This window comes from Pipistrellus kuhlii, unplaced genomic scaffold (assembly GCF_014108245.1).
Source record: "Pipistrellus kuhlii isolate mPipKuh1 unplaced genomic scaffold, mPipKuh1.p scaffold_m20_p_4, whole genome shotgun sequence".
NCBI lineage: Eukaryota > Metazoa > Chordata > Mammalia > Chiroptera > Vespertilionidae > Pipistrellus > Pipistrellus kuhlii.
The window spans coordinates 16,745,892-16,817,980 of NW_023425540.1; positions in this window are offsets into that span (position 1 = coordinate 16,745,892).

Genomic DNA, 72,089 nt, shown 5'->3' on the forward strand with positions numbered 1-72,089 from the left:
GGTTTTAAAGGGAAGGAAGACCATTCACAGTAAGATGGGAAGAGCAGAGGTTTGGTAAATAGATCTGGCCATGCCATATAGCTGTCTTTCTGATCCAAACCTTACCTCTGGTAATAGTTCTCTTCTTGGTGCAGGCCACATCTCAAGGCTTTAGGAAGGTATGGAGATTAAAAGCTCTTCATAAGTCTGAAGCCCATTTTGTCTTCAGTTCCAAATAACTCATGTCTGGGGTGTTATACCCTCTCTCCTCCTCCTCACGGTTCAATCAGAAGAGATCAGAGGATCATGCAGAGAAAGACAGTGAAATATCTTAATCTCCTAGAATTCTCGAATGAATTGTGGAATCTTTTTTTTTTTTTAAATCAGTGCATATATACAGATGCCAATTCAAGAGTGAACTTTACAAATTTATAAAATCTCCTCTTTCTTTCCAAAAAATTCTCCTAAGAAAAATCTTTAGAGACTCTACACAACTCACTCATTCACTGCATGGAGGGATGTATTCACAAGATTGGTGAGTGTTCTGGAAGCAAATCCTGGGCCTGTTTCTCCGTCATTTCCTTTATGATTTTGTAGAGAGCTGCCTCAGTGGTCTGTAGTCTACACAATGCAGTAAAATAAAGAACCACCTCTTATCCTTTGGTTGTTCTTGAAATTCCCTAAGAAAGGTTGTATCAAGTGATGAATAGGAACAGCCCCTTATGACTGTTATCAGAGTAAAATGTGGATCATCCTCTCCCGTTGCCAGTGGGAGTGCAATTCTCATGGTACCGCTGAAGGAAGAGTTTCTGGAGGCCCCCATGGCAGGATGAGATGTGGTAGAAAGAAAGAGAATTCCCTTGTTTAGTGCTTTATGTATCCCAAGTCTTCAAGCCCTTGCAGTGGCCACACCCATTCCCGCCAACCACCTCTTTCCCCAGGAGGAGTTGATAGGTAAGTATCTTCCCTGTGTGCTTTCCTCCCCCAATGTTTTGTAGGGAAGGTATCTATAATGTCTAGACTTCCCTTTGCTCCTTTTCTGTTATTAATAACTAGCTAATAACACTGGTATTATGACCAGCCTTAGACAATTTTTCAAACAATAAGTAATCCAGCTGACATTTTGATATTTATTTATTTAATCACTGCTTCTGTAATTCTATTGATTCTCACATTGAATGAAGCAGGAAATGTCTATATTATTATCAAGCTATAAACACAATAAATATATTAGATATCAAATTCATTATCATATCCCTGAGTATTTATAGTAATACTGTTTTCCTCTTGTCTATTACTTTTTTTAACTTTTATGAAGTAATTGGTTTGCTTTATGTTCATATCATCGTCTACTCTCTGGACATGGCTTTAATTTCAGAAATGAATATGTAGGCTGCATTTATAATTAAAGAAACTGAAATATTAAAATGCAATCTCTTGTAATCTTTTGTTTAAAATATATTTAATTTGCCTTTGCAGGAGCAAGTGATGAAATAAGATTACTATGTTATCCATTTGGCTATATACAAGTTTCTGATGCTTAAAATAATTAACTTATACTGTGGCTCTGGCAATAAAAATCAATTAATACTTCCCTGCACTCTTCATCATAATTCAAAATATATTTTGTATATTTGGACATAATATTAGGAATTGGGCTCTTTCTTAGTGAAGATTATGTTTAATTCATGTATTATAGCTGCATATATGTTTATATTTTTCATCAATTATTAATTGTTTATAAACATTTGTGAACTTTATAATATAATTTTAAAGCTTAAGATTGTGATAGATAATAGATACTAGTATGTAAAGCTTCAGGCTTGCATGTTTGATCGATGATTAGGATAATCTATAATAAGAAAAGGGTAATATACAAAAGGTCTGGACACCCTCATGTGTATTGACCAATCAGCAGGAGGCTGCATGAGCAGCAGGTGTGGATGGGTGGGGACTTGCATCACACTATCACAATTCATATCAGGAGACCTGGGGCCCAGTAGAGGGCTCTGCATGGCTCCACTGGGAGTCTGAAGGCCTCCGAGAGGCCCAGCCAAGAGTCAGGGCCTGGTGGAGGCCTCCACACAAGGCGTGGGGGTCCCTCAGCTCCACACAATGGGAGGCAGGACCTCCAGTTTTGGTCTACTTCTTTGAGGCAATCCATCAAGGAGCCTCGGATAGGTGGGCAGGGGCTACCTCTTTGGGGCTCCTGCACTGTGACAGGGCTCAGGCCAGGCTACAGGATCCCCACTCCAGTACACAAATTTCATGCACCGAGCCACGTGTCCTATATAATAAAAGCACAGCAACCAAAGGGCAGAATGACCAGAATGACCAGTAGACCATTTGCTGTGATGCGCACTGGCCACCAGGGTGTAGCCGCTCAGTGCAGGAGCTGCCCCCTGGTGGTCAGTGCGCTCTCACAGTGGGAGCACTGCTCAGCTGACCAGGATGAGCAGCATTCCCACAATGGGAGCAGTTGCTCAGAGGGAGGGTCCACAGCTTCTGGGCTGACCCAGATGAGTGGTGCTCCCACAGTGGGCCAATCCCCACAGGCCATGCCTCCCACCAGTGCATGCATCTCATGTACAGGCCTCTAGTATCTCAGTAAGAGCCAGTATATACTTGCAGGGTTTATTTGAACACTATGATTCTCATAGAATTAGAATTAAAATTCATTTTATTTAAAGGCTGTTGACAATTCAGTGAGGTCCCGCATAACATTTTCTTTCAAAGTTAAATGAGTAATCTTGGATTAAAACTCAAATGATTCTGAAAAATACCCCCATGGATTAACGTGTATATTTTTTCTCCATTTGCTGATAAAAGAAAAGAACCCTTCAGGGATGAAACTTTGATAATGGGGAAAACACTAAAATATTGGCAACAATCCTATACATTGTAACTTTTATAAATACTAACCCAAACTCATTAAATTTATGATGGCTAATTCTCTGGCTAGGCCTATACATCTGACAATTTTAAAAACACATTTTATCTTATATGTAGCCCTAGATATACTGTAGGGTGTTAATTCTCAAATGTGGTTTTAAAAGCAAATTAAAATTATACTGAAGTCTCTGGAAGTTTAAAAAATGATACTCAATTATATAATGAAATATTATATAATTATATAATAATTTTTTTTTTCTTTTCCTCTCTAGTTACTAAAACGCCTAATTATCTTCTTACTGGATCACTTAAAAGTTATCTAGAAATAATAAAGTTATGATTAACATCAGAACCTGGAAATCCACTGTCTAAAATGTTTCAAAATGTCACTGTCATGATTTATTCATAAACTTATTTTTCTTTATAAAAGAGAGAATTTGTTTTAAGAATTAGATAAAATCAATTCATTTTTCTGTCTATTTATATTGTCATGTATAGTTTAAACTTTTCATCTAATATGAGATTGCATGCAGGAGTCTATATCTAATTATTTGACAGATGTGCTTCAGAAAATGCAAAAATAAAATGTGGAAATTCATATTGACAGATTTACTACTGGGATTGAGTACTTTATTAAGTAAAATGTTTTGTTCAAAATTCTTGGCCTATACAATTTGATAGAGACTCCCAAATATCAGAACATTTACAATAGATTCTTACTTTAAACCTGGCATATTATTGTAATATAGAATATAATTGCATTGAACACGTCTCTGTGTAAAACTATAAATATGATAAGAAGAGACTCAAACTAAATTAAGTTTTAGCAGCGATCAACTTATTCTGAAATGACACTGACATGAAATATTATGTATTGGGGTTCATAAATCTTGTTCTGTTAGCTATTGCTAGAGATAGTCTAAAAGCTTCACTCTCAGAATATCTAGCTCAAGACAAAGTTATTTTATTAGCAATACTATTCAGAAAAGAATTTCCTTTGGAATGCATAAATGTAAAATTCTTAATGTAGTTTCAACATTATCTTCCATTTCTAAGTTTATTTAAATACAAGTGTAATTGCTTTAAACATCTAAATTGTTTAGCTGAATTTAATCCAATTTTTTTAGTTCCCAGATAGACAAGCATTAAGTAATGGCATTAGCAGCATTAAATTATGCTCTCTGTTGGTATTGCCAACTATGTGATCAGCACAGTGTGAGATGCCCACAATAGATGTACTTTTTCTAATTTACCTTCTCATACAGGGAACCATTTTTATATTATGCAATGATATTTTAATATACTATAAAATGCATTGATAAGAATACATTCCTGATAATTTTGAGAACATGAATGGACACAACAGGGAACATGTAATAAAACTGTAAGTTCATATGCACTCCTCAAATTTTAATAATGTAAAAATTCAAATATCAGATACATGGATGAAAAACAAAGGCCACATGCTAACCTGACTGGCTCAGGGAAGGCCTGCATGGCAGTTTTGCAAACTCAAAGACCTGAAGTAATCACAAAGAATGGTCTGAAACGAAAAATTTAACTAAACGCAATTTATAGTGGGTAGTTATGTCCTAGGCAGTGTTTTCCCTGACAAAGATCAATTTAGACCTTTAGTGAGCCTATTGTCTTTTTGCATCTAAGATAATATACTAGTGAAATGTCAAGGTCACTGGTAACTTCCTTTTTCCCAGACTCCTCAGGACACAACAAATGGCCCCAGGGCTGAAACCACAAACCCCCTCATTGTTATTGTTATCATGTTAATTGTTGACTATTAACTAGCCTGTACCCATCTAGTAAAAGAAGCATGTGTCCATCATTTAGCTTTTTATATAATCCCAGAAGTTTCTCAGCTTTGCTTTCTCCCGCTCCCTAATCTATTACTAATGGGTTTCCTGCAATCCATTTACTGTATATCTCCTCCTTTGACTGTAATGTATACAACAAGGTGAAAAACCAACATTCTCCAGAGCATTATCCCAATATGGTGAGATTCTGCTTCCCAGCAATTGTCCACAGTTTGGTTCAAATAAACTCACAAAAGTTATTTACAGATTTGAATGTTTTTACTTTAACAGTTAGAAGTAACTCATGACTTCCATTTAATTATGTTGCTCCATTAGATTATTTGATGAAGACACTAAACAGTTTTCAAATAAATCTAAAATACTATTTTTGGAACAAAAAAAAAATTAGCAATGGTATACAGGCTAAAGTTATACCTTAAAGAAAATAGTATTGGCATCTGTTATTCTTTTGTTACTTACTAAATATTAAAATCCTCATTTTCACCTTTGGATAAACCAAATAGATAACTTTATTTTAAAAACTAGAGGCCCCTTGGCCTGGCCTATGGGACTGGGTTGAAACAGGCTCTCCAACATCCCCTGAGGGATCCCAGATTGCGAGAGGGTGCAGGCCAGGCCAAGGGATCCCACGGGTACACGATCAAGTCTAGGGAGGTTGGCCAGCTAGAGGGTTGCAGCCCATCTTGTTCAGTCCCAATCTGCAAGACTCCAGCATCAAGGTAATCTGCCAGTCAGAATGTCTGCCCCCTGGTGGTCAGTGCACATTATAGTGATAAGTTGAGCAACTTTAGCATATCATTTGCATATTATGCTTTGATTGGTTGAATGGCTGACCAGTCTACTAAACACTTAGCATATTAGGCCTTTTTTATATATGATTATGTAGGATTAAGGGTACAGCAATATGGAGATATTCAACTCAGGTTAGGTTTGGTTAATTACTATTATAATGAAAATCATCCTTAAGGAATAATAAAACAGAAGTAACATTATAGAAAAAGCATATGACTTTGCCAAAAAAAAAAAGGGTAATGAGGGGAGGAGGAAAATTTAGGAAATAGAGAACAAATATGTTTAAAGATGATGATCTCTCCTCAATGTACAATTTCTGTCACTTTTTATTATTTTTTAAAAATTTAGATTTAAAGTAGTCATTATCCCTTTTCTAATTTTATTATTTGTTACATAGGCAAATGTACTCTGTATTCGAGCCACAGAGAATAACTTAGGTTATGACCATGAAAACATGACTATAATTAATCACTGAGACTCTTATTCCAGTGGCCTGAAAGTGTAAATTCCCTTCCCTATCCACCCTGCCTTTCATCAGTGAAAGGAAAGAGTTTGTTAAGCGAATCTTAAGTGGTAACTTAAAGAGGAGTGATTTTTATTTTCCACTTTTATATGCACATACCTACTTTATATGAGTTAGTTTGATGAATGAATCAAAATGAAATGGGAATTCTGGACTGGAACATGTGGTGTTCCCCGGGCAGGATGGCTTTTCCCGGGCTCTTTTCCCTTGGGGGAAAGAATGAAACCATGGACAGAAGATGGTAGAGTAAAGGCGGAAACTTATTGAAGAACAAGTACAGACTCCTACCCGGGGAGGGGAAAGAATCTCATAGCACAGACTCCCACCTGGGGAGGGGGAAAGAGTCCCACTGAGTCCCTTTTCCCTATGGTTTACAAAGGCTGCAGTTCTTTGTGCCTCAACATCTCCTCTGATTGGTCACCATCCCCTTCTGATTTGGTCACTGTAGCAACTTCTGAGGTCAAAGGTGAAACCTCACATGGGGCACACGAGGCTCTCCTCCCTCACTGCTCTACTCTTCTCCCTGGGCTTTCTTCTCCATCCCTTATTCTATAAAGCTGTACCTTTTGCTATTCCCAGCTCCCTTGTTTTATGGACATGTACCCTTCTGCAACTCTGTAGCCCTGTGTTTTTCATGGACCCCTTAATTTTTAAAATTTTCTACGCCTGCCTATTTCACCCCCCAAATTTCTGTTCTACCCAAAAAACTCCTTTTAAAAACAAATAAACAAACAACAACAAAAAAAACCTCCACAAATAATAAGATAAAGAGGAAAATCTTGTGACATATAGAAAAATGCAAACCTCAACATTTTAAAAATATCTGTGCTATTATAATCTCTTAATTAGTATAATACTGTTTTTTCATTCAGTAGTTACTTAGGTTGAACCATTATCTAAATAAAGTGTTATAAAGTAACATATGACTAAGTTTAAAACCATTATTAATTCATTTAAAACTGAGCCACTTCAATCTTGTCAGAAAGCAGTGGAGAGAAGTGATTTCTTCTGGAGCTGCACCTGATTACTGCCTGCGATCAGCTCCCTGGTCACCAATCGATATCACACTCTTTCATTCATCAGTAATCATAAAGCTTTTCAATAACTCTAATTTTGAAGAATGATTGCAGCGAGTGTATAGCCATTGATTGCAGCTAAAATGAACACAAAGGTAATTTTATTTTTAATGAATGGGTCTTTTAGAAAGTCAAGCATTTTTCCTGGGACAAAACGTTATGCATTGTGATTGTTTATCTGAAGGTGTGTGTATGTGTGTGTTTGAGCAAAAAAGTTTCTGTATTGTTCCGCAGCTCAAAAATTATTCTGCTTAATTGAAATTGGGTTTAACTGAAAAAAAATATTATTTTAAAGTTTACAAATGGATTTAAAACAGTTAGATAATCTGTGTTGATATTACATATATGCTCACAGATTCTTTGATATTCTAACATCAAGCAATGGAACTCAGTACTCCTCCACTTGGGTCTGGGTTGAGCTGAGTGACTCACATTATTAAAATAAATACCATGAAAGGACTGGAATGAAACTTCATAGGAAGGATAAAGAAACTAGGGATTTAGTGGCTTCTCCCCCTTCCCTCCTTTGCCCTTTACACTCCTCTTCCTCCTTTTTATTTTTTTCTTCCCTAATTTTCTTTCCTCCTCCTTTTCTTCCTCTTTTCCCCTTCTTCCTCTTCCTCTTCCTCCCCTCCCACCCTTTTTCTCCAACCACTGTCTCCTGAGTCCAGCCACCCGGGAGGAATCTCTGGTACGTTAAGAGATGCACTGTGGAGGGAACAATGGTGCCTAAACATTGACAAGTACATGCAAAGAACAGAAACCCTCTGGGTAACATCTATCACAAACTCCCGGGTTCTTACAAATCAACTTTTCAGCAGCACTCTAGGATTCAGAGGAGGCAACCTGAACTGACTGCAACTCTGACCCCTGAGTCACAACCACCTACTTAATCCATTTCACATTTTCTGACTTGTAAAACCTGCATAATACATATTTGTTTGTTTTAAACAACTAAATGTCTGAGTAATTTCTTTTATGGCAAGAAGTGATACACGATTATCTATACATTTTTAATTCAGAGAAAATTTCATTGCAATATAATTTACCATTGATTGACTGTAAAAGCTTCACTGAAGTGGTTTTCCCCTTCTTTGCCTCTAATGATGCATCAAGAGGAAAGAGTCTCTTATTGTAAGTCCACTACTGGAGGCTTCAATGATCAGTGTTTATTACTCCAAAACATGCCTCCTAGTAAACTTCACTATTTAAGTTCTGAATATAGCAAGTACTTACTCTATGTATATTCTCTCTCTCTCTCTCTCTCTCTCACTATATATATATATATATATATATATATATATATATATATATATATATATAATCTTACCATCTTTTTAAATTCATCCTTATTGTTAAAAGTGTTACAGATGTCCCCCTTTGTGAGATTTTTGTTGTTTTCCCATTGACTCCCTCTAACTCACATCTGTCCTTCCCAAGCCTTCACCTCACCATTGTCTGTGTCCATGGGCTATGCATAAGTGCATATAAGTTCCCTGGGTAGTCTCTCTCCCTCAACCCACCCCCACCCCAGCCTTCCTTCTGAAACTCGTCAGTCTGTTCTATGTCTCTGTATCTATTTTGTTCATCAGTTTACTTTGTTCAATAGATTCCATATATGAGTGAGATCATGTGATACTTGTCTTTCTCTGACTGGCTTATTTTGCTTAGCATAATGCTCTCCAGGTCCATCCACGCTGCTGGAGAGTTCTTTCTTTTTTTACATCTGAGTAATATTCCATTGTGTAGATGTACACAGCATTTTTATCCACTCATTTGCTAATGGGCACTTGGGCTATTTTCAAATCCTAACTATTTTTAAAAGCTCTGGTATTGAGAAGACGTAATTTGCATAATATATTGAAATATATTAAAATTTTAACATTTCTATTCTTGAAAATTAGGTTCACTTTATGCTTTTCATCATGTTTCCAGGAGCTTGCTGTTAAATGCTAATTAAAAATAGGAGTGTACATGCTATAGTGTAAGTTTTTTGTGCAAATTTAAAGGAAGCAAATAGTTTTTGGAGAAAGACAGTGGATAGAAGAATTGCTTTTTTTTTTTTTTACCTTCACTATAGATGAAATATTAAAGTGGTAGAAAAGAAATCAACAAATCGGTAATACAGACACAGGTTTTGTGTTTTCTTTCTTGTACCGGAGGAACCAATCTTAAATGTTATCCCAAAACTTACATGAAGCCATCACATCAAAAGATAGATAGCTTAGCGCTAATTTAAAAGAGACCTGGGAAGTGGGTGTTAGCTAATTGGCCTTATCCAAAGGGGAAAATAAACCTCTCACATCTTTAGGGTAAGAGATAGTGATACAGCCTAGAGCTCAGTGCTCTGCATGAGGCAGGCCCTCCCTCCCACAGAAGAGCTAGGGGTGCTATATTCCATGATATTTACATTGCAAGGAACGGGCTCACAAATACCTGAGAAAAGATATTTCTAGGTGATTACACTGGCAGGAGGTTTATTTAGCCTTTGAAAATTTTTTTGCTTACATCTTAAAGAGACAAAAAGAGAACTTATATAATTACACATTTTCTCAAGCGAATGCTCTAAGGCAAGGGATGTAAGTTTAGCTTCTATTTTTATTATGTATTTGCCCTTAAGACACATACAGTATATTCTGCATCCACCCAAGTAACACAAGCTGCCAACAATGATATGTTTGACTTCTGCCCCAAGTCTGTCCTCCCAGGAAGATGTAAACAGCCGAGTCCACTAGGTTATGGTCTCCTTCCAGCAGGCACCGCTGGGCCCAGTGCTGCCCCTGACTTTGTGTGTTTCTGCTGGCAGATCAGTGGACAGGGCTCTGCCGCCAGAGGCTGTTCACAACGTCCCCTTTCCACCTCGATGGCAACTGTTTTGCTTTTGGCTTCAGAACCCATTCAGCGTCATTCAAGCAAATCATAAAAGCAGGGAGGTTATCAGCCCCAGAGGAATCCCTACATGGGGAGCAAGAGCCGAGGGATAAATGTTTCAACCTTCATCTCCCTCTCTCTCTCTCTCTCTCTCTCTCTCTCTCTCTCTCTCTCTCTCTCTCTCTCTCTCTCACACACACACACACACACACACACACACACAATTTAGTGGGTCTTTTAGTCAGCCTCTCAGGAGTCTTTGGCAGAACTGAGTTCCTATTGCCCACAGCAACAGTCACAGTAATACATCCTGTACATACTGGCTTTGCATATCTTTCACTCTCGTTTCTGCTGCTACCTTTCTCTAGCCCCAGCCCTAAAAGATCCTTTGTTTTGAAGACTCCCAGTGCTTACATTGGTGCAGACTAGATAATCAAGGATAATCTTCACATCTCAAAGTGTACAATGTTGATAACACCTGCACAACCCCTTTTGTCATGAAGGCAACATTCACAGGTTTCAGAAATTAGATATTATTGAGAGACCATTATTCCACCTACTATAATACAGGTAATCACTACATTTATCTGGATGTTTCCTTTGAGGAGCAAAAAACATTGCATATTCTGGCAGCACACGGCAGCAAGATGTTATCAGCAATTAGACCTCAATTCCACAATCTTGGTACTTGAGTTGTGGCTAAGAAAGAATTCAGAGCCAAGACTCAAACTATATAAGAAAGTTTATTTAGAAAGTCACAGAGGTATAAGTGAGATGAGAGGAAATGGGGTCAGAAAACAAGTTGCAGAGGTAAAAGAAGGGGCCCTTGGAGCTTAAAAGAGAGAGAGGATAAGGTAACATGCCTGGAAGGGGAGCAGAAAAGGCCAGGCATGCTCCTGAGAGGGAGAGTTCTGGGCCCTCCATTAAGGGATTTTAAGGGAGGGAGGGGGCTTAGGAAAGATCTCAGTAGAATATGCATCAGCTTTCCATCTGTGCCCTTTCAGGACTGTGGTAACCACTGATTGATTGGTCAGTGCCTGGGCAGGGAGTCATCAATCAATGTAGTTTGTCCTGATGCCAATCGTGGCATCACTTGTCTGGCTTTGCTGCTTTTCTGAGACTGGAGCTGAAAAACAAATGAGGCCTAGAAGTATTTAATGTGAGTCAGAATCTCATTGTTCTGGGGGCTTAATGCTTAAGGGCCATCTCCACCACCCTTGTTTGCTTCCACTTTAGAGGGGGATCAAACCTGCATGACTAGCAACATGCCAGAGAAGGAAAGGTCAGGGGAGGGTGTGGACTGAATGACCAGCCATAGGAAAGATCAGGGGTTCTAACATGAATGACCCTGGATGTGTTAGGGTAGGAAAGGTCATCCTAGGTATCAGGTCCACCCTACAATTGTCCATTGCTAGGCATCCAGGGCTCTCCACTCTGGTGACCTTCTGGATCTGGCCCATGGTCCTTTCTCTGCTCATGTCTGTCTAATTACTCACCACACTAAGGTTCCAAAATATTTGTTCTGTTAGAGATGAATAAAGAAGGCTGAAATAGTTAATTTGATGAGACATAAAAGCAATAAAATAAGACACTCATAGAAAATTTCAGATTTTTGAAGGGATTAGAAAATAACTCTTTTATTAGTCAAGAAGTCATCACATCTGAAACTATGCAAAAGAAATATTAAAAGGTCCTAGGTCTAATTAAGTCATGCGTCAAAATATTTTATTTACCACCCTGATATTAAAGATTGACTAATAGCTACAGGCTGGTCACAATAATTTCTCATTACCATCACAGGAGCTGAAATATCACCCAGGGCTTCGGATAAGAAGATATGGAAACCTGGCCACATTGTACAATCCAAAGTTCCTCACATCCAATAAAGTTTTATATAACAAAATGTGTTCAAAATAAAGAAAATTAGACTTAGAGAGACAAAAAGGGAGAGGTAATGGAAGTGGGATCATAAGAAAATTAGGAAAATTATTGTTTGAAAATAACCATTCCCTTTTTAAGGGGATTATGATTCAGTTATTCTGAAACATTTTCAGTGCCATGAAATATATAAAATGTAGGTATCTGTGAAATGATGGGTGGTGGTATCTTCTCATTCCCTTGTTCAAGTTTCCTCTAGAGCTTTCTGATATTTGGACACCTGGTCCCCAAATCATTTAGCTTTACCCTCAAAGGTGCCCAGGTTATATATACAATGAATGAAGGGAATGCTGTTTTTGTATTTGCTATGCTTTTTTAGGTCTAGAAATGGAGAAATGTGAGAATAAGTTTGCTATCAGCTAATAGATTTCTAAAGTGACTGTTGAGAAATCACAGGACCACTGTCACCCCCTCTCTGGACCCCTTGAGTAAGCTCAGGACCTGGCACAGGAATGACCACCCTTAATGATGGCTCGGCCACCACCATGTTTTATGCTTTCTAGTAACCCTGAAAGACATTCTCAATCTTGTATTATACATCTCTCTTAGCTTGTGTTTTTCTACTAGATTGAAAGGCCAGGGTCAGATTTGTTTTGAGAAATTACTTTCATTTGTGAGCAAATGCTGGTTTTGGCATCTGCAGCTACCATGAGTCACAGAATACCAGAGCACTTTCACTGTCCTGACGGTGACAGCCCTGCATCCATTAGCCAGAGAGCTGCGTTTCAGTGAAAGGTCCCCAGATTAACTCCTCCCCCTTCGGAGCTGTGACCTTTGGATGATGAATGTGTCATGAACACAAATATTTTACCAGCTTTTAAAACATTTATTATTATTATTTTTTGTCAAAGCTTGGGACTAGGATTTTTTTTATGCAATATGTGAAATAGATTTACAATATTAAAATATGATAAATGAGAATGGGGAAAATAATAAACTTTAACCAGACCAAGTTTTCAAATCTGGAAACTGGTGCCCATCAGGGAACTGCAACTGAAAAGTTTAAATCTTATAAATCAGAGCTTTAATGTTTTGCAGTTAGCAGAATCACAGGTTAAATTTATAAAACTATAGATTATCAAATACTGCACCCAAATATTCAAGGACGATAATCAGGAATTTGCATATTTAACATGGCTCCATTGCTAGATGAGAGGAGTGATTAAGAGTTTGGTGTCTGCAGTCAGAAGGTCAGCATTTAAATCCCAACTTCACCTTTTACTAAGCATGTAATCCTGGCAATTTCTTTAAATTATAAGCATTAGTTTCCATAGCTATAGAATATGGGAAATAATTGTGTGTATTGTATAGGATTAAATATGGTAGTCATACAAAATGGAATAGGGTTAGTCCTCACAAATATTATCTGTGGTCATTATTGTCTGCTGCCTGCAGAATTAAAATAAAATAAACCTGTCTTTTCAAAACAACTGCCCATATGCCACAGGCAAGCTAGTTCCACATAGATGTTTTCTAAATATTAAATGTGTCCCATAATATTGTCAGAAATTTTAATGTAGGGTCTTGTGTATATTCAACAGAACTCAGGTATCTTGTGATAATAGTTTAAGCACGGCAATGATTTCTGTGACTCATAAACCCACAAAGGAAAACAAACATTCTACAAAATATATGACAAAGCCATCTCTCATTTTTTTTTTTAATGAGTGGTTAAAAAACAAAGGCTTTACTTTGATCTAGCTCCTGACATCATGCACTATTAACAACTTATTATGTGAGACATAGAGAAAAGGAAAAGACTCCCTCCCTAGAAGAGGTCATATCAGTGATAAAATCATTTTAAAACAGTGACACTCTGGATCTGAGGAATCACTGTGTGATTCCTATTATTTGATCAGCCTGAGAACAAGTCAAACACGATTAGAAGCCCATCAGGGACCCTCTGCATGATCTTTTGTAGCAGAGAAAGGAGGGAGTTAGCAGTTACAGTGCCCTTGTTCTGGGCACTTTAGATCTCCTATGCTCCTGAATGACAAAGCAAAATAGCCAGAGGCTTTCTACTACCAAATTGTACTGCAATTTGTAGAGCACAGGCCACAGTATGGCAGTAAAACAAAGCCCAAGGGCTTCAAACCAAGGAATAAAGTCAAATCCTATGAGCGGAAGAAGAGTAGAGATAGTGCTGTCTTCTTGATCAAAACCCTTTTCTATTTCTTACTCTCAGATGGGAAGAATATTTAACAAACTATCCAGATTTGTTGAAATCAAGTCTTCAATGAGAACGAGGAACCAGACTATTTGATAATCTTGAGGAGAAAATGTAAGTCCACATCTTAATCTCAAATAAATACAAATTAGGGCAGATACCTGAATCACAGGCAGTAAGTCACCAAAAGGAATAATGACTTCTGAGTGTGGACTAGAAGAGTAAGGGATGATAATTAGTTTAAGGCAGTATGTGTCTCTGGATGTGTTTGAAATTGACCTACATCATCACCTCGATCTGTGGCCACCATCCCTGAGAAGTGGCTAATGAGGGTTCAGTGTGATCAGCTGAAGAGAAATGTTTAGAGTGTCTTGGTTGAAAAGTTGGGCAAGGTGGGCTAGCTGTCCTAGCTGAGCTTGAGTGTCTTGAATGAGGCTTAGTAACTGCTCTGGTTTGAATTAGGCTTCACATAGGTTGAAGCTCCAATCCCCACTGTGACAATGTTTGGAGATGCGGCCGTTGGCAATTAATTCCGTTAGACAAGCTCATGAAGATGAGACCCTCAGAACAGAAGTAGCACACCAAAGAGATTGCTCGCTTTCTAACCATCTGAAGGCCAGGAAGACAGTGGTCACCAGAATCTCACGATATTTGCACCTGATCTTGGACTTTTCAGCATCCAAAACACTAAGAAATTAATTTCTATTGTTTAGTAAACACAGTCTGTGGTGCTAGTTACTGAATTCTGAGCAAGCCAGAACAGTGACAAGATGATTCTTTTTTTTTTCTTCTTCTTTTTTTAATTAATTAATTTATTTTTTTACATATTTTAATGATTTTTTTTTGCCCCCCTCCCTCCCTCCCCCATATCCCCTCCCTCCCCATAGTTTTATGTCCATTGGTTGTACTTATATGCATGTATACAAGTCCTTCGGTTGATCTATTATCTCCCCCAGATCCTGAAATACCAGGAAGGGAACAGTTCCAGCACCTATCTGGCTTTCCAAGTAGAGATCACTACAATGGAAGTCACACCCACATGCTTTTCCATTTGGCCTTCAGCACGTGTACGTTTTACGACATTGGCATTAAAACCAGGTGATAGCTACCAGGAAATCATTAGAATTTGCTTGTATTTTCATAGTTAAAAGCCATTTGAGATTTCTCTTCTGAGAAATGAATACGGTAGCTTGCGCATACCGGTTCCATTTTTTTCTATTAATTTGTTGAGTTTCAAATCAAAGTTGTATGTGTTCTTTATATAGTTTGGAATCTAATAATAATTAATTAAATTATGCTAAACTTGCCTCCAGCATGATTAAATTACATTGTTCTGGAGGGGATGGGATAGAAATAGACCAACATGTTTATATCTCATTTATTATTTATATTCTTATTTGTATTTTTTCTTTCTTCTTCTGCTACTTCTCTTGGGTTTGCCTTTGTTTTCCTCCTTACCATTCTCTCTCTCCTTTTCCTTCCTTCCCTCTTCTTTCCATGTGTGTTTACCCATCACACCTGACTGTCAGGCATTGTGTCTACTCATCACATACAAAGATAAAAATCTAGGCATCTTCAGTCTATCTGGACACTGACCTTCCAATAAATAATTGCATCATAATGTGAATATTGTTCTATTTAGTTTTCATACTTCATTTATTGCTTTTTAAAAATCTATTTGCTTTCTTTTGACTAGGAAGTTATGTGATGTCAGCTTTATTAATTTTAATTATATAGTACTTATTCCTAGAAATGGATGGAACATTTATGATAAGCTATGTGCCTTGCTTCATTATTAAACCTGAACTAAAGCCTGCTTTCTCCTTCCTTGAATTTCTTCTATTCTTCATAGGCAAAATAGATTAGGCTGAATCTATATCATTATTACATGCAACCATAAAGCACAAATAAAAGCCTACTGCAGTAGGCAGTAATTATGTCAAAGTACACTTGGTTTCATTTTATGATGAAATGCCAACTTTCCATTAAAAGCCAAATCCTCTATTTTAAAAGGTTAAGTAGAAGGATATTGAAATAAAACTCTAGTGGATTATATTTAGAATGCAGAATATGGTCAATAGAAGACCAATCTCTGGCCTTGTTGAATTGTACTTAAAGAGAAAATGGACATGTTTGAATTCACTTTCAGTTTCTAAATTGCTATGCCATTGCAATTTGCGATTTTGTTCAAAACTGTTTCATAAAAACTTTTTCTTTAAAAAGGCATAGTAATATTAAAAATGAAACTATGTGGTAGAATATATTGACATGGAAAATGGTCAATAAAAAGTAGGTTTTGAAAAATAGTAAGCATAGTAGAAAAATATATGTGTGTGCATACCCCTCAGGTTGCAGACAAATATGAAAGTATGTAAAAAGAAATATTCAAATTTCATGGGCAAAAAAATAACAACATACAACCTGTGCCATACTCTTCTCAGCTTTCTTTCTCAATATGTTGTAAAACATCTCAAGGAAATAAATACTTCCACCCCTGAAATACCAACTCATATTCTATGATAATAAATGTTTACAATTTTAAGCTCAAAAGGAAATCTATTTACATATAAGTCTATGAATAATTATTTCTCAGAACTAATATTATGGTGTATTTCTTTTTATTTTGTTTTTCTTTTTTTACTTTGTACAGCAAGCATATTGACTTTTAAACAAAAGCATCATTATAAAATCAATTTAGGAAATAAAAGTACACAAAAATCAGCAATGCCTAATAATAAAATAAAACACTTACTTTTTTAGTTTACTGAACTTTAGCTAAAGACCTACTGCATCTGCCGAAACCAGTTTGGCTCAGTGGAAGAGCGTCGGTCTGGAGACTGAGAGGTCCCAGGTTCAATTCTGGTCAAGGACATGTACCTTGGTTGTGGGCACATCCCTGGTAGGGGGTGTGCAAGAGGCAGCTGATCGATGTTTCGAGCTTTCTATCTCTCTCACTTCCTCTCTGTAAAAAATCAATAAAATATATTTAAAAAAAAAAAAAGACCTACTGCATCTGGCCAGATCCTAATATTGATGGAAAGTTAACAAAATAAAACAAAACACCTAGATAAAAGTCTATCTCTTATTTTTTAAGTAAAGTATTTAAATACTGGATAAGTCACTAATTATGATGCATGATATTATATAAGTCTACTATTCTAAGGCATGGCTTGCTATAAAATTTAAATTGTTCAGGTCTTTGATATTAATAAGAAAAATAGTAATTGTTAAATTTTGTGTTTCACTTAGTTCAAGGGTGTAGAAACACATTACTAAACACATAAAACCATCCTACTCAGTCAGGCTCAGTGGATAGAGCATCAGCCTGCAGAATGAAAGGTCCCTGGTTTGATTCCAGTCACGGGCACATATCCAGGTTGTGAGCTTGATCCCCAGTAGAGGGTGTACAGATGGCAGCTGATCAATGATTCTCTCTCATCATTGATATTTCTCCCTCTCTTCCTATATGAAATTATATATATATATTTAAACATACAAAACCACCATAAACTTTAATGAGTGTTATAATTGATTGACATTGGGGGAACATAGAAGCAGGACCTAATTAGTTTAGGGATCTAGGGGGGCCTCTTAAGAAAATAATCTTTACTGAGATGTAAAATATAAAAAGAAGTCAGTTTGGATTAAAAAAAAAAGGAACAATTTGAAAAGATAAATGATACTATGATATTAGTCCTGAAGAAAAAAATATCAGAAGTGGAGAATATAGTTTTGATAAATAAATGTATACATAAAGCTGGGTATCCAGAAAAATTAATTAATATTTTTTAAAGTATATATAAAGCCCACTGATCTAAAACAGAGGGTTAAAAGAATTTCCTGAAAAGAAAATATTATTCTTTCACTAATTTTAAAAAACTAATATTTAGTCATTTCTATACGTCTATACGTCTTTACAAGGTGATATAATAGCCCTATTGTTTATAATAAACTAGAGGTCTAGAGCATGAAATTGTGAGTGGCTGGGTGTGAGGGCCAGATGCGCTGGGGGCCAAACATGGCAGGGATCTCCCCTTTCCGTGTCTAACATGGAAAGAGGAATGAAAGAACCGGTTCTAAGTGGAGGTGGTCTGGGATTGAGAAATAATAGAAAGAAATAAAGCAAGACACAGAAATAGAATTAAAAGCTGGGAGCCAGATGGAGTGCCATTCTCTCTGATGGAGTGGTAGCATGAAGAACCTGAGCCATGTAGCACATTTATTTTATACCCCCAAATACCAGGAAATATCACCAAAAACTTAGGATCAAAGGAGCTTATTTGCATTCTTTGAGTAGGCCAGAGCATTCCTAGTGCTTGACTGGATTTACATATCTAGACCCGCCCCTGCTGATATCTGGTCTGATATCAAGGCCAATCTGACAACACGTCCAGCTTCATTGAGGAAGCATATTCTCAGGATTCAGTTAACAATAACTATTCTATCCCCCTGAGTTCAGTTGATAACAATTTAAAGAAACACCCATGTGCCTTCCTCCTCTGCCCTCTACATACAGGTGGGGTCCGGCTAGCCCAACCCAATTGGTGATCGGGCAAAGGGAAGAGGCCACAGGCAGCTGGTGGGCCAGCCCTGCCCCAGATTGGGATGAGGGGGACCTCCTGCAATTAGTGATTGGCCCACTGGCCCCGCCCCCTGATTGAACTCCCAGTTGGAGGGGGGGGGGGATTTGAATATTAGCTTTTAATTATATAGGATAATTTCATACTGTTTTCCTGCTTTTTTATGAATTGCTATAAAATCTGTACCTTATAACTTTATTTAAAGGGGTGCTTGTATGCAGATGTTATTTATTTCTCCACTTCTTTTTTTTTTAATAAGTTTTTATTGTTCATATTATTACAAATGTTACTTTCCCCCCCCCCCCCCCACCATTGCTCTCCTCCACCAGGTTCCCACCCCACCCTCTGCCCTTATTTCTTAAGGTATTTCGTGTGTAAATAAACGTTTCTTACCAGAAAAAGTTATACTAGCTGTACCTAATGTGTCATTTATTTCTTTGTATATGCAACAGTGTTAAATAGTGTACTAGTTAAGGCAAAGTGATAATAATTACTATTGTTTATGTTTTCTAATAGGACACATTTATGTGCATGTAAATTTACTACTACCTATCAGTTCCTGCAAAATGACAAAATGTTTACAAATAGAAGCTGTGTGTTTATGGGGGCTGGGAGTGGGATTGGGGAGGCTAGCCACTCACCATTAGTCCTGCATGCTCAGGAAATAAGTGTAAGTTATTCTTAATTTTGTGTTTACCTGATTCTACAACTGCTGGAGGCAAAGTTATTACCTAAGATGGAAATACGGAAGGGGATAATATTTGTAAAAAGGTTTCTCTATGGATGCTAGATAGAACAAACACGAATCATCCATTTCACTTGCCTGAAGAGACCTTCATTTTCATTCTTAAAGAACCCCATAAACCTGAAGAAATGAGATAATATGCAGGTAGAGAAAGTACTACTTGAGTGAGAAAAAAAAAGGCATATTGTTAATATATATATATTTTTAAGTTCACATGGTATTTCCCCAATGCAGGATATATTAACTCTTTAAAACACTAGGGAAGCATTTAATATACTGAAGAACATAATTTAATAGGACCCTAGGAACCTGAAAGCAGAGTACTCAGTGGGAGAATCTGCCTCATTAAGTTCAGTGATGCAGCACCCAAAGGTATTGAATTTTAAATGAATTCACAAGCCTAATAAATCATCCCGGCTGACACGTAATATATAATTTGTGAAAATTTTATTACCCATGATTAGCATGTATTAAACATAAGGTTTTAAAATCTAAACAAATGTTATACTCCTCGTTGGATAAATACTCTAGATCCCAAGGAGCCTTTAATGTATTCTGACATCAAGCTGCTCATGGCAGAGTTTATATTTCTAATGAACATCATCTCAGTCTTTGATAGTTCATCCTTTACTTGTCATTCAGACTAGTAAACCCATCTCTAATCATGTCACATATATCCTTGGGCATTGACTTCTAAATTCAGTCATTGCTCTCTTCTTGAATGCCCATATATTTCCCATGCTTAATCCAATGTCCTCAGTGTCATTTTGGAGGTGATGACAAATAACATAGAGTCTGTGGGAATAGGTTGTGGCCACAAATAAGCTCTAAAATCAACTTTGTGGTTTATATCTGCCCTTGATTGCAGCAACACAATTCAAGGAAACATTTATGTTTTTAACTTCTGCCCTGACAAAGATGGGCTGTCCCCATCTCTGAAAACAGACATTACCATTCCCTATATTTTCATTCATTGCTATTCATGCTAAAAAATGTCAAAATTCACAACACTATAACCCTAATTTCCTGACCTTATTATCAACTTAATCTCATGGTGGGATTCATCAAGCTATCTTTCTTCCTCCTGAAATTTGTACTTATTGATACAAAATTTGGTAAGAATTTTTTCTGCTTTATTCTATAAGACTATACTAAATATAATTCACATCCCACCTGTAGTAAACCATACAGCAGGGAAGCATATTCACATAGAAACATCAGTAGTTTAAAATTCTAGGAAACTTTTACCATTTGTCCAAGTTGTAATTTAAAAAAAAAACACCCATATTTTTATTGAATTCAGAGATGAACTAAAAAGAGAGAGAGGGGGGGGGGGGAGAGAAACATAAATGATGAGACAGAATCATGGATCAGCTGCCTCCTGCATACCTCACACTGAGGATCAGGCCCACAACCTGGGCATGTGTCTTGAATGGGGATCAAACAATAACTTAGGAGTTTGATGTCAACCACTGAGCAACACCAGCCGGGCAATATTATAATTTTTAAGTCTCCATAAAATTGTTTATAACTATTTAAATGATTCAAATCTAATTTCTGAAAATATTAAGTTTGTATGTAAATTTTATTATAGGGGAATATCAAGCTGTTTTTTTTTGAAATATGAAACTCAGCATTTACATTATAATTAATAATGATGCATAAATATATAGTAGAGATACAACTATGCAAAAAATGTGTACTTTAATTTCTAAAGAGTTTTTTTAGTTTTATAATTTATTTAAATGTTAAATTAATATTGCATTCATTCATTAATTCATTAGCATATTTAATAGGTACTTTATACTTCTACTTTGTGCAATATATATCAATGGAAAAGTTGAGTCTTTTCTAGGATCCTTACAATCAATTTTAAGTACTTACATTTTATGTGTCAATAGATTCCATGAAAACAAACAAAGCATTATTAGGAATTAAGAATTGTGATAATATGTGAAAAGAACCTTTTGAACAGGGAAAGAGCACATGGACAGGCCAAGTGGTGAAGATGTCCTTGACACATTTAAGAATGAGGGGACTGCTGTTTCAGAACAGGGTAAGTGACACAGTCTGAGGAGACATGGTCTAAATATGGTGTGGCTGGATGGAGTCAGGAATTAGAGGACCTTTTGTGGGACTTGTTAGGGACTTGAGCTTTTATTAGGAGTGAAATGTGAAACCGCAGCAAGAGAGCATATGACAAGTGCCAAGATCTAGTTTACTATTTTTCTCAGGCTGAAATGTAGGAAGTAAACCAACAGAAGAGGATGCCAATGTGATCCGTTTGGTGGTTGTTTCAATAACCTCTGATTAAAAGACCCTAGAGAGCAGGGTTTTTTGTTTGTTTTCTACTGTTGTATCCATAGTAGAACAATTTCAGAAATGTAGCCATTCAATCAACACTGTCTACTGAGTGCATAGTGAAATGGCTGATGGGTACAATGCATGGTGAGATGATGGAGTTCCGAATGTAGTTTGAAGATGAAGGTAATAGATTAGCTGATAGAATCTTCATTGAAAGTGATAGAAAATAATGGTGTCATTATTATTATTATCATTATTATTATTGTGTTGTTGTTAACTGGAAAAAATAATTGCCATTTACTGAAAGAGAAAAAAAAGTATGGAAAGTGAGTTTAGGAGCAGAATGAAGAAATGAGTATTGAGACTACTAAATTTTATATGTTTAACAAATTTCCAATAGAAATATCAACTAGGAAGTTGGATATACAAACATTATTATATGTGAGAATCCTGCTTATTTTTTTTATTGATTACAATAATTTTACTTTGACCTCTGTTCTTATGATGGTTTCTGGTTTTTATTTTTCATGGTAATCTAGCAAAAAGTAATGCCTAAAACCTGTTTAAATGTCATATATGGTTTTAGTATAATGTTTTATCATCAATATTTACTGGAAGCCTCAGTAATTTATAAATGGTTTATGAGAGAAAGTTACATTTTGTGACCCCTGAGGGAAAGAAGTCTAGAAAATATATGGACAAACCAGGTGCTTATGACAGTGTATGATCAATAAGCCTATATGCAGGGAAGAATAAGCTGATTTTGCCACATATATTTTTCACTTTATTTTTCTACTACAGTTTATATTCAACACTATTTTCTATTAGTTCCAAGTTTAAAACATAGTGGTTAGGCAATCGTATAATTTACAAAGTGGACCCCTGATATTTTAAGTACCCACCTGGCACCATACATAGTTATTACAATATTATTAACTACATTTCCTTCCTTGTGCTTTACATCCCCATGACTGTTTTGAAACTGCCAATTAGTCCTTCTTAATCCTTTCACTTTTTCACCTGGTCCCCAATGCCCTCCCCTGTGGCATATTTTAGTGTGATCAAAGCCTCTCAAACTTTAAGCATATAATACAGCAATTGGGTGATTGAAAAATAATAAATTTAGTCAAATTACTACTCTAGTTTATTTTTAGTGACTCATTTAAAAAGTCCCATGACTTAAAGTCAAGCAGTAAGAATTCAGTTAAACTTCAGTTACTTTTTCAATATGTATAACACTATCCCACAAAATGACGTTTAGCTCTGCATACTTTAATTATTATATGTGTTTAGGGAGATCTTTTTAAAAAAAATGTATTGATTTGAGAGAGGAAGGGAGAGGTAGAGAGAGATAGATACATTGATAATGAGAGAGAATCGTTAATCTGCTGCCACTTTACTGGGGATTGAGCCCCAAACTCAGGAATGTGCCCTTGACCTGAATCGAGCCAAGAACCCTTCAGTCCCCTGACTGATGACCTATCCACTGAGCCAAACTGGCTAGGAAATGAAGGTCTTTTTTATATGGAATAAAGAAATCTTGGTGAGACCGGGCAGGGGACATCCTAACAGAATGAAAATCATTGTTTTGAACTGGATCTTAATGGAAGCATGCTATCTGGCAGACTTTAAAATAAAAAATAAAAATAAAAACTATATCAATGACTTAGAATAATTATAAGTAAACCTGTATTTAGTAAAATCTTAACTTTCCATCTCAAGATAAAATCCTCAGGTTCCAGTGCACACTTAGCGTAAAAGCACAATGCACATTACAACTAAATCCCCCAATCTAGCAAAGTAGGCTGGGGAAGAGCCTCGCTTAGAGTGTTGTTGCTGCTCCTCTACATGTTTGTCTTCAAATTAAATGTAAATTAGTAGGAGACATAAACTGTAAAGGAAAAGAATGGGAAAGACCTCCAGATCTGCTCAGTCATGACCTCCATTAACAATGTGACATAGTACTTCAGTATAACTACTACACTCATTTAGCCATCTTCAAGATAATTTAAGCTCATTATAATTGGCACTACTCATGACATTTGACATGAAGGATTATTTGGAAAGTCACATGCATAAGAGCTGCTCCTTAATTTTTTGTTTTCTTTTCCTGTTTTTAATCAACACAGGTATTTTTAATACCTTTCTATTTGCAGAATTTATAAAATAAAATGAACCAAAGCATTCTGCCTAAAATAGCATGTTGTTATAGAATAACTAGAGTCCCGATGCATGAAATTCGTGCAAGGGGCTTGGCCCTCACAGCCCTGGCTTTGTCCAGAAAGGTCATCCAGATGGTTGTTCTGCTCTTCATCTAATTAGCATATTAGCTTTTTATTATATAGGATAATGTATTTTATAAAATCAACACAAAATTACCTTTCCAGTTTATCCACAGATTATTTTATTTTAAAGTTCAGTATAGATTTTAATAGTAAATATTAAAAAAAACTTGAGTTACTAATATAATACTCTTTTGTAATGATAATTTCACAAAATGTTAGAGACATATGGTATGCTTTCCACTGAATTTTTCTAATGCATATTTAAAACTAACATTTGCCTATTTAAGAACAATGGATTAGATGTCATGAGCAACTATCCAAAATTCAGGAAAACTTTAATAATAAGGAACATTTTGTTTGATAATAATAATTCACCTGGTTCATCTGCTTAGCATATAAATTAAATAGCATAGATCAAAACGATTAGTATAAATTGAGTAGCTCCCTATGCAGTATTAATGCTACTTTGCTAGGCTGTGTATTAGCATTTGTTATACAAAAATACTTAATAAAAACCAAATATTTATTTAGAATCACTTTGAGCTAAGTTCTTGAACTTTATAGTTGATATATTTTTCATTATTTCCAATAATACTAAAAGCAGATGTGAAATGCCATTGAAGATATTCATTTAAGCAAGTATACTTTTAATTATTTTCTATAATTTAATTTAAAATATATCTGAAATGTACACACATTCTATTTTTGCAAGGTGGGTATGTGCTCTGATTGGGAATTAAACCTGAAACCCTTCAGCCTGGGACAACACTCTAACCAACTGAGCCACACCAACCAGGGCTGTATGTGCATTATTTAGTTTTATTTTATAAAATATGCAAATAGAAAGACATTAGTTACAAAAATTCTTACAAATTTCTTTCCTTATGATCAATTTGGGATATTTGACTTGTAGGTAAGATTTTCTTTGTATTTTTAATTGAGTGCATATTAATGGGGAAATTCTGCACTCATCATGTCCTGCAACTTGGAAGGTGGAGAAAAGTCTTGATGTTTTTTTTTTAAATAAAATTATGTATATTTATATAGTGTTGTGTTACTTTATTGGAAAAAACATCATATTTGTTCTTTCTTTTTTTGGTTTTGGTGTTAGTAAAAGTTAATGCTCATTGCCTATATTCACTTGTTCATGGATATTGTTCATGGAGGACTGAAAAACATTGCCACTTAAAATATAATTTCTTTGTAATAATTAATTGAATTTTTGTTGGTTTTACAATATGAAATTTTGTTGGTTTCTAAAAAAGCATCCTTATCTAATCAAGAATACTGGTATTGTTATAACTTAGGTCAATAATTAATTGCTAATAATTACAAGAGTAAATTCTAACTGAAGATTTATTTACAACTTACTGACTATGTGTTTAGTTTAATAACTGTAAGCCCCTTAAAGACAGCTTTTTTTTTTTTAATCTTTACAGTGGCTATCATGTTGGTTTGCATAGCGGCTGATAATCATGTTATAAATGAATAAATGGTTTATAGCACATTTTTCGGTATCAGTAAAAATTGCTGACGGATATAGCAAAAGGCCAATTAAAATTAAAGCTCTGTTCATACTGATTAAATGGGGCAACGAGAAAACGAAACAACAAAAATCAAGCCATTTTTTTTTCCAAATGAAAGCTCAAAAGTCCATGGGATAGCATTGTCTCATTAATGGAATAAAGTATCTCTTAGGCAGAAATAATTTCAATTTGGCATGCTAAATAATGTTTTATTTAACTGCCTCCAGTAGAGTTCTTTGATCAACACTTGAAGTGTGAGACCTTCAACAGCTCTATCTGCTGTGCTGTCCCCAGCAGGTCACCACAATGACACTGCAGGCCCCTGACAAACACTCCTGTCTGTTGCCACCAACATGTCACTTGCAGTTGAAGGTAATTAAAAGGTTTCTATGAGGAGGATGTTCAAGATGAGGTCTGAGGCTGCCCTGCTGAAGGATTTATGAATTAAACTTGCCCGCTGAGCTGCAGCCAAGGTGACAGCATCTCCAGTTTACAACCGTATTTTTAATTAGACATGTTATGCATGGCCAGAAACAACAAGTCACTTCCTCTTTACAAGCCTTATTACTTATAAATCATGACAGCAGCTTAGCTGCCTTAATTTGAAGGGATGAATAGATAACAGTATCAGAACTGCTCAATTTAAAAACAAACACACACACTTTATTTCCCAAAGAAGCAAAAGTAATAAAATAACATTTCCTGTGTTTTTGCATAAAGGTATATGGTAATGGTGAGATATTTAGAACAAAGTATATTGATGCTGCAGTTTGCTTTGAATGATGTCCAAAATTATGAAGTGATGGGTTGACAGGTGGAGGGCTGGCAAGATGAATTGACAAACAAGAACAGTACAATGTTAATGCTAATATCAACGTGGTAAGTTTAGATGTTTGCTGTGAAATTACACGCAATTTTCTGTGTGTTTGAAAAGTCTTTCAATAAAATGTTGAGTGATATAGGTTTAAATAAATACATATAATTTAAGAGATATATAAAAAGAACATGAAGATGTATTTGTTGTTGCCAATTATCCTTTAAAAACTAAAAGCAAGTTGGCCTAAATTCCCAATATGCTGTCTTTGTTGAGTATTGGGACAGTGGATCTCCTATGCCTCTGAGTAGTGCTCTGAAAACTGCTCTTTGTAGTTCTAACCTATTCTACATAGTTGACAAATAGTTTAACTTCACTGGTAGCATAGATGATCCACTTATTAAAAGGTCTAATATCTAATAATGACTACATACCCTCCTGGTTTATTGTGTATTGATCAATATCAATGACAATTCATATTAAAGCTGCTTTCTCTTGAGTATTAATTGGTTGTCAGAAGCTACTGATGGCCAGAACCTGCTTTACATTTTCTCTTTTGTGATAGTACATAGTAGTAGCTGCTAAAGAATATTGTTACAGGCTTTTAAACAAATTCTATTTAGTGGAACATATCAAAAGAGATGAGTCAAATGTCTGGAGATGGTATGAGGTTCCTTTAACAGACAATACATGGAAACTAGTGACACTGAAAAACACTGAATAGTAATGCTCTGTGAGCCCAGAGCTCTGCACCAGCACCTGCTTCAGGAAACCTTGGCACTTTCATTAAGACAAAATGGTGGTTTTCAGAAAATAAGGATTTGAGGCAGTATAGAGCAATATATAAGCATGAGCACCTTGGTCAGGAAGCCCAGATATAGAGGCCTCTGCACAGTTCAGGAGCTCCATGACCATAGGCAAGACCTATAAGTCCTCTAAGGCCCAGTTTTCTCATGGACATCACTGAAGTAATATTATTTTTATATTTCTCGGGCTTCTTATAAATTATCAGCTAAATTATACACACTTGCCTATCCTATATAATAAAGAGGTATATGCAAATTGACCATCACTTCAACACACAAGATGGCCACCCCCATGTGGACACAAGGTGGCTTCTACAAGATGGCCAGCAGGGGAGGGCAGTTGTGGATGATCAGACAAGCAGGGGAGGGCATTTGGGGGTGACAAAGCCAGCAGGGGAGGGCAATTAGGAGTGACCAAGTCTGCAGGGAGGGCAGTTAAAAGCAGTCAGACTAGCAGGGGAGCAGTTAGGCATTGATCAGGCTGGCAGGGGAGAGATTAGGGAGTGATCAGGTTGGCAGGCAGACAAGTGGTTGGAGGACAGCAGTCTTGGGTTGTGAAAGGGATGTCTGACTGCTCATTTAGGTCCCAAGTTGGAGACAGTGCATGCTGGGCTGAGGGACACACACTATCAACGTTCCCACCTCTGTGCACTGAACCTCTAGTATTCTATAATGCTTGGAGAATAGTAAGTAATCAATAAATAGTAACCATTGTTATTAACACTTCTTTTAATAATTAACAAAGGTGAGTGTTCAAAATTAGGTGTTGCTTCTTTAAAAGTAAGCAAAGTAAGTATAATTTTGAATTTAGAGTCTAATAATTATACAAATTTAGATTATTTAATGAAACCATATCTTGTAGATAAAAGACTGGAAAATCTAGTGGATTTGTGGAGAGAGGTGTTTTAAAAAACACGTTGATTAAATAAACGCAAGTTGCTGAATTTATATATAAAACCATTTTTTCTAGGAACAATATTATTTATGTTAAAAAGAAGATTGTATATACCACCTCCAAGGGCAATAACTGTCTTAGTCACTAGTAAATATCTTTCCCTTGTAAGACATTAAAGCCAGGCTACCCTAATATGTTTACCTTGTGGAGTATATTTTACTCCTGTAACACTGGGTGGGATTGTTCTGCTTAAATTTATAACAACCACAGATTATGCCTTTGAGATGTATTTTTCCAAATTTTTAGAGTGCTTTAAAAATATGATGTGAACATTTCACAATATGCTATGCTGATTTAACTTTGATAGAAATTATGTTTGTTTTTAGTTTCAAGTATATCCACTTACATATTTTATTACACATGCAATAGAGATTAGTCACCATAAATATGGCAATAAATTCATCAATTGAAAGTTGCATTCAGTTTCATCAGCTTTACCAGTGTTTTACAACAAAAGTCATTGACAGAATCTTTAATATTTATTTAGGTACTAGAATATTAAAGTGGATTTTTAGTATCTTTAAGATATGTACTTATGTAAACTACCATCCAAATTAGGGTTGCAAGACTTAACAAATAAAAATACAGGCTGCTCAGTATTAAGCCACAAATCATTTAAAAAATTTGCTGTTTATCTAAGATTTAAATTTAACTGGCCATCATGTATTTTATCTGGCAAACTTAATCTGAGAAATGATGTTGAAAGATTTGAAACTTTCAATTTTTTATATTAGCTTATTTTTTACTAATCTTATAGGAAACATATTATATTTAAAAACTGCATAGTGTATGAAATGTTTGATGATGTATATCCACCATTTCAATATCATACAGAAAGTGTAGTTCCACTGCCTTAAAAATTACCTGTGCTTCATTTATTCATCCCTCACTCTAGATTTCCGAGCAACCAATGATCATTTTATTGTCTCTTCCAAAAAGTCATATAGTTGCAATCATATAGTTGCCTTCTCAAATTGATTTTTCACTTAGCAATATGCATTTAATATTTTCTACATTTTTCATGGCTTGAAGAATCATGTGTGTTTTTGTTTATTTTGTTGTTTGTTTTTTGCTGAGTAATATTCCATTGTATGGATAGCATAATTTGTTTATCTACTCAACTATTTTTTTAAAAACATATTTTTATTGATTTCAGAGAGGAAGGAAGAGAGAGAGAGAGATAGAAACATCAGTGATAAGAGAGAATCATAGATTATTTGCTTCCTGCATGCCCCACCCTGGGAATCAAGCCCACAAAGCAGGTATGTATATACTTTGACCAGGAACAGAACCATGACCTCCTGGTTCATAGGTCAATGTCCAACTACTGAGTCATGCAGGCCAGGCTCATTAAACTACTAAAGAAAATTTTTATTGCTTCTAGGTTTTAATAATATAAATTTTATCAGAGGCTTCATGTGAATCTACATAGAACACAGAGTTTTCATCTTAGTTATAATCTTGCCATGTGAGCTTACAAGGGTTGTTCACAGACATTTGGCTCTATCATTCCAATTATTGGGAGGCCAATGGCCTAAATAATAGGCCAATTCATTAGTCACAGTCTAGGGATATGTAGCAATAAACATTCTTAAGGAGTGCTTTAGAATCTATATACATGCTACAAAAACTATTTTTGTAATCCTACCGGCCCTGACAAGACAGATTCATCATATCTCATCATCTGGAAAGCAATACTAATAAAGCAGTCTATGAGCTTGACAACATTTTGAAGAATTGACTGCAAAGTTTTTAGATTACCAAAAGGTAGTAACTCATGACTCCTGCTGGTGATGGACTGGGAGACCAACTAATGACAGAAGGAGTGATGCCATGCTATGAATGCAGACTTCCTTCTCTCTGGTATATGCCATATCCAGTAATATTGGAGTTCTCATTTTCTGATCAGCCTGTTCTGTTAGATCTAGCCTCTTCGGCTATTGTAATATCTCTGCTTATGTATTACCTTGGTAAGGTAGCTTTTCCTGATCACCCTATATTGAAAAGTCATGTCTCTTACAACTTACTAATTAGTTAACCTTCATTATTCTTCATATTATGTGACATTTAATCTATGACAAATATATTCTTTTGGAAAATGTATTATCTGTCTTTAATTAGAATATAATAGCAATTATTTTGTTTTAATTGTTCATGATTTTGGTCCTAGTTTCTGGGATAGTGCTTGGAGTATAGTAAGTGCTTATGTCCTTAGAATGAGGAAATAAATGCTGCTGGAAGGTGGAAGGCATGCGTGGGCTTTAAGGCACCACCTTGTTCATGACTTACATTCCCTTTGACCCATTTGATTGATAAAATGAAGAGATGTGAGATTTCCAGAAATGGAATAAAGTGGTTCTTTTCTAAATATTATCTTTGGTGTTTAGGATACTGAAGAACAAATAAATGATTTTATCTGGTCTGGAGCATGTTCAGCCCAGGCTAGTGAGAATATACTGTCTGGGAATGCCTCTACCTTATTTTCCACTTAACACCCCATGCTTTTCTGCAACAAAAATCAATAAAGAAAGACAGAGCTTCAAACAGGATTATCTCACAATTACTCTCAGCAAATATGGCACCAATATAATGAGTAACTCTAGTATTTGAATTAGGTTCAGGCCACCTGTTTAAAGTCCACCTTACTGAATTATGATATCATGCAGATCATTTAAATACCCAGGTGGTTGGACAGATAGTAAATCAAACTGCTGGCCCTGCGACAAAAAGGCAAATTGCTCTTGATAACTAGCATTCACGGTGACTCATAAGATCACAGGAGCCAGATCAATAACTGCATACCAATCAGCAGTAATGAACAATCATCTTTCAATGTGGAAATATGGTCAGTCACAATTCTCAGCTAATTGCAGCAACCTTTTTTTAAATCTATAAATAATTCTAATCACAGTCTATAAATAATGGCAACACTGATTTTCGTATCAGCCAAACAGAGATTCTAATTAGAATAATGTGGCCCTTGGACACAACCTGCTCTCTGATTTTCATATTGAAAGTACACATTTCCTTATCCTCCCTAAAACATGGCAATTATGATTCCGTGTTTTTTTATTTTATTGTGGCAGGAGGACTTTGGAAGCTGCCATTTTCATGGGCAGAAAAGCATCTGCACTGTGTTCCTCCATCCTTTCAAGCAAGATCATTTTCCCGCTAAATCATAATGAAACCAATGCCAGCATCCTTCTAAAGAGAGGGAGAGCCTCTGCAGAAAACAATCTTGGGTCTTGGTGTACAACGTGGACCCCTGGTAAAATTCTGCTGCCTTAAATTCTTTCTCCTCAGTATCTCTGATTGTTAATATGATCAATGTTTTCTAAAGCTGCCCAATTTTTTGAATGTCAGAGTTGGTTGAAAATATTTGAGTTTGAGCATAGAAGGTGCAGTCTCCACAGGGAGATTTTTGTGAGTGAGCTATCTGGAGGAAAGACATGGGATGCATCCAGTGGGGAACGAGGATGAGGGTGTTGTGTGTGCATGCGCCTGTGTGAGAGTGTGTGTGTGTGTGTGTGTGTGTGTGTGTGTGTGTGTGTGTGTGTTTGCTGTTGTAGACAGGCAGGGACTGACCTTTGTATTTGTTTCCTAAGGCTGTAATAACGGAGTATGACAAACTAGGTGATTTAAAACAACAGAAATGTATTGTTTCACAGCTCCGGAGATGGGAAGTTTGAAATCACAGTGTCAGCAGGGCCAAGTTCCTTCTGAAACCTATTTAGGAATCCTTCCCCGCCTCTTCCTGGCTTCTGATGGTTTGCCAGCAATCCCTGGTGCTCCTTAGTTTGCAGTCACCCCACCCAAATCTTCAGCCTTCACAAGGCCCTCTCCCTGTGTTTCTATCTTCATATGCCCATCTCCTTTTAAGGACACCAGTGATACAGGATTGGGGGCCCACCATATGATCTCATTAATTTAACTAATGTCTGCAATGAGTGACCTTATTTCTAAATTATGTCTCGTTCTAGTCTTAAAGAGACTAGGACATCACCTTATCTTTTTTTTTTTTAAACATAATTCAACCTATAATAACCTACTATCATTATTTTCCTCGATTTTGTCTCTTGCTTTAGTGAGGGACACTGGTCAGTGTGTCTGTGGTTGTCATTGTGGGCAACTCCTCACATCAGCTGCTGCAAGAAGAATTGATCACATGCGCTCATTAAGACCTTGGACTTGGAAGTTCCAAAATTAATGAGTCCTGAGTACACACTTGTCACCATCTAGACTGCATAATTGTCACATGGGCTGGGCAAATCCTTCATCACTCAAATCAAAAAACTTTTTAGTACTAGCCTGTCCTCAGTTATAAGCTACCAGCAAAGTAGAGCAAATTAAAAACAAACAAAAAACAAACTCAAAACGTATTTGAATTTCAATAAAAGGAAAATTGTCTTATTGATATTTAATCATCTGATCAATGTGATGACTATAAAGATCTCCCGCCCCATTCATTTCCTGGTCTTTTATCTTAAAAGTTTTCCACAGGTAGGATGCCATTCACAAATTATTGCAATCTAATGGTTTTACTACCTGTTATTACCATTCTTTAGCATCTAAGCGTTAGAGAGTTAAATTGCTGTGATGAGGGCCTCCCCATTGAGATCCTCCAAGTCCCCTGATTTACCACTGTCCATCATCTCTGTGTGTCTTGTTAATTTTACAACCATTAGGTTAGCATGGCATGTTTACAAGAAACTGGACATGTCTTTTAACTAATGACTGTTGTTACAAGGGTAGGAATATGAATGATTGCAGGATAATAATTATATACCTAAAACTTCAACAATGTTTGCTTTAGAAAAAAAAATCTGGAAGAAGAGAGAAGAAAATATGTGTCTGAGCTGTGAGAAGTCTGCCTGATTTCTCCTGGCTCCCTCAGGCCTCTGGGAAATGAGAAAATCCAAGTTTAACCATGATGTCTAAGCTACTGTTTTAGTCATTTGTTTCCAGTTAACATAAAACAATAACATTTCTTAAGATTCTGTGAGTTTTCTTGGGCACCTCTGGTCCCACATGGAATGCCTTACAAAACTGCATTCAGCTGAAAGATTGTGTGAGAAATAGTCTTTTATTCTCCAAAACTCCGTCCACATGGTCTTGAGTCATTCAGTAGCCTAGCTTACTTGACTCCTGGGTTCCACAAGGCACATCTCTCTTGTCACATTTTCATCCATCAAAGCAAGACACAGGCTGATCTAAGATCAAGGGGAATATAAACAGACTAAGCTCTCATGTGAGGAGAGGTATATGCACACATATTGGAAGTAATTGTTAGCAGCCATAGGAGACAACTTATCTCAGTATCAAATACCTGAGATCCAAAATTTTTACTAATTCTACTTCTTACTTCTAACACATGGTGATATTCTCAGGACAGTAGAACCATAGAGGGTAATTTGCATAGAGGGATTTGCATAGAGGGATTTTTTTTTTAATTTATTGATTTCAGAGAGGATGGGAAGGGGAGGGAGAGATAGAAATTCAAGGATGAGAGAGAATCATTGATCAGCTGCCTCCTGCATACCCCCACTGGGGATCAAGCCCAAAACCTTAGTATGTGCCTTTACCAGAATGGAACTTGGGTCCCTTCAATCTGCAGGCAGAAGCTCTGTCCACTGAGCCAAGCCAGCTAAGTCTGCACACAGAGAGCTTTAACTAAAAAGCTGAACTATAACAAGGCCCTGAAAAAAATGAGAAATGGACTAAGAATAAGATAACTCTAAAAAATATATTGAATTAGCAGATACAAGCAACACTGTATACCCTTAGATCTGAATTAAGATACCCAAGTAAAAGTTATCTTCTACCCAGGAAAGCCTGGAAATGATAGCTTCAAAAGAAAGAGATATTTTATTTTTAATCACATCCACTGGGGCAGAAATTATGGACAGCAATGGTGTATAATTACATCATATGTTTCTTGTTCAAGTCACTGAAAATTTTTTTATTAAAAACCAAAAATGTGAAAATAGCAAATGAGATGGATAAGTTCTGTGAATCTAATGTACATCATGGTGATTATAGTTAATCATGCTGTATTACATACTTGAAAGTTGCTGAGAGTGTAGATCTTAAATGTTTTCACCACAAAAAGTAAATGACAATTAGGTGACATGCTGGAGACGTTAGCTAACACTATGGTGTAGTCATTTTTCAATCTGTGCGTATGTCAAATCAGCATGTTGTATATCTTAAATCTACACAACGTTAAATGTCAGTTTTATGCTGGGGAAAAGCAAATTTAAAAAATATCAAGTGTGATTATTTCTGATTGGAAAAAGATATTAGAAGAAAGTTATCAAGCAATACACATTTTTATATTCTACCTTATTGAAAAATACAAACTACTTCCACACTTTAAATGTCTAGACAACTTTGCAGTACATTTTGTCAGGAAAAACAGTGACAAGCTGCATGCCATTTTTCCAGGTCAAGGAAGAATTATCACATAGCCAGTTCTCTGAGGTCCTTAGGCTTAAAATGTGTTTTCTAAGCATGTCCTGAAAACACGTTTAAACTATCTAAATTGATAGCTGTCTTTGAAAATTTTTCTCAGTGAGTAGCTTTTTCACATAGATTAAAAGAGTTAAAAATAGCATGTCTGGCAAATCTAAAAAATATAAAATGTTTTTGGAGACATAGCTTTTTCTTCAAATATCCTTATTAAAACACACAAATTAACAACCTTGATTGTTAGTAGCCCTAAGTTTTATGGCTTTAGACTGAAGATATTTATTTTAGCCTCCATATTTTGACCCAGAGTACATTTAAACATCATTGTTTGGCACCAACAACTTTATATTTCTTCTGCTAATTATTTGGAGCATTAAACTAAAATATTCAAAGTAATCATAACTATATTGAACACCAATATGGCCACCGAAAAGAGTAAATTAAAAAAAATAAACCAATATAGATGATCTTATGAGGAACAGTTAAGATATATATCTATCTCTATAAAAGACTTATATGCAAAGTGTCCCCTAGGGAGTTCTACCAGAAGACCAGGAGTTTGATCACTTGCTATGATGTGCACAGACCACCAGGGGACAGAGCAGAATGAAGGAAGGCCCTGATAGCCAGTAGGCCTGGGGACCCTACCAGTGCACGAATTTCGTGCACCAGGCCTCTAGTTACTTATATAATAGTTAAGAAATAATAACTTACTCTTCATTTATCTTCTTCAGAGCAAAAAATATTGCTGTCTCTTATCACCACAGATAGAATTATTAAAGACTAAAATGCATGCTCATTAATAATTAACCATAGTAATAACAAACTAATTGTGGAGACACAGTTTGAAAATGTGAAGAAGAAATGATATTAATGCTATAGAGCAGTATGCTTATTAAATACCCAAGTAATTGTTTTTAGATTATGGCGATGTAGTGAAATTGAGGAGGGATAGTTATTTGGGAAAACCTACATGGTATACCAAAATAAAAACAAATGAAAATATTAATTTAAAAATATTCACAGCTGATGAAAGAATAAAATATTTGGCAAAAATATAAATCTGCTAATGTTTTTTACCTATGACAACGAACATTGATAGAAGTAACATCCAGAACAGCAAACCCATAATAACAAAATTTTATATGAAATAAAACAAATAAAAGAATCAAAAACAAATTGTAAAATTAGCAATGTCTTGATGAAAATAATTACATAAAATATCAATAAAATATGAAAAAGAAATAAAACTGTTTTAAATGCAATGTACCAAAAATTGATAAAGGCATTAAACTGAGCTATGGAATTTACTACAGGAATTACATTTTCTATGACGATTCTTAATTCTGCAGAAAATTATAGAAGCACTTAATTTCACAAGCAGGGAGTCAAAGTCATCATGAAAAAATCAAGATGAAAATGTCCATTCACGGCAGTTCTCAGACACCAGAGCAGTGTGCCTTGGGCCGGCCTGTAGTGTGTGAGTTTTTGACTTCATGCAGGACAGATTGCACCACGGGAGTCCAGGTGATCTGGAGAGTATATTCATTCAAGGTGGGTCAGTGAAACAAGGAAGGACCTAGTACAGAAGCAGCAGTAGGAGAGAGCTCAGGCAGGGCTCTCTAGAAACCTCCTAGGAAAGAAGTGAGCACAGGCTGGGCTGTGGTTAGCATCCTGGAACGTCAGAGAAAAGGCCTTGGAGACAGGTTCAGGGGTTTAGGCAGAGAGGAGCGGCCGCTGCCTGATGCTCCCCTGATTGCAAGTCTCCTGGGGACCCTTAGAGTTTAGGAAAGTTCACACCTAAGAAAGGAAAGGTCTGAGCTTGCTCCTGAGAGAGTTCCCATATAGGACCTTCAGGCTTGAGGCTTTTTATCTGTTCCAGCAGCTGAAATCTTAGGGGAGGTCTCAGAGGAGGATTTTAGTAGACTATTCATCAGTTTTCCAGGTGTTTACTTTTTCATTTTTATTTTTTGTAAATAATATATTGATGTGCCAAAATGAATGCACAGAGGGACCAGGGTCACTTTCTGGTAGCTTTGCCTCTATCTTGGATTTGTTTGGTTGTAATTGTGTTTTTGTTTGTTCTTTGTTCTCCTGACTTCACTTGTCGTAGGCTGAGCCTGGCACTAATGGCACTAATTGGGTCTCTGTTCTCTAGCTCCCAGGCTGATTTAAGCTAGTTACTCTCTGGTTAGGGAGGAGAGGTGTAAGCCATTTGCTCCCAGGAGTCCTTGGTTAGGGAAGCTAAAATCCTGCCGTTTACCAGCTGGCAGTAAATTGCTTGAATTGTTTGGCCCTACTTGTCTAACCATCTGTCTCAGTTTCCTTTTTCATACTTGTCAGAAATTCTCCTAACATCGAACTCTCCTGCCTCAAAAGGATGGGGTTCAAGGGGCAGAATCAACATTTCCTATGTCTGACAGGGAAACTACGATTCGGGGGACACTTAGACTGAACAATTAGAGAGAAATCGAGGGTTAAATTTGCTATGCTTGCAAAAGAAACCTTCAGGAAAATAAAGAAGCAATTATCAGTGAGCAGAATTTCAGACTTCTTTTGCTCACTGTTTTTGTCCTCTCATAATGAACGAGCGGCATTGTTAAGAGCACATTTAAAGCGCCTTGGATAGGCCTGGCATCCAGCCAGGAAATTCTGCAAATGCAGTTCTAAGGGGAATAAAAAAGAAATACAGAGGCAGGATGGAAGTTGCATCTTGTATTCCTTTTGTCTCTTTTGTACTGTCCCAGAATAAATCAGTTACTTCAGCAATGGGACTCAAAATCTGGACTTCCTCTGCAAAAGAACATAAGCTACTGAGGTTACAGTAAGAGAACGACCTCCCGTGGCCGGTGTAAAAGGCACAGAACAGCCCATCAGTTACATTGGTCCCAGTTCTGACAACCCCCACAGAATTACACTGTAACAGAACTAACAAACAACATGCGCATTTCAAAGATGTTTCTCATTCCCCAGAGAAGGAAACTTAATAATTGTGATAATATTGTAATATCATAGAGCTCTTCTTGGGATTATTGGGTGGGTCTCACCATAGTAAGTGTGCTCTTTGAGAACAGGTATATGCAATCTTAAAAAATTGAACACGGAGCAAAACGGCCTGTGCTGGCAATGAAGCAAAAGATAGAGGAAATCCAAGACATCAGAGGGCAGACCCCTGCAGACAGACAAAGGACCGGGTGAAGAAAAAGAGCCAAGTGCCTGCATCCTTCGGGTCAAAGCTGAACGATCTAGTGATGCAAGGGACAGAGGAGAAGCTACTTCCTACACATAACACATTTCTATGAGTTTGAAGAGCTCAAGTAAGAGAGACAGGATCCTTATAGAGCCCAGAATGCTGTTTCTTGTATGGCAAAGTTGGGGGATGGGGATGTTCTAGACTCTCCTAGGAGCTATAGAAACAATCCCTAATTGCTCACATTTCATTTTGCCTAATAATTCTATACCTACTGAGATTTTCTGCCAGGAAGCCAGGCCTCTCCGGAGCGTGTTATCACACCGCATCATAGAGATGGAGGGGATCAGCAGGGGAATCTGGAGGTGCTCAACACTGGCTAATCAAAACACGTGAATTCCTGCCCAGGGCGGGAAGGGGGTTACAGAGCGAAGCGGTGGGGAGGAAGGCCTTGCACCGTGGCAGACAAGTGTAATGGAGCGCTGCACACAGGGGAGAAGTTGCAGGGTGTGTTGATGCACACATCTGTTTCAAATTGGAAACGAAAACCCTGAAAATTCTTCTGGGAAAAGAGAAAATCAAGCAGGAATAATTCTTCATCACAGCCTGAGACTAACACTAGACATAGAAAGCGAGGATGGGCCACCACCACCACCACCTCCACAGAGTCACAGCAACAATCCAAAGCAATGAGTATGTGGAGAAGGGAAAAAAAAAATCCCTTCTCTGTCAAGTAAAGTAACAGCAAAAGTGCTGGAAGGGAAGTAACAAACAAATGCACCCGAAAATAAATGAACTCGCTTTCGGTTGCAAATGACAAACCTAGTGATCAGGGAAGATTATAACAAACTTCCGTGATTCTGAAGGGCATCCAGCATGTGACAGAGGGAGAGACGCTGGTGTGATTGCTACACGTTGGCTGCCCGGAACAATTCCCCACTCACTGAATGTCCCCAATTGTCCTCTTGCCCTAAGTGCAAAAGAGCTCCCAGGGGAGTGCTCTTCTCTCAAGTGGAAGGCTTAATGTCAACTGCAAGCTGAACTGGCCTTTCTTTAAAAAAACAAACAAACAAACAAAACAAACAAACAAACAAACAAAAAAAAAAAATATATATATATATATATATATATATATATATATATATAAAATTGAATTTTTACAGAAAGAAAAGGATAGAGAGCCAGAAACATCCATGAGAGAAAAACATCAACCAGCTGCCTCCTTCACACCCTCTACTGGGGATGTGCCTGCAACCAGGGTACATGCCTTGACCTAAATCAAACCTGGGATCCTTCAGTCCGCAGCCCTATGCTCTATCCACTGAGCCAAACCGGTTAGGGCCAAACTGGCCTTTCTATCTTTCTATGGCTCCATTTGCCAGTCTCGCCTCTCCCAACAGTCTACTCGTCCCTATTTCTGCAATCTCACTCATTTAGGCTGAAAACACCAACTGCTACTAGGAGGAGAGGGACAGCGAGAGCAGGAGAGAGAGAGAGACTGAATCCTCCACCAAGGTCATTTGATGGATTAACTTTGCTATTGTCCACATGACATGCCTGGGGAGGAGAGAGGCCAGTGTCCAACAGGTGGAGGAACATTTCCTCCTGATAAAAATGAAGAGGAAAAAAGCTTCTCTGATAAGTGCATAAAGTTGACTGCTATTTAAAAAAAGAAAAAAAAAAGTTGAGAAGGAATAATTTATATGATTCTGTCCAAAACATTTTTAAGAGTCTAACCTGGGTAGCAGATGCTATAAAATTGTGTATGCACATCTCACTTCTGCCTTCTATGATAATAAAGTAGTGTATATTTTATTTATAAGTGAGACTTTGGAGTTCAGCTGCCTGATGCTAAGTCCACCATTAACAAGCTGTGGTTCCTTGGGAAAAGACGGGTATGTATACTACATACTAACTACATAATTTGTTTATTGTGGGACTGAAATTGTGAATAAATATAAAGTGTTATTGAAAGATAGACGCCTACTTTTGCCCACCCCTGTATACTTGCCATGTAGCAATAATGTTTGCTTTTATTGATTGTTGTTTTATTTGGCTATTATTATTATACTAGAGGCCCAGCGCACAATTGAAATCACACCAGATGACCCGCAGGGGGCGAGACCCATGCCTGACCCACATAGCGCTGGCCGCTGCGTTGTGTTGTTGTGTTCACTAGGGTCCGGTGTGCTCCAAGCCTTGAGGCAGCCACTCAGAGCACGACCCCGGCTGCCGTGCTGTGTCCTCTGGGTTGGGGGCAGGCTCTCCTGTGTGATATGTCCCTACTCTGGCCAGCCCCCAGCCCCAGCCTCCCCATGGCCCTCTGCTCGACTTTATGCTTTACGACGGAACAACCATTTGCATATTATATCTTTATTATACAGGAGTAGAGGCTTGGTGCATAAGTTTGTGCACCAGTGGGATCCCTCAGACTGGCCTGTGGGATCAGGCTGAAACCAGCTCTCCAACGTCCCCCAATGGGGTTCCAGTTTGCGAGAGGGCACAGGCCAAGCTGTGGACCCTGTAGGTGCATGGTTATGGCCAGGGAGGGACATGGGAGGTTGGCCAGCAAGGGAGGGAATGAGTGAGGGCTCGAATGCATGTCCAGCCTCTTTCACTCAGTTCCCATAGGCCAGACCCCAGCAGCAAGCTCACCTAACAGTAAGAACATGCTGCCCATTGGTGGTCAGTAAATGTCATAGCAACTGGTCAACTGTCTGCCTCCTGGTGGTCAGTCAGTGTACATCATAGCAAGCTTTTGTGTAGTCTTAGCATATTATGCTTTGATTGGTTGAATGGCTGACTGGTAAACTAGACACTTAGCATATTAGGCTTTTACTAGAGGCCTGGTGCATGAAATTCGTGCATGGGCGGGGGTGTCCCTCAGCACAGTCTGCACCCTCTCCAATCTGGGACATCTCTCTCACAGTCTAGGACTGCTGGCTCCCAAATGTTCTCCTGCCTGCCTTCCTGATTGCCTGCCAGCCTGATCACCCCCTAACCACTCCCCTGCCAGCCTGATTGATGTCTAACTGCTCCCCTGCCAGCCTGTTTGCCCCTAGCTGCTCTCCCTTGCAGGTCTGGTCACCTCGAACTGCCCTCCACTGCTGGCCATCTTGTGGTGACCATCATGTATCCACATGGGGGCAGCCATCTTGGTTGGAATGGTGGTCAATTTGCATATTACTCTTTTATTAGATAGGATAGAGGCCTGGTGCATGGGTGGGGGCTGGTTGGTTTGCACTGAAGGATGTCCTGGATCAGGGTAAGGGTTCCCTTGGGGCATGGAGAGGCCTGGGCAAGAGACCTGTGGTGGTTTGCAGGCTGGCCATGCCCCTCAGCAAAGCAAGCAGAGTCCCTGGTATCTGGGATTTATTTATCTTCTATAATTGAAACTTTGTAGCCTGGAGCGGAGGTTAGGGCAGGCCAGGGTAGGTTGGAAGCTTGGCTTCCTCCATCGGCAGGCCAACCCAAGCTTCCAGTTGGCTCCAACTCTGTAGCTGCCACCATCTTTGTTGGGATTTATTTATTTTCTATTATTGAAAATTGTAGCCTTGAGTGGAAGTAGGACCGTCCAGGACAGGCTGGAAGCTTGGCTTCCTCCATCACTGGGAGAAACCCAAGCCACCTGTTTGCTCCAGCTTCATGGCCACCACCATATTTGTTGGGTTAATTTGCATACTCGCTCATGATTGGCTGATGGGTGTGGCTTGTGGATGTAGTGGAGGTATGGTCAAATTGCATGTTTCTCATTTATTAGATAGGATTACATAGGATAGTGATAGAAAGCACCTTGAAATACATTTGTAAAATAAGGAAAGATACAAAGAAAATGCACCCAAATGAAATATGAAATTCAGCTTTCGTGATAGCTACTATCCTAAAATCCTAAGATTAATTCACATATGTAGTTGTCATTAACATTTTATCACATTACTCTGTGTGTTTTTTTTTCTTTTCTATGAATATATGATTTAAATTTAGGCACATACCAAAATCATTAGTTGTTAGTGAATGTAAAAGTGATTCATTTTTAAGATGTAAAATATTTATTCTCATAGTTGTTCTCAATCATGTGGCTTTTTCTTAATAGCATGTTAATGCAAAATATAATTCTAATTAAGTCTGAGCAAACATTTTAAAAATTCTGTATTTGTTTGAGTTCTTGGCATTCAGATGAAGGTGCTTTTAGTGGGAAAACACACACACACACACACACACCCACACAAGTTTCTTTACTTTAAACAAATCACTAAAAACACTATTAAGATTTATATTATTTGTATAAAGTAATCACAAAATTTCAATGTGAATTAAATTTAAAAAATAAGACAGGAATGCTTCCAACCTGTTGATATTTTATTTCAATCTAGCAAAGTAAATTTTGAAATAGCACTATTTCCACACTATGTTTCACAGACAGATTTATGCTTTGTTGATACTATGACATCTATGTTAGTATCTCACTTCACTATTTAAAGATACTTTGTAAACATCAGAATTGAAAAAATTGGTTTCATGGATACCAATGTAAATCTTAAAGGTAAATTTGTGGATTTAGTTGAACAGAAGATGCATAAACCATGAGTTCTCAATTGCAATATACTTATTTCAATATTTGCAAATGTCGTTTTGAACATGTTATTCTAGCTAAGCTGAGAAATTGACTCTGATTTTCCACCGAAGTAGAAATCAGCCTATACATATTCCTCTGCTGAGGAACATGAAACTGACTTTGTAAATGGTGCGTTGCCCACAAGTTGGCTACAGATTGTCATTAATGGAAATAAGTGGATGTGGAGAGACTGGAACCCTGCAGAAAATATCTGTAGCACATGTTCCAGTGACTATACACCTGCAAAAACACTCACTATGCACACTGATGCTAACATAAAATGAATTCAGTGAAATGTCAGTGTGCTGGGACTTTTCACATGGCTATAAAAAGGACATTAGGTTGGTAGACATATTTTTGTCTCCAGGACTGTCATACGTAGAAGTAAAAATATTAACTTTGCCTTTGCTTAGATTAACTTTTGATTCCCATACCCCTAATCACTCCTATGAATAGTTGTTTCAACTATTCCCAGTCATCACTAATTTATTCATCATGGCCTGGCACATTCATATTTAAAGTAACATAAAAAACAAAACAAACAAACAAACAAACAACAACAGAAATTCATTGGTGGTATTCAACTTGATTATAGGGAAATTTTTCCCTCCAAAGTATCACCAAATAATTTTGTTTAATTCAGAGAAATAATGTTGAGCATGTAAATAAATAATACAAAGGACCAACAACCATATCCTGAGAAGCCAGGTTATTACCATGTTTTAGTGTGCTCCAAAGAAAATCTGAAGTGGTTTCATCCCTTACTTATGCTACAGTCTATTCTATTAAGGAAGTTCCTTACAGGTAAACCTTAACAAACCTGTCAACCAAAATTTGTAATTTTCTCTCTAAGAGAATCAGGAATAAACCTATAGGTTATGGATAGTAGGATAATTCAAGTTATAATCACAAAGTTGAACTAAAAAAGATTCATCATTGTCACTGGCTAGGCAGCTTAGTTGGTTAGAGTGTCATTTCAATTTGGCCAAGGTTGAGGGTTTGATTCTGGGTCAGGGCTTATATGTTATATACGAGAGGCCCAGTGCACAGATTCATGCACAGCAATCTGGTACCTCTCGGGGGATGTTGGACGGCTGGTTTTGGCCAGATCCCTGCAAGCCAGACCTTAGGCTGAAACTGGCAGTCCAACATCCCCTAAAGGATGTAGCAGTGCTAAAGCAGCAGGCAGCATGGAAGGAGCCCAAGCCAGGGCCCAGTGCCGTGCTGTTACTCATCCCAGCACACTGTGTCTGCTGCTGCTCTGCTTAGTAGCACTGTCACTGAGGCAGGAGAGGCTTCCACCGCTGCAGCTGTATTCGCCAGCCATAAGCCCAGCTTCTTGCTGAGTAGCACTCCTGCTCTGGGAGCACATTGACAACAGGGGGAAGCCCCTGCATTGAGGTCTGCCCCTGGTGGTCAGTGTGTGTGTCACAGTGACTGGTCTACTGGTCATTCCAGTCGTTTTAGGCACCCAGGTGTGTTACTTTATTTTTATGTTGTGTATTAGAGATTTGTGATTTTTAAATATGTTACATTTAAATTAAAAGGCATATTTTCTCCTATAGTTGTGTGATTCATGTCATGATTTTTCTAGATAGCTTTGAGGAGAACAATGAGTGTTTCACTGAACATGGTTGATGTGAATTCTTATTCTGACACTTTCACTAATGACATGTATAATTGTCCAGAAGTAATATAGCCCCTAAGAATCTTACAGTCTTCATCTGGAATTACCATAACTTAAATTACCATCTCTCTCATATCCAAAATTTCATACCATTTTTCTAAAAATTTTCTAATCATACTCTTATAAAATTCCTCATTATGTACTTCATTCTTAAAAATTATTATAAACATTGCTCTAAAAAGTACATTTAAAATACTTAATCCTGATGTATATGAAGAAAAACACTGAAAGAATCAAGCTGTTGGGGAGTTTTAGAATTCAATATCATCCCCAAAGCCGTGGAGTAGGCCCAATCATTAAAATATTTACAACATGAAAGCTCATGTACTTTATCAAGTGCTTTTAACATTTACAAAACAGGATCAGGTATGCGGAGACAGTCGCCTAAGTGAGCATGATTACATGATGGATGATGTGCTAACAAGGCACATGCTTCCCCATGGGCCTAATCTAGCTTCTCCTTTACTCAGTGGCTAATTAACACAGGTTAATATTTTTTTTTAAATATTCATTATTATGGTGGCTAGTTGCATTTGATTATTTAACATCACCAAAGTTCTTTTATCTATCATCTCTAAATGACAGGCCTGGCTCAGTTTAGCCAACAGAGTACTCTACTGCCAAGATTTTGACTTGTGATTAATCCAATTATCTCCTCTACTATAAGGAGAAAAGATCATATTGGATGGTTTTGTTTCCTGCAGCAAAGTAATTTCCTGCATGAGCGGCAATAATGTAATGTGGGAGATTTCAATAAGAGGCAATTATTTTAAAAATTATACCTTAAACAGAATGCAGATTGTAATAATATGGCAGAGATGGACACAACATTATGAGTCGCTTTAAAAATGGTTAACCCTGCAATTTGCTCCAGCATGAAACAGTACAATAAAGGAAACATAACCGGAACAGAGAAGATTACTGTCTCCTACAAATGCACATGCAATACTGGAACTGACAAGGTAATATTCTCTTTTTTATGGTATTCAGTAATTTAATGAGCTACCTTCTTTCATCTTTGAAATTAATAGCTATTATTTTTAAGACAAGGAAACATTATGGAAAAGGCACATAATAATATTTTTCTTACCAAAGAGAAAGGATAATTTTTTAAGTTGGAAATTGATCCAGGATAAAAAGTGAGCTTTAGCAAAATTAAGTCCCTGATAGTGCTATGGAAATAGAACCTGGACCTCACGGTCATGGTATGTAAATTGAGATTATCAATGGTGATCTTTGTAGGTTCCCTGGGATCTGTGTCTTATCTATTCCCATGTGACCCATACAGAAGAGAGAAAGCTTTCACCAAAGAGAGGTAATGTGCAAGTTAATACTCTTTGAAATATCATTTGCAAGTTAATACTCTTTGAAATATTATTTACTTATATTTGAGGTGATATTTGAAGATATTGTAACAATTGGATATCCACATGCAAAAGGATAAAAGCATAGCATAGATAAAAAAAATTGAGAGGGAAAGAAAACACAAAAGTGCTTCATCAGGCAGGAAACCTTATCCATTTACACATGAACTTTTTCCCCAGGAGTTCTACAGCTGTTTATTTTATTCATTTATTTCCTCATACCACAAATTTTTCCCTACCTCAACTGTCTTCAAAAATTGCTTTAAAAGAGTTAAAATAAGTGAAAGTAAAGCTGTCATTTGTAAGCGCTCCCATTCTAACTTGTAAATATATATATACTTCATCAATTTCTTAACTCTCCCAATTTCCATTTGAATGATCCCTTAGTAGTAATAAAAAAAATTATCATTTTTGTCCTAGCCTGTTTGGCTCAGTGGATAGAGCATTGCCCTGCAGACTGAAAGGTCCCAGGTTTGATTCCACATGCCCGGGTTGTGGGCACAATCCCCAATATGGAGTGTGCAAGAAGCAGCTAATCAATGATTCTCTCTCATCATTGATGTTTCTCTCTTTCTCTCTCTCTCTCTCTCTCTCTCTCTCTCTCTCTCTCTCTCTCTCTCTCTCTTCCTCTCTGAAGTCAATTAAAAAAAAATCTCATCATTTTTTTAATATCATACCCCAGATTAATTTGTGATTCTGGTGAAGCAAATGATTTATTAAAACCAGACAAGAGTCATCAACTTTCCAGCCTGTGACATATATGCTTCTACCTCTCACCACTCTGCTAATACCATAAGCCAAATGTATTTTTAGGTACTTTTTCTTACAGAGACACATTCTCTGGTACCATATTCTCTATTTGTGTATGTAATGCTTGGCTGTGAATAACAGAGTCCTAGAAAGAATGGCTTAAAATGTAGAAGTTTATTTCACTCTGACGGTAATATTCACACGTAGGCAATCGATTTGGCCATGAACCAGTTTGCTTCCCACTTCTTCCTCTACCATGCCCATTATAGCTCTTACCCTATGGCCCGATGTAAGATGATAGCCTTCAGGATGGCTTATTTCAAACATCAGTGCAGAAAATTCAAATCTGCATCTGTAGCATTGCAGGACATTTCTCAGGATGGGTTGCTAAGTAATGGCTCTGCTTTTGTCCCTTTGGTTTCATGCTACTCCTCAACTCAAAGCAAGATTAGAAATATATATGTATTCCAGTTGGTCTTGATGCCAGTTAAATATTAGAGGTGCTGTATGAAGAATAAGGTCATAAAGAGAGAGTAAGTAGTCTCTGCATAAAATACTAGTACAGTTAAAATTATTGTAAAATATGGCACACTTGCTGTTCTTTAAGTGTGCCATATTTTAGAATACTTTTAACAATGAGATAAACTTAATGTGATATTAGGAGGCTGTAAAAGGAATATGGCACACTTCCTGACTTTGTGGTTTCTAAATTTATTTTTCTTTTATAAATTTAACATGTCATGCATCTTCTTTTCTCATTTTTCTTTTTCCTTGCCTTGTCTAGCCACTTTCTTTAGTCTCTGTCATCTTTAGCTTGGAAGCCTGTAGACTATCAGGGGAGAGTTGACCAATAACAGGCAATGAAATAACTTAATCTTCACTGTCTAACAGAAGCCACTATCCCTGGCTGATTTGGCCTAGTGAATAGAGCATCGGGCCAAGGCCTGAATGTTTTGATTCTGGTCATTCCTTGATTACTTGCTCAATTACCTTGCCTGGTTGGGGGCCCATGCAGGAGTGATGGATGGACCAACTGATGTGTCTATCTCACATCCATGTTTCTCTCTTGGTGTCTCTCCCCCTCTTTAACTCTTTAAAAATCAATGAAAAAATTTTCTTGGATGAGTATTAACAACAACAAAAAAGGAGATGCCTCTAGATGCATTTGACTCCTTTAACTTATATTTATACTAGAGGCCCAACACAAGAAATTTGTGCACTGGGGGAGGGGAGAGGAGGGGAAGGAGATGTCCCTCAGCCCAGCCTGCACCCCTCCAATCTGAGACTCCTCGGGGGATGTCCGACTGCCAGTTTAGGCCCGATGTGGGAATGAGCCTGAACTGGCAGTCGGACATCATATCACAATTAGTAACTGCTGGCTCCCAAAAGCTTGCCTGCCTGCTTGCCCCTAACTGCTTCAGCCTGCAAGCCTGATCACCCTCTACCCACTACCCTGCCAGACTGATCAACGCTTAACTGCTCCCCTGCCAGCCCAATTGCCCCCAACTGCCCTACCCTGCCAGTCTGGTCACCCCCAACTGCCTTCCCCTGCAGGCATGGTTCCCCCAACTGCCCTCCCTCTCCTGCTGGCCTGGTCCTCCCCAACTGCCCTCCTCCCCTACAAGCCACATAGCCCCTAATTGCCCTCCCTTGCTGTCCTGATCACTCACAACTGCCCTCCCCTGCCAGCCATCTTGTGGTGGCCATCTTATGACCACATGGTGGTGGCCATCTTGTGTGAGGGTGTGGTGATCAATTTGTATATCACTTATTTATTATATAGGATTAACTAATTTCTTTTTAAAGAAATAAGATCTCAGTTTCTGAGATATATTACCCACACTTCAAATGCTCAACCCATGTGGATCAGGACTGCCATGTTGGATTGCACAAATATAAAACACTTGTTTTCATTTAGAGAAGAATTGAAAGTTCAATTAGACAGGGCTGAACTTGTTTATTTAATAGGAGAAGAGGAGCCAAAGAAAGATATGCGTTCTTCCAGTTTGGAGTTCACGAAACAACATTTTTTCCCCCAGAGAATAAAGCACATTTTTTCATTAATAAAACATAAATTATAAGGTCATGCATAAAAGAAGGTGTAATTGGATTTTTAGCCAAAGGCAAGATTATGGCTTTTTATGTCATTCTAAGTAACTCTGAATTTATAATCTAGGCAAGGTCATATTCCTAAAATGTTCTTGTAAGCACGAATCCATGAGATATTAATTGTGGCTGATACAGAATAAGCAAAGAACAGGTTCCACAGACAAAATAAAGGGGAGAATTTGCTACGTAAATATACCCTTTTACTGAGTGGCCATTCACATGATCATATTACATCTCCTAAAAATTACAATCTAAAACTTACTTAAATGTATTCTAATACCCAAAGAGTCTCCTTGGGTATTAGAATACATGTAAATGATAAGTTTTTAAAATGATAGATTTTCCTCTTTTACTCAACTAGTAGTAGAACCTAGTCAGGTATAAAAGTTACAATTGTAAATGATAAATCCTAAAGGATTCTCAGCCAAAGAGTTAGTATTTAACCACAGATCATTCCCTTCCAATTATAAAACGAAAAAAAATTTTTTTGAATTTTTTTCTTCCCCTAACAATATATGTTTTCTTTAGATATTGTGTTAGTGATTTGTTCCTTTTTGACCTATACAATTTGTTAGATATTAAAGCTTTTTAGATGGATCAGAGATATTTCTAGGTCAATCAGACTTGTGAGTTTATCATGCAGATGAATCACCAAGTGCCCCCCTCCCCCCACATACACACCCACCACGTGGACTCCTGATGACAGCTGTACTAGAACTTGTAAAACTAATCAACTGGCATAGCCCTGTTGGTATTGCAGCCCACAGATTTAATAGCTACAATTAAGTTTGTTTTCTTATGAGAACAGAATTACAGATATTTATTTTGTCCCTGATGATCCAATTAATTATATTTCCACAAACTCTGAATTTGTTTGGATATAATCAGAGTTTCCTCAGTTGGCAGTTTTTTTCTAAATCAGTAAATATATACACTATATGACTCTTGGCAACCAATGATATTAGACCACTTGATTTACTTGTAGCTATGAACTGCCTGTTTATATTTGCTGGTACTTTAAGACATTTTTTGGCCCCTAAAAGAGATTTAAAATTAATTTTTAAAAATGTTTTATTGATTTCAGAAAGGAAGGGAGAGGGAGAGAGAGATGGAAACATAATAATGACAAAGAGTCATTGATCAGTTGCCTCTTGCATTCCCCACACTGGGGATCCAACACAAAACTCAGGCATGTGCCCTGACTGGGAACTGAACCATGACCTTCCAGTTCATAGGTTGATGCTCAACCACTGAGCCATGCTGACCAGTCTAAAATTTCTTTTTAACACTACTTTACCGAATGTGGATGTCTTTCTTTCACATTTTATGTGCACATATTATTTGGGTGTCAATTCAATGCATATATACATGCTTATATAAAATCTAGATTTCTTTTGTTGTTACTGTGTTGGCTGCTGTCATTTAAAAAATCTTTATTGTTGAAAGTATTATATAATTCTAGATTTTTATGCTTACTAAGTAATAAATTATAATCCACATAATCATATAAAAATAATTATTAATTATATTATCTTGTAAATACACTATTTTGTTGTATTTTTGTCTTTTTCTGTTGTGTATAGATGTAAAAAAAATCTTGAGACAATTTAACTTTTCTCTCCTGTTTGTAATTCCTATCTGTCTATGGTCTTATTCTGGGGATCAAGAGGTACACTACTCATGAGAATTATAAAGCATGTATACTAAGATGTGTGCACATATATGTGTGAATGAGTTAGTGGTTTAACAACTTCCACTCATAAGATAAATTACTTCAGGGGATCTAATGTACAGCATAGTTATAACAGTTAATAATAGTGTCTTATATACTTGAAAGTTGGTAAAGCAGCATATTTTACATGTTCTCACCACAAAATAATGATAATTAAGTGATGTGATGAAGGTGTTAGCTGATGCTATGCATTAATCATTTTGTAATATATAAGTGTGACAAATTAAATATATACTACCTTAAACTTACATGGGGTTATACCTCAATTAAGTCTCAATAAAGCTGAAAGGGAATAATATGTACCAGTGAAGGAAATTCAAAACAAGTATAAATAATAATAATAATACTATGAAGTGGGAACTGTGTTAGGAGAGATACATAGTTGCCCTGGCCAGTGTGAGTCAGTTGGTTGGAGCATAATTCCATCCACCAAAGGAAGGCAGGTTTGATTCCCGGTCAGGGCACATGCCCAGGTTGTGGGCTCTGTCTTTGGTGGGATGTAAGATGGGGGGAAGGGGCTGATCAATGTTTCTCTGTCAGTGACATTCTGCTTCTTTTCTTTCTCTCTAGAATCAATAAGAACATAATTAAAAAAAAAAGATACCTTAAATGTCATCATAATTTTATCTCTAATGAGAAAGGTAACTGTGTACATCTCTCTGGGCTTAATTTTTTCCATATATAAAGATAGAAATTGTTATAAATTTCTCTTTTTACTTAAAACATTTAAATTTATTGAGTAACATTGGTTAATAAGATTACATAGGTTTTGCCGAAACCGGTTTGGCTCAGTGGATAGAGCCTCGGCTTGGGAACTGAAAGGTCCCGGGTTCGATTCCGGTCAAGGGCATGTACCTTGGTTGCAGGTACATCCCCAGTAGGGGGTGTGCAAGAGGCAGCTGATCGATGACTCTCTCTCATCGATGTTTCTATCAATAACTCACTATCTCTCTCCCTTCCTCTCTGTAAAAAATCAATAAAATATATTTTAAAAAATAATTCTTCAAAATGTTTTATAGTTAAAAAATTTTGAAAATATTTCCTATAAAATTCCTATGTTGAAGAATCACAACGGAGAAAGACTTCTTTTCTTGTATCTCTTATTAATAATATCTGGCAGATTCAATTTTCTAGTAGAATAACAACTAAAACTTGGAACAAAATCTTTTAAGGATCACCTCCATATCTAAAATATTATCATTAATTTAGTAGGATTAAATTAATAAAAACAGCCATCTTTTAAAAATTATTCTTTGTTTTAATTCTTCATTAGATTTTGAAAAAGGTAAGAAGCCTACTATTAACAATCCTTTGCATGCTTATCTCACAGGAGCCCAGCGAGTGAACAATGAGCTTCTGTCAGGTATACCTCATCTGAAGGATGTCAGGCCTATTGTAATCTAAACTGTCTATAATTTAAAAACCTATACTGGTCTTCACAGAACAACAAACCAACTTTTTCATGCTTCAGATAGAAAACAACAGAAATTTAATTGCAATATTATAACTATTAATATATGAGATTAATAAATTAATTGAAATTTCTATAATTCTTATGACAGGGAGTATTTCAGTAGTTTATAAAAGTTATAGGGCAGTCAAAATCTCTGCTAAAGAGAAAGGATAATGCACAAATGAAACTCATTATTCCAAACACAGTAGATCTGGAAATGTCAAAGATATGCACATAGAATTTTGGAAAATTAATTCACGATATTTTAGGAAAATTAGACAGCAATCAATGCGCCCCTAACAATGAGGTTTTCCAGGTGTATTTTTAAATAGAATAGAATAGGATATCACCTGCAGAAGAAGGATACGGAGATGAATTGGTCACTGGCAATTTCTTATTCCTCTCTTCAACACTCCAATGGGACTCAGACATAGAACAGGATATATCCACACAAACCAATGTTCTTATGTATGCATAACATGATTTATAAAATGTCCTTCAAGTAACAGTGAAAGGGCTCAGCATATGAGTAATTACAAACAGGATCATCTTAAGGAATTTACAAAGACAGGAAGCCTACTTCCCAGAATAAATTTGTCCACCAATAACACAAATAATATCACGTGAGGATACAATGTGCAAGGTACAAGGCAGAATGGACTTATTTCACACAACCTTGGAAGTTATCCATGAATATCTTACATTTTCTCTGAAAGGACATTTAATGCGAATGTAAATAGGGCAATTTTGATGACAAAGTCCTAAGTGAGAACATTCATATGTCATCAAGTATGCTTCCTCTAAATCTAAAATATGAAATAGCCTTCCAATTTTTTTGACTAAAAAATATATGTGATCTGTTTCATTTTTACCTTGTTGGATTCTTGTAATAAAGGCATTCATTTTAACATATTATCAGGAAGTATAGTGATTGTAGTATAGCTGAAAGAATATTATATTTATTCAGTTAAATATACAATTACAAAATGTATTCAATATTAAAGTAAATGCCATAAAAATTAAAAGATATAAACATTACCTTCTATTCCATATTTGGTTACCAATACAGGACTTAATATGTTGTTTTGTGTCAAATTTAGAAAAAAAAACTTTTTTCTGCATGTGTCATATTTAAAATATTTATTTTATATGCATAGGTCTTGATGAATGTTCATGAATAAGTATAGTTTCAGAAAACTTGTTCATTTTAAACATTTTAGACATACTTTCTCAAACATATTCTTAAAATGTCTTTTATGTAGGATTTGATAGCTATTAAAACTTCATGCAGTCTAAATTGCATACATACACAAAAAGTGAGGAAAAATAAAAGCTTCTCATAAAATGAACTAGTTTCCCAGATTTCTGTGTAGTTATTAGGCCTATAACTTGTAGCCATGTCTGCAAACCTGGATATGTACTTGTATGTATGTGGGAAAGGGGGTAGATTATAATACCGTTAACATGGCAAATTATTCTAGATCATACCATAAACACTTAGCCTTTATGCAGAAAAAGTCCAGGGGAAAATGCAAAGGAGAAAAATAGAGCTACAATAACTTTGCAAAGAAAAATAAATATACAAAAAGAGGCAAATAACTGTTTCCCATAATGGTCTATGTAGATATAAAAATATTTTACAACATATAGAGAATATATGGCAAATAGGTGTACTTACTGACTTTTGCCATTAGGAATTCATGCAATAAAACAAGGGAATTCATTTTCTCTATAACAATATAAAATAATCAGCTTTTATTATGAAGTGTGCCCTCAAATTTAAAACTGTTTTCGTTAGCATATGGCATTCACATTTTCTAAGTTTTCATATCTTCTGCTATTTCAGAAAACCAATTTCTGAACCTGCATCTTCCTTTCCATTCCCACATTGATAATGCGCATGTCTAAAAGATACTGGAGCTCTAGCTCAGTAGCTAGAGCCTGGGCTTGTAGACTAAAGGGTAATAGGTTCAATTCCAGTCAAGATCATACACCACGGTAGCAGGCTGGATCCCTGGCTTCAGGTTCCAGGTTGGGTTCTTACAGTAGGCAACCAATTAATGTGTCTCTCACATGGATGTTTCTCTAACTCCCCCAATCTCTCTATGAAAAAAAAAAAATCAATGGAAAAATATTCTTGAGGAAGGATTAAAAAATAAAGGATACTGGATAGTCTATTGTCATCTTAGAATTTGCTCTTCTTCATTTCTTATTTCTAAAATGCATAAAGCCACAGAATCACCAGACCCTTCTACTGTTTCTTTTCTGTCATACTTGGTAAGTCACTGCCTTATCTCTGACTTATCCCTGTAGTACATCTCTCCATCTGAAACACCATTGTCTGAGGCCCCAGCTACTCTGCTTCTCTCACTTGGATCACCAAGCTAGCACTGAATGGATCTCCTTGATTCCAGGATTATCCTGATCCAGCCACACCTTCTAACCTCCTGGCTGTGATTTTCAATACTGCAGCTATGATTATATCACCCCCTCCCCCCTGCTCAATATCCTCCAATGACTTTCAGCCAACTTCAAATAAATGTTTGCATTGGAGAAAGATGTTAAACCAAAATATTTTTGTTCCAGGTAATATCAAGATCTGACATCATTTAAGGATCTTCTAGCTTTAGGAGAGAGACAGAATTTCAGGGATAATGGGGTAGTCCTTGTTTTTCCATGAATATCAAGATAGTGTTGCAGTTGTGTACTCAAAGTCCAGGTAAGAAAAAATAAGCTAAAAGCAATTCTCTTGATGTTTCAGGTTTTCTCAGAGGAGAAGAATATTTCTCAGGATTCCTAAAGTAGAACTTTTATGTTAGGATCCAAGCCTGGTTGTCTCAAATCAAAGAGATTGGTGCTTTTTGTTTGTTTAGGTTTTTTTTTTTTAATTACTTTTACTGCTCTTTAAATATGTAAGGCAAATGGAAACATAGGGTTTCAAAGAGTGATCTGCTGAAAGAGAGGAGATAAATGGCTATAATTTTCATAACTGAAGGGTAATGGGAGAAAGAAGAAATGGCAAACATTAAGATGAATCTTGTCTTTATTCTCTGATCTAGTTGAGAGTGAGGTGGAAATGCAATTGTTTATAAGACTAGAAGGCTGAAGTCTCTCTTTACCCCTGCAATGTGGAAAGACTGTGCTTTTCTCAAAGAACCCGTCAGTTGCTCTATGTCTGAGTGTAGAACTTATATAGACATGCTTGAGATAGTTCCCTTCTTCCTGCTCAGACAACACATAACACACAGATCACCAAAAATTTCCAATATGCCCCAGAAAGGAAAAAATACCAGAGCTGAGGAATCTGGATAAAAGAATCATGCTGGATTCCACACCAGGAGAAGTGGTATGAGTAGATAGCCACATGGGCAAAGGGCCACCAGTGGGCTGTAGAAGTGCAGATGTACTCACAGGAAAATAAACAGTTAAACAAAATAAGGTATAAAAATTGTGTGTGAGAACCCAAAGCATGGGCAACTCACCAGATAATCTTTAAATGTACAAATTAAGCTTAATAGTGTTACTTTTTGCATGCATCCCACACTCTAGCTATAACGAATTTCTTAACATGTCTGTCTATTGCTGTTATGACAAGTTAACACATATTTTGTAGTTTAAAACAACACAAAGTTATTATGCTACAATTCTGAATGAAAGAAAATCAAGATGTTGGGGTGACTGGGTGCCTATTGGAAGCTTGAGAAGATGATCTCCTTTCTTGCCTTTTCCAGCTTCTAGAAGCTTCTGTTTTCTTTAACTCATGAGCCTTCCCTCCAGTACTCTATCCCTTGCTTCTTCATTGCCCCTCTTTTTATCTTCATCATCACTTTTCATTATTATCTTCATTATCTTTTCTCCTTTTATAGAAACCCTTGTGATCAAATTGGGACCACCATAATATTCCAGTTTAACATTCTCATCTCATTAATCTTATTTTAATCACATCTTCAAAGTCTCTTTTGGCACGTGATATAAACATATTAACATGTTTCAAGGGTGATCATTTTGGAGGTTTGGGGAGGTGGGTAAGGGTATAATAGAACCTACTACCATACTCTGCCAGAATTTCCATTCAGATCATTTTAGAGGTGTGTGTGTGTGTGTGTGTGTGTGTGTGCATTTAGGCTTGGATATTAGAAGAAAAATGATGAATACATATACAGAATGAGCAAATGAAAGGTAATGGGAAGGAAAGGAAAAAGGAAGAAACCAAGAAAAGAGAAGAAAGGGAACAAGTTTATATTATTAGAGCAAACAATAAAATATGTATTGATCAATTATTAAAAATAAGACTGCAGATAGCAAAATTAGTTACATTTTGAAGGGGACATTTGAAATAGCCACTTCAACATCCATTTACATGTGCAAAGATATTAACTTTAATGTATTTTAATATTGACAAAAGAACTATAAATCTTCTCTGTCAGTGACTTGAAATGATTTTAAAAGCATTCAAAAGTAGTCATGTCATCTTTACAATATGTCTAAAACATACTTTCATTTTGCTAGCACAAAAACCATACTGCTGCCAGCTGGATCACAGAAAATAAGAAATGTAGGATGTTCCAGGGTATTCTTAGCTCTGCAATATTATCTCTCAATTTGTCCTACTGAGTCAGAATTACTGACCCTCAGGGCATGGTGACAGAGCTATTATTCTCTCATTTCACAAAGCATGGTGTAATATTAATATATAGAACCTATCTGCTAACATAAAAGAACTTCCTTGTTAAACCCAGATATAATGTCTGCTTATTGGATATTATTCAAAGCACGACTCTTATTAAAGAAAGAGTCATTTATAACTGTATACTTCAGATTCAAAAGGTAGAGCTAGTCTCTGGCACTAAGTAGGAAAGTAACAGGTTCTTGCTGCATATACTATTTGTTCACTATATATTTCTTTTAAAAAATTCATGTCCTGAAGGTATTCCATCAGTGGTTATATCTTTACAGTTTTCTCCTAATATACAGGTGTTTTGGGTTTTTTTTTTTTTTTGAAGAAGTTATTTACTGTTGAGATGGTATATGTCTCCGATATATCTCTTTTTTAGAGCCTCATAGAAAAAGTAGCCCTCTGTTTATTTCATTACTGAAGGAGAATCCGGCAAATACTGTAAGCTGATTCATCTTAGAAATGTCTGTACTCTCACCTGCTGTAGAGCAAACCTCCCACATGGACTAATTTGTTCTAATGCTCTTTCTTTCAGAGTTATAGCAATATTTTCAATTACCCTTAAAGCAGTATTTATTGAAAAAGAATTGCATTTTACTTTATTGCCTTCTAGTGTTATATATATTTTTGCTTTTTACCATGGGAGAAAGCTCAACTGCTTCCCAGTGATGTATGTTGTTTTGGGTTTTGCTATTATATAAAGCATTAAAAATGATGTCCAAATCCTGTGATTATATTGCCAGTAAGATAACCAGTAAGCCACAGTGGATAGAAAGGTTCTGGGGGTCATTCTTCAACCCTTTCTAAAACATTGACCAGCCTATCATATGCCCTGTACATTTTTTAAACGTGCAATTAACCACATCGCTGCCATCTTCTTCAGTTTCTACTCAAGCCTTCGGGGCCTTTTTATAATTTTATTATTATTATTATTATTATTATTATTATTTTTTTACTCTGATTAATTTAAAATTCTTTCAGTCAGAGGACACAAGGCTCAAAATAATCTGACTCTCCACTCCCAGTTTCACAAACTAACCTCCTGCTGCCAGCTACCTTCTGTGTCAGACGTTTTGGCCAACTTGTTGTTCAAAGTGTACCTTGCTCTGATCTCTTGAGCATTTCCACTTCCCTCTGCCTGAACCACTATTTTTCTGCCCCCAAGTGTGTGGAGAGCATGCTCTCTTATTTCCCTTTAATAACATTATTCTTGATCACACTTTTGAATATTCCAAGTCCCTCCCCCCTTTTTATCCCAGCAGCACTAGTCATCTCCTAATAGCTACACTAAGAAAAGAAAAACATGCAAATTGACCATACCTTCTCGATGCCCACCAGCCAATCAATCAGGAGTATGCAAATTAATCCAACAAAGACGGAGGGTTAATTTGCATACACAAGGGCCAAGTGGCGGGGGGCAGGGGCTGGATGCTTTTGTCATGGCCATGGATATGATGCAGGCATTCCTTACCACCCAGCAGTGTGGGAAGGCAGAAAGGCAGCTATGGGAGGGAGCATAGGCAGTGCTGGCAGCCAGGGGAAGGAAGGCCCATTCTTACATGAATCTTTGTACATCAGGCCTCTAGTCTTTTATAATAAAAGCCTAATATGCTAAGTGTCCAGTCGTCCAGTCAACCAATCAAAGTGTAATATGCTAATGATATGCTAAGGCCGCTCAACCATTCGCTATGATGTGCACTGACCACCAGGGGGCAGATGCTCTAACTGGTAGGTTAGCTTGCTGCTGGGGTCCTGCTGATCCAGACTGAGTGAGACAGGCTAGACATGCTCTGGAGCCCTCCCATGTGTCCTCCCTGGCCGGCCAACCTCCCTCATCCCTCCCTGGCTCTGATCGTGCACTGATGGGGTCTCTCAGCCTGGCCTGTGCCCTATCACAATCTAGGACTCCTCAGGAGGTATCAGATAGCCAGGTCAGGCTGAGGGACCCACTGGCGCATGAATTCATTCACCAGGCCTCTAGTATTATATAAGGAACTTGTTTCATTTTGCAAGTATACTTCTACTGGAAAATAAGCACTCTGAACATAGCAATTGCTTTCATATGCTTGTGTATATCCCCAAAGCCTAGAACAGTGCATAGCCCAGAAAGAGTCAATAAGTGTTGAATACATTTCTACTCTTTTAAAATAAGGGGAGTTTTGTCATCTTTTGTCTGAATTATCAGTTATTTTTAAATTGGCTGTGCCACTTACATTTTTATGTACTTCTAACACCCATTCTCAATAAAATAGGTATTTGTGTAAAATATTTGCTCAACAAAGTTTGACGTATGGAGAAGTGGAAACTTAAGAGTATGCTTTGGATGTGCAAGGCCTAAGAGAAACAGGATATACTGGCAAGAAATGATTCTGGGACAAGTGCATCCACAGAAGATGGTGCTGTAAACCAAACTGAGTTTACTCTATACATGAGCCAGAAGTGTACAGAGACAGAGAAATTACTTCAGAGGCACAAGATTTGTTTTCAAAGACATGTTGTCGATACAATTACAAAGGAAACTGGTAAAAAGGTAGGGACATTTTGCTGGAAAAGTCATTAAAATATGATTTTTATGGAAAACAAATTACAAATGTTATCTCTATAAAATTTGAATATTATTTTTGTTATGTGAATACAATTTATAATAATTATCTCCCAAGAGGCAGTGCTAATCAAACACATTTTGAAACAGTTGAAAAGAATAAAAAATAAGAATATGTAAATAGAGTGGAATGCCTTTTGAAAATCATAAACCACTAGGTGGTTAGCATTAAGCTGAGGATACCCTGAGACAACACAAATATTTCTGGGTGGTTCCAATTGTTTTCAGGCTGTAGGGGGTTTTCCAAATCTTGAAGACTTCTGTCATGAAGCATAATGCTACAAATGGAATTAGCAATGTTGAAGCAAAGATTTAAAATATTAAAAACCAAATATTTCTCCTTGGGAATGTTTATGATATGTGCCATTTAGAAGCAAAATCCAGGAGTTATTTTCTGTATACCAATTCTAAGAACTGATAATTCAAAGATGAAAATGCCAAATATGAGACATTAAATTATATTATGGTATGTATGATTAAAGATTAGGAAGTTAAGGAAAGTGTATGTGATTTAATTACCTAAAAATTGTATTTATTTATGTAAACATATAATTATCAATATATGTGTATATTTTTATCTGTACCTGTCTATCTTTGATATGATATTTATAATAATTTAAATACTATTTTGTCACTATTGTTGCCCTGAGGGCCTTGAATACAGAAAATATGTTTAATTTATTCCTTCATTTTCCCATTATACATAGGTTTTATTGAATTGAATTAATTATTAAATTATATTTTATTAATATTATATCAGGGTAGATATAATTAAACATTTTTAAATTAGATGCACAACATTTAGAAAAGTTTAGTTAATATGGATTCTTTACAATTTATTTTGCTTTCATGTATAACCTTTTCATAAAACATGAAAAAAAAAGTGTGTGAATTTTAAAAATTTACATTGGTTAAGTATGTGTTTGATTTCAAGTTTCTGTCAGACGTCCTTCAACAAATAAAAGCTTTATTTATATATTTCTCCATGTAGCAATATGTACGTGTTAAGTATCCACCATGCGCCACACTGATTTATACATGAGATGCAATCTGCAATGCACTTATTTTAAAGTTAATTGAGTTAATAGATGCATAAAACCTGTATGGGTTAAATGTTCACAGGAATTAACAGACATGTTAAAGAAGTTGCTAGACTTAACCAAGCAGGATATTTAAATATAACATAAGCTTTAAAAGTGAAAAGAGCCCTCGCCGGTTTTGCTCAGTGGATAGAGTATCAGCCTGCAGACCAAAGGGTCCCAGGTACAATTCTAGTCAAGGGCACGCACATTGGTTGCAGGCTCCTCCAAGGACCCGGCCCTGGTCAGAGCTTGTGCAGGATATTTCTTTCTGTTTTTCCCTATTTCTTCCACTCTCTAAAAACCAATAAAAAAAATTCTCGGCTGAGGTTTAAAAAATAAAAATAATAAATAAATAAATAAATAAATAAATAAATAAATAAATAATAAAACGTGAAAAGAGTGTGTGTGTGTGTGTGTGTGTGTGTGTGCGCGCGCGCGCGCGCGCGCACGCGCACGATAATCTGTGGTGAGAATGCATCCTTTCATTCTATAAACATGTAGTTGAATTATAACTTCATAACTTTTAAACCATGACTAATAACGTTGGTTAACATTTTATGTGTCTTCACATCTTCACTCCTTAGAGAGCTAAGAGCTTTATATTTCCTCACCTGAAAACCTCAAGGCTTACAAAGGTTACAAAAATGTGCCTGGGAACAGTTTCAAGTATTGTGGACATAATTTAAAGACCGCCTTTGCAAGAATAAAAAAACACTGAGCCAATAGCTAAAATAACTCACAGCTTAAACAGTGTAAGACTTCAACTTCTTGCTTTGTCCCCTCAATGTCTTTCCCTCCTCCTATCATCCTTTATTACTCAGAAAGTGCAAAGAATATAGGGCAAATCTCTCTTTTGACCTCTGCACACTTCTCTTCTAACTGGGACTATTGTAATTTTTCACTTTTATACCATCTGTTATTTCTTTAAGCCCAACCTGCAATTCCAAAGCTGATGTATTTGTTTAGTCAACGTGGAGAGACTGCCTGAAGACAGCCTGAGCTTCTGGAGAACATAAACCCTAGATAAAGTTGAGGAACTTTATCTAGGGGTCCTGACATAACCACAAAATATTCTTTGACCTGATTACATTACACTTCATTGATGAAAACAGGGCCAAATAACAAAACAGAGATACTTGTTTTTAAGGTTTTCATAAAACTGTACTTAAATAAAACTGTTCAACCCCAAGGAACATTCTTATTTTTCATTCATAGCAAAATTTTACTTGCAGCAATAAAACTCATCCATGCACCATCTTATAAGAGCCATATCTGCATTCCAGCAAAAATATGTTCTTTGCTTTAACTATCTGGGCTTATTTCCAAGTTATATAAGAATTCTATATTCTTGTGAATGCATGTGAAACCTCTAGATTCTGCTGTCTTTCAAACCTCCTGGGGACATTATGTTTCACATCGTCCCCCAAAATATGCTTTCCCTAGAATGTTTCAGGATTAAGTCCAGTTTCTTATTCAACATTCTACGCCTTCAGCTGAACCACCACAGTCCCACGCTGTGTAGTCTCCTTTGGTGTTGACAGCCCATTGGAATCTATTCCAGTCAGATTGGCCTCACTACGGTTTATTCAACATGGCAGGGTGCTTGTGTTTTCTACCCTCTCCTGAGATGTCTTCTGTATTTATTTGCTTGGTAATGGACACCAGCGTTCTCTAGGTCCTGGGATACATGGCAGCCAAAGCAGTACTGTGTGTCAGTTACCTGAGGGAGTTCTACACACTGCCAACATACAGGTGACACCGTAACTGTCCTTTCTGGTGCTAGTGAGATCCTCAGAAGTGACTGCCTTGGAGAATCACATCTTGTTTATCCAACCATCTATCAAAGAATACTTCAGTGTTTCTACATTTGATCACTGTCAATAACACTGCAATGAAAATAGGGATGCATGTATATTTACAAAAATGTTTTCAATTCTGGGGGAAGATACTTAGAAGAGGGTTGCTGGGCTTACATGGTAACTCTATTCTTAATTTTTTGGGTCACTGTCATGTTATCTTCCATAGTGGCTATACCAGCTTACATTCCCACCAGCAGTGAATGAGGGTTCCTTTTTATCCACAGCTTATCCACACTTGCTATTACTTGTCTGACTGATAATAGCTATTCTAACAGATGTGACGGTGCCTCATTGTAATTTTTATTTGATTTCCCCTAATAGCTAGTGAAGTTAAGCATATTTTCATATATCTGTTGGCCATTTGTCGTCTTCTTGGGAATAGTGTCTGTTCAAAAGCAAAAACCCACAGACACAGACAAAAGTATAGTGGTTACCAGAGGAAAGGGGATGGGCAGGCAGTAGTTAAGGGTAAAGGCAGTAAAATAGTTGGTGATGGAAGATTTGACTTTGGGTGATAAACACACAATGCATGCAATAACAGATAATATATTATAGAACTGCACACTTAAAACCTAAATAATTTTATTAATGTGATTCCAATAAATTTAATACAATTTTTTTAAAAAAAAATTAGATTTCAAACAGTCAGAAGTAAAATTTTAAGTAGAATAGAAACTTAATGAGCTTATCATTTTGTTGCATAATTATTGGTTCTTAAGGATAATACCAGTTTTAATGTAAATTATTTTAATAATAATGCTTAGATATTAACCCCTTATATTTTCTCTTTAAATATCTTCCTTAAACTGATAAACACACTGTTCAGAAAGTTGCCTTTACATGAGAAGGAGCTATATTTTCTAATATTGGAGATTATGCTCACAGATGCTTACATTGTTTTCCATCTATACTAATAAAAGGGAAATATGCTAATTTCCAGACAAAGCCACAGTGGCAGGGATGAGGCAGAGATTGTTAGGGGTGATCAGGCCAGCAGGGGAGAGAAGTTAGTGGATCAGGCTGGCAGGGGAGAGAGCATTTAGGCAGGAGGATCAGATCAGCAAGGGAGAGCAGTTTGAGTGATCAGGCTGGCAGGGGAGAGCAGTTAGGGCAATCAGGCCAGCAGGTGAGAACAGTTAGGGGTGCTGAGGTTGGCAGGCAGTTGAGTGGTTAGGAGCCAGTGGTCCTGGATTGTGAGAGGGATGTCCGACAGTCAGACATTTCCAAAGGGTTCCGGATTGGAGAGGGTGCAGGCCAGGCTGAGGGACCACTCCTGTGCCTCTAAAGCAACAGACCTCTAGTATAATCATAAAATGGAATGGTAAGATAGCAGTATAATGTTCTGAGAGTTATAGAATCTGGTTTTGCTGGTAAATTATCTCAATTGGTCATAATTTCCTTAACTTTTCACCTATAAAATCATATGTGTTTTTTTAATCCACAAATATTATTTAATTAACTTGATTTACAATGAAAGCACATCTAATTTAAATTGACAAATACTGACATTTAGAAGTCATTTTAAACATAAAGTATGTCACACTAAAAGCATTCTTCATTATGATCTTTTCTTTTAATCATTCTCATTCTAAATTGTGGCATCAACCCTGACTCTCATAATTTTACAAACTTAATTGCCTTGCTCTGTTGAGTCTTATTCACTAGGACTGATCGGCAAAATTTTTGTTTTTGTATTTCCTTTACCAACTCAGCTATACTTCATTTTAATTACAAGTATACATAGTCTCAAATGAAAAGTCTAATGCAATATTTTAAAATTTCATTTTCTAGGTAATCTTGATAAAATAGCAAACCCTTAACCTAGTATTTAAATATTTTCACAAGAAAACCTTTTCTAAACTACTCCATGAAATGGTTATAATAATTATACCTTAATTTTATACTTTGATTTAATTTCATTGTCATAATAATAACTTCACAAGGTAAGCACAATTATTATCACCACTGTGCAAACGACAAAACTAAAGTTATAAATCCTGCTCAATGCCAAACAATTATGTTCAGACTGATGGTTTGATTCAGGCCACATGAGTCAAGTCTGTCCTGTTAACTGCATCTCAATGCCACCACCTTAGGTTTTTTTTCAGACTCTGAATGCTGATTTATCTCAGTATGTCCTACATTTAACATACATTCTTTGCTCATTACCTCCTATTCAAGAATATCTGTCTTAAAAAATTGAGGAATCTTTATAAGTCTGATCTTGTTACTTTGCCCATTGTAATTTGACTTTGGGTGATAAATACACAATACACCCAGTTTACATTTTACTTACTGCCTAGTATAGTCTCTTATCACTATGATGCTATCTTCTATAGGAATGCAAACTATATGTTGTATCACCTACTACATACCATGAAAATTCAAAGTGCCAAGTGTGGAGTCTTAGACAGAGAACCCGTCAATAAAAATATGTGAATGCATAAACTCACATGTATTCAAACCAGTTATAAAATCTGCATAAAAATAAGTTTGATCACTGTAGTATGTCTTGGTGTAAGCAGGAAGTAAATAACTAGATAATTTATATAGAAACCTTAATATACTGAGAATTGAGCACAGTTTTCCACTTGGATTTATAAAGAACATTATTTTCTAATATTGGATTGATTTAGGACCCATAAAAGTCAATCTGTTATTTTGTGGAGCAACAAATAATCACACATCTAGACAGTAACTTTCAAGATAAATTTACACTGAATATTTTTCCTGGCATACTATGAATATTGAGTTTGTCTGAGAATGGTTAATGAGAACTCATAAAGTTTCTTATTTAATATGTTAAATTTATTTATATATTTATATGAATAAACATAAAAAGAAGATATACACTTTACTAAAAAGAGTAATGATGAGTAATTTAAAATAGCACACTCATAAACCTTAGAATGATATTCATAATTTAAAAACTGTAGGGGAGTCTTAAATTTTTTACCTATTTATTTTAAATATGAAGAAACTAATTACTGAGAGGTTTAATGATATGTGCAAATTTACCCACATAAACAAATATAGGCTGAAAAATTCTGTCTTAGAAATGCAATTCTGCCCTAACTAATTTAGCTCAATAAATAGAACATTGGCCTGCAGACTGAAGGATTCCAGGTTTGATTCTGATAGCGGGCAAATCCCCAGTAGAGGGTGTGCAGGAGACAGCTGATTGATGTTTCTTTCTCATCGATGTCTCTAACTCTCTCTCTCTCCCTTCCTCTCTGTAAAAAAAAAAAAAAATCAATTAAAAATATATACTTTAAAAAGCATTATTGTTTAAAAAAAAAGCAAAATGCAATTCTGTATTCAAATGTTATACTGCACTACTTTCCAAAATTATAAATTAAATTTGAAATTATTTTAACTTTTCATATTATATTTTTTATTTCACATAATCATAGATTGGAATGGTTTTAAAACAGAAATAAAGATAGAGCTTAGTGAAAACTAATTAGATACATTGCTGGTGATTTCAGTGCCACAATATCTATAATAACTGGAATTAGATCATCATTAAGATTTTGTGAGTAATAATTTATTTAAAGATATATATTAAAATTAAAACCATCACTTGTAGCTAATGAATATTCTTAATTTCTCACATTAAAAATACTTGAAAATGCTATTTCATAAATTATAATTGAATAAACACAATAAAAATTTATGTAGAAAAAAGAAAAGTTTATTTTATATATTTTGTGTTTTCTGAATTCTATTATTTTACTTTTTGCTCGCTAATATTGCAAACTTAAAGAAAATAACTAGACATGCTTTTGTTACGATTGACCCTTTTAGAAATTTCACCCCTTTCTTGTTTTATACAGTGATCTTCACATTTATATTCATCCTGTTCTTCAAATGTTTTTAAAAAATCAATGGATTTATTTTGTTCACTCTACCTTCCATGTTCTATCATGGCTCTGACTTTCATCCTCCATGTCAGCACTAAAGGGGGCTGTAAAATGAACCTTGTAGTTAATAATGGTTCTTAAGATTTTATTTCAAATCTCTTAAGTTCACATCTGTAAGTTAACATAGTGTGATTTAGCACAGTTGGTTTTCTAAAATTCTACATTACTTTAAAAGTAGATTTCTTAATACATCCTTTGCTTTGAATATAAGAAACACTAAAGTTCAAGAATTCACAGATAAATTTTCCCAAAGAGATAAAAGGAGTGAAAATGTGGCTATGCTTAAAGGCAGACAGATGATGGGAGCAGGCTGTTGGAAGTTATTTTTTAATGACTTTTTAGGACTACAGATAAGAGAGAGAAGGCAGTGAGTGTACGAGATGCTGATTCAAAGAAATCTGGAGAATACTTGGCATTTAATAAGTTACAGTCAACAGAGTTGGAATGGTGAGAGGGGCTGCTTAGAACTTCTTTGAAAGAAAGCTGTTTATGAAATTATCCTTGCAAAGGAATATTCTAATGTCTCTTTTTTTTATTGAGTTCAAGTCATGATTTAGAATATCCTCTGTGTATTTCCATCATTCTCAATTATCCCTCCTAATCTGCTGAATCAGAGATGCTGATCATTGAAAAATTTATATGGTTCAATCTACAGTAATAAACTAGTTCATATTTCACACCTACTTAAAAAAAACATCTTGATTATCTCTCTTAAGTTTCCTATTTCCTATTAATATATAATCATATTCCTATGACAAAACAAAAAACAAAAAGCTGGTAGGTCAATCTGAAGATATTCCAACTGAGAAATAATAAAACATTTTTTAGAAGAAACAGAAAAGGCAATCTTGTTAACACATTGTAGTAATAAGCAAACAAAAACTCAATTGAATAGATCAATAGTGCCAACATATGAATCAACTGAGCCTGTCAAGGTGCTTCAGTTTCGACATTGTGTGTGTGTGTGTGTGTGTGTGTGTGTGTGTGTGTGTGTGTTTCGTACATCAACAGTTGCTCTCAGTGAAGTCTAGAATCTGTTTAACATCCATATTCAATTGCCTCTGTAATCATTTTTTTATTATACTACTGATAGTTTATATTTTTCTTATATTTATTGTGCAAATTTCCTGTCCTCTTTACCCTTAAATAATTTCTAAGCCTTTCATATTTGTTTCTCTTCGCTCCCAGTGAAATTTCTTTCATTATAAATACTAGATTGACATTGTTAGCAAGATAGACTTCTAATTTTTTCTCCTTGTGCCCAGCAGTCGGAGACTCTTCAAATCATGATAGCACCAGTTACACCAAGAGAGATAATTTGAGCCTAATTAACTTTTGTTCATTAAAAATGACCTTGCTGCAGTGAAACGGGCATTAAACAGTTTCAGCCTTCCCAGAGATACAGTAAAAAAACCAGCAAAAATGAATGAGATCTTCTGGACTCTTCCAGGTCATTTAGTCATATGACTCAGGTAATATTAGATGTTGATGGTGTTGTTAATATGTTCATCTTTAACAAGATGATCCCTTTGTCTTACTATGCACCTAACTGCTTTTCTTAGAGATCACTTTAATGTTTGTAAATATTCACTGCCCTGTGATGCTGCTGTCTGTGCTCCTTCTCGTGACGAATATGTGCATTAATAGGATATGTGAAAAACACAAATTGCTGTGATGCTATGCTATGCCGAATTATACTGTGTTAAATTCAGTGCATTATCCTTTTGAGAAAAAAAAATGAAAATATGGTGATGGAGGGAGAATAGGCTTTGGTGAGAACTCTGCAGTACACAGATGCTATGTTTTAGAATTTTACACTTGAAACTTATATAATGTTATTGACCAATGTCACTCCAATAAATTTAATAAAAAAATATATATGTTAATTTGGGGTGCTTATATTTAATCCTATTTGTTTATGTTTTTTCCATGAGTGAGACACATAAACTATTTTTCAGTTTTTTGCTTTAGTCATATTCTAAATCTATCAAAAGAAGCATGACTACAACAGGATTTGGTAAAAACCATTCCAAAATAATGTAATTTACCACCAATAACAGCTCTGTTAATCTGGGGAAGGTTAGTTTACAAAATAATATGTATTTTATGGATTCCCTTTCAATATATACTTAGGTATATGTTCTATAAACAGTCACACATATATATATATATATATATATATATATATATATATATATATATATTAAAAACATGAAATTTTGACTATTATTTCACATTTTAAATGATCTTCAACCTTTCCACTTTCTGCAATTTTAACCAGTTCTTTCCATACTCTTCATAAATAAATGTAACCTGTATATGAACTCTCTCAGTTACAATGTGGTGTACAATGTGATCAATAAATATAAGAATCAAATACTAATTGATATCCAGTGGATAAAAAAGAATATATACTTTATCATTAAAAGGTTCTAAATCATATTTAGACATGAAGGTATTTAATTTTGAACTTAATATTTCTAAGTCAATATTTTCTAGTTCCAATTACAGATATCTGTATGAAGGTAAAGTAAGAAAGCATATGTTTAGCAGTAATATGAGTTTGAATTTATTATTTTTTATGGTCTAACGTTTACATAGTCTCCTTTTTCCCCAGTTGATCCCCCACCTCAGCCATTCCCACCCTGGGCAAGCCCCACTGCCTCAGTGTCTATGTCCATTGGTTATGCTAATATGTATGCATACAAGTCTTTGGTTGCTCTCTAACCACTCACCCTCTCCCTCCCCTACCACTTGTCTCTGGATCTATTCTTGTTCATCAAATTATGTTGATCATTATATCCCACATATTAGTGAGATCATGTGATATTTATCTTTCTCTGATTGGCTTATTTCACTCAGCATAATGCTCTTCCAGATCCATCCATGCTATTGAAAATGGTAAAAGTTTCTTTTTCATAGCAGCATAGCATTCCATTATGTGGATGTACCAAAGTTTTTTAATTCACTCATCTGCTGATGGGCAGTTAGGCTGTTTCCAAATCTTAGCTCTTGTAAATTACGCTGCTATGATATAGGGGTGCATACATCCTTTCTGATTGGTGTTCCTGGTTTCTTGGAATATATTCCTAGAAGTGGAATTACTGGGAATCAAGACAGTCTCTTCAATAAATGGTACTGGAAAGTTTGGTCAGATACATGCAAAAAATGAAACTAGATTGCCAACTTACACCATACACAAAAACTCAAAAGGGCTAAAGGACTTAACTGTAAGATGGAAAACCATAAAAATCCTACAAGGCCCCACAGGCAGCAAAATAATAGACATATGTCATAGCAATATCTTTACAGACACAGCTCCTAGGGCATTGGAGACTAAGGAGAAAATAAACAAATGGAACTTCATCAAAATAAAAAGCTTCTGCACGGCAAAAGAAACCATCAACAAAACAACAAGAAAGTCCACTACATGGGAAAACATATTTGCCAATGATATTTCCAACAAAGGTTTAATCTCCAACATTTACAGGGAACTCATATAACTTAACAAAAGGAAGATAAGCAATCTAATAAAATAAAAAAAATAAAAACGGGCAAAGGATCTAAATAGACACTTTTTGAAAAAGGGCATACAGAAGGCCTAAAGATATATGAAAATATCTTCAAAATCACTGATCATCTGAGAGATGCAAATCAAAACAGCAATGAGATATGATCTCATACCTGTCAAAATGGCTATCATCAACAAGTCAACAAATGACAAATGCTGGTGAAGATGTGGAGAAAAAGGAATCCTCCTGCATTGCTGGTGGGAATGCAGACTGGTGCAGCCACTGTGGAAGACAGTATAAGCTTGAATTTGAACTTAAAGCTTATATTTGCAGATGAATGGATAAAGCCATAGAGAAAATGAACTTGCTAAAAAGAGGTCCTTCTGACTATTTTAGAAGAGATATTATGAAATTGGTTGAGTCTCACTAAAAATTATACCAATGTTCTTGGTCACCTTGGATAAATCATCCTTCTTCTCTATGGCCTCAGGGTCCCCAACCATGAAATAAAGGGAAAATACTAGAAGCAATGTTTTAAAACCTAAACACATAGAAACATTATTCTGGGAGCTTTTTAAAAATAGTCATGCCCTAGTCCAATGATCAGAGTTTGGAGTGTATTTGAGCATCAGTATGTGTTAAGTTTCCAGAAGTTTTATAAACTGGATTGGATGATCTGTAATGATATATATATATTTTTTTAGTTCGAAGAAATATAAAAAGAGTTTAATCAACTATATGTTGACATGATCTACTCTTTAGAAACCATTGAAACTAAAACGTATCCTTGAAATCTTGAAATGCCTATGTTATTTTTTTTCAAAAGATAATTCCTATTCATTTCTCACTATTATGCACCACCACCTGCGAGCATCAGCATGTGTTTCTACGAATAGCGTCTGCCTGGAGTTTTTAATGACTGAGGCATCCCACACTTGCCATCCATCAAAAACACACACCCTGCGGGTAACCACTGTACAGTTTGCCTTCTTATGAAAAGTAATAGCAATTTGCTAAAGCAGTACTGTGAGTGCTGCAGACCATAAGCTTATTGCTCCAATTACTCTTCAGGTCTTGGAAGGGAACAAGCGAAAATGAAACCTAGTCTAAGTTGAGTTTCAAAGACATTTCTCTGCCAAACAGAGGTATATGTTTTCAAAGATGAAACAAAAAAATTTCAAGGAAACTACCAACTCAACTTCTTCCAATGCATATAATTAGCTACAATGAATAAAGCAACACTAAGTTTAATAAGGCTGCAACTAGAAAAAAGTATGTAGTTAAAATAATGAAAACAACCTTTAGAAGTGTAACAGATTTCAAAACATTGCATTTTTATAAGCTTTAATTAAGCCTTTTTGGTGAGTGTCAGAATATTTTTCTTTTCTAGATAGCAAGAGATAATTTAAATATATATTATATAATAATGTGTATTTATGTTTTATACTATAATTATATATAAGTAGTATATACATTATTAAGATAGGTTAAATATTATATTTGTCTATTTCAATAAATAGCCATGCTTCCCACTTTAAATTATAATATAATATAATATATTCACATATTAGAAATTTATCAATGACAGAAAATAACCAGAAAACAGAGTAGCTTACACAAAGAATTTATTCTGTATTCATATTTGTGTGAGTCAGCTCTGGATCTGCTGAGCTCAACTCAGATTAGCAACTTGACTATAAGATGTTGGTTGGGTTCAAGTCTATTCCATATATATCTACATTTTGGGATCATGGTTACCTAGGATATGTTTTCTTGTGGAAGTTGATAGAGAAATGACTAAGACAACTTTTTGTAATCTCATTGTAGAACTGGAATGATATTACATCAACCATAAATAGCCATAGCAAACCTTATGACAAACAGTGAATTGTGCTTAATAGTTGAGGATCAATCTATGAATCAGGAGGTCATAGTACAATCCCAGGTCAGGACATATGTCTGGGTTGGGTTGTGGGCTGGATCCCCAGTGGGGGACATGCAGAAGGCAGCCAATCAATAATTCTTTCTCATTATTAATGTTTCTTTTTCTCCCTTTCCCTTCCTCTCTGAAAAAAAAAAAAAAAAAAAATATATATATATATATATATATATATATATATATATTTAAAAAAAGAGTAGATTCATAATTTGTAAGTAATATCTCACTTTACTCCATTAGTATATATATATATATATATATATATATATATATATATATATATATAGAGAGAGAGAGAGAGAGAGAGAGAGAGAGAGAGAGAGAGCGCGAGAGAGAGCGCTGAAAATATGGCTGGTACACTAAAGATACAATAGTGAGAAATATAAATATGACACTTCTTTCATTGCGTCCAAAAATCAGTGGAGCAGAGAATGATACTAATCAAACAATTGTACAAACACACCTTTAAAAACATTTCATAGTACAATGAAATAAAAACACTAAGTGCTATAAGGTATATAATATTGAAATACAAGAACTCTTCCCAGAGAAAATAATATATGAGATGAGAAATATGTTTTATGTTATCTAGCCAAAAATGCTGTGGCAAAGACATTTACTTAACTAAAAATCACTACAAATGACAAAAATGTTTGAGACAAATAAAAGAGTAGAGTAAAGCTTCTGTATCTGCAGTTCTTCATCACAAACTGAATTAACTACAAATTAAAATATATTTTTTTAAATTGTGTTGTGACCCTGGCTGGGTAGCTAAATGATTAGATTGTCATCCCAATATGCCAAGGTTGTATGTTCTCCTGAAGGGAACATACAAGAATCAACCAATGAATGTATAAATAGTGGAACGATAAATCAATGTTTCACCCTCTCCCTCTCACACAATTCAAGAAATAAAATTAAGTAAAATAAAATAAAATAAATTAAAATAATAAAAAGTTGTGTTGCTGCTAATAGGTACTATACAGTTAGGACTATAATCCTTACGTATGAACTATGTACAGACTTTTCTTGTTATTATCTCTCTAT